At 42.0% G+C, this 72,089-nt stretch overlaps 1 protein-coding gene and 2 pseudogenes across 1 annotated transcript; 2 read left to right on the forward strand and 1 right to left on the reverse strand.

The window, feature by feature from the left end:
- Positions 1–3,299: 3,299 nt before the first annotated feature.
- Positions 3,300–29,774, reverse strand: FUS6 (COP9 signalosome complex subunit 1). Its single transcript, XM_086500425.1, has 7 exons — positions 29,281–29,774; positions 14,290–14,610; positions 13,732–13,848; positions 13,566–13,651; positions 4,119–4,353; positions 3,883–4,035; positions 3,300–3,635 (listed from the first exon to the last, which is right to left on the reverse strand). The coding sequence occupies exons 1-7, from the start codon at positions 29,731–29,733 to the stop codon at positions 3,534–3,536; spliced, it is 1,467 nt and encodes a 488-aa protein (XP_086356551.1). The 5' UTR covers positions 29,734–29,774; the 3' UTR covers positions 3,300–3,533.
- Positions 29,775–71,368: 41,594 nt separating this feature from the next.
- Positions 71,369–71,915, forward strand: LOC147424902 (uncharacterized; annotated as a pseudogene).
- A 35-nt stretch (positions 71,916–71,950) lies between these two features.
- LOC147424903 (uncharacterized) overlaps positions 71,951–72,089 on the forward strand; it is a 1,702-nt pseudogene continuing 1,563 nt past the window's right edge.

A 72,089-nucleotide genomic window follows, 5' to 3' on the forward strand; every position in this document is an offset into this window, starting at 1 on the left:
TTATGGTATTCTTGATGTAGAGTTAACATTGGATGCCATATGGTTTGATACCTCTCATGCGTGATTGAGCCCACTATCATCACTCAGGTTGTTTTGAAAGGGTATGATATGTTGTGCTTGCAAATCTTTTGGCACTTGCTTATGTACATATCTTGCTCACGTTAGTGGTGATTACTTTATAATGTATGTATGGTCTTGAAGGATATTGTAAGCACACTCGTGGGGTTGATTTGGCATTGGCAACTTGAATCTCAAGTCTTTGAAGCCTTTTGTGAGAATCATGGTGAGATTTTTGAAGCCAAGCATTGTGAGGCAACCTTACACAGTGTGAGGTAAATTAGGTTTCTTGAGATATCCTTTTTGTGACCTCGCCATAGGATATGTATACAAAGGACAAAGTGCATCGCATGCCGCATTGGCGAGTCAATATAGATTAGAGATTTTGGTCAATGATAATGCACTTGGTCAAATAGACACTCTCTATGCACATAGTCATTGTATGATTGTTTTTTGGCTCTCTATTGGTTGACATTTTATTGCATTTACATAGGAGACTCTATTTAAATTACGTCATTTTTCTCTCCATAAAATTCTCCCTTAGTTATAGTTATGGCATCACCTTTTGAGATGATATTTATAATATCCGCAAGTTCCATATGTAAGGAACAAATCCATGATTTTTTTATTCAGATGAACCAATAGCACCATTGTTTGAACACAGAGAGTGATGATACCCATCACTAACACATTATTTATACTTTATGGATAAAAAAGAAATAAAAAGTTGCACAACTATATATGCTCCATTGGATCTACATGCACGCTTCTCTCTCTCTGTCTCTCTCTCTCTCTCTCTCTCTCTCTCTCTCTCTCTCTCTCTCTCTCAATCGTTCCTTTCTTGTTGTATATTTATATGCACTAACTTGAACTTGTTCTAAATTCAGTGTTCATTTTAGAAAGGAGCCCGAGAGGAAGGGAGGGGAGGGGAGGATGGTTTAAGGTGTAAAAAATTCCAAGAGAATCAATTGAGTTACCTGGTTGCTCGAGCTTGCATTCTAGAGAGGATGTAATGTTTATGAAAGACCAAAATGGTCAAGAATAACATGGTTGTCGAGTACTTTGACTAATAATATTGTCCACATACTACCTTTGATACAATGTAAAGAATGTGAGATACATGGCTATTATAAGGAGCCATCAATTAGATATTGATTATTGCACTACTGTAAGTAATGAACAAAGTAACCACACTCTAGCAAGCCAAAGCAAATATTTATTTCTTTTGTTGTTTCAAGCCCACGCATTGCATTTGAGCCAAGAGGTATTTGATAATACATTAACTACTCATAAACCTACATCAAGTTCTAGTTTTTTGTCATACAAATTGAAAGATCTTATGTCTACCATTGTGATATTTGTCGTTGCCAACTTCGTCATGATAAATTGTCATCTATTTTGTTGACCATCACATTCTCCTCTATCACATTGGAAATCAAAAGATGATATGATCAATTTTTTGATATTTTTGTTGTTTAAGTTTTGGAGACACATCTAATGATTTCACTTGGGTTTATGTTTGAAACACTATCATATGAAGTAATAAAACCACACGACTATATCGCCTTTGCAATGGATCAAGCTTCTTAATTAAAGAAAAAGTGATGCTTTTAGCACTTCATTGCAAAACCTAGTACAATATGATTCTTGAACTAGTCTAAATGCTTATTTTCAAATTAAAAACAAATTGTTTCTCCCTATTACCAAAATGACGTTTTATTAAGTTTGTTTTTTGTTAGCATATGTGTCTTATGCATCATATTGATAATTCCTATATTGTTAATTTCTGATATAGTACAAAAGATAATACATGGAGATAATAGATATAATGTTTTTCTTCTTTTTAATATAACATTTTTCTCAATCAAAATGTCAAGTTTTTTTTTGTAACTTATTATATACTATATTGTTGTGGCAAACATCATTAGGAAATATTGACAACATAAAAGAAAACTATCATATCTAGACATTCATAATATTTCTTGTGTGGATCAATTCTTGTTGATATCAAAGTAAATCATATGCACTTAACAACTACGCTCATGCTTAAATTAAGCTATTTATTAAAAATTTTAGTGATAACTTACAAGGCTTTCACCTTTGATTAGTGAATTCCTGGAGCAAAGATAGATTATCCTATCTTAATTTATGAATTTTCAATCATAAACAGTTGATATTACAATGGTAATAAAATCTCATAACGTAATTTTGTTTATTACAAGCTAATTGTGCAACCTATTTAATTTTAGTGCATTGTTTATACATGCTAGAAACAGAAGCATTTTCCTCGGTCTAGGCTAAGCGTCATACAACATAAATGTGAAGGATATTTCCATTGAGTTTCACAAAACAATACAATGAAATTAACACAAAAAATAAGTTCATTTAATTTTCTCATCAATACAAACAAAAACAAGTGAAAGGGTCACAGTGACTTTCTAAAATAACAAGAAAATGATAAAATTATTAGGTTGAGTTTAACTAAAATTATATAAGATAAAGCATTGTTCAAGAATATCTCTTTTATTAAGGGAGTTTCCTCCTTGTAAAGAAACAAACCAGAAATAATAATCGATTTTTTTATCTTGTAAGATTTTGGAACTAAATTCACATATTTCAACTTTTTTTTTTCTTTACCATGGTTTACTCATTTAGTGTGTGTGTGTGTGTGTGTGTGTGTGTATATATATATATATGTGTGTGTGTGTGTGTGTGTGTGTGTGTGTGTGTGTAATTTAAATAATATATGTCTGTACGTATATTTAAAAAATTTACTAGAATTATGCAAGGTAAAGCTTCACTTTAGCATTCTAAAAGAATAGAATGCAAGTGAAGTCAAGCCATGTAAGGATGTTAAATGAAAGCTGAAAAAAGAAGATTCATTTAATATTTTAAAATGAAAATAACATTTAAAGTAAGTCTCTACCATGGCACTGAAAACAATGAAAGTCTGCCTAACCCAACACAACACCAAGGCTTCTTTTAGAAAGCCAAAAAGAAAGAATACTTTAAATGTGACTATTTTTAATCCTTCATTCAATTCACAACTGATTGTGAATCCAAATACTTCTCCATAAAAAAACACAACAATTATAGGCGCCACATTGGGAGACCTCTGGTCCAATTCACAGACTTAACCGTTGCTGCTATTAAAAATCGTATGTTTTAGGTAAGCCCACCTTCAAATTCACCTCCAAATATTACGGTAAATAAATCTACAAAATTTTGATAAAATTGCACAAGAACCTTCAATTCCAATCAATTTACCTCTAAAATTATCCATGTGTAGGGTAACCTAGAGAAAAGTGTATATTGAGAACTGGTAGCCGTACGCATGTAAAACGCACACAATATCCAGCATGACGGTTAAAACATGTGTTAGAGAGCTGAATAATTGCTGGATATGGACATTAACCTCCCAACCCTTGGCACAATATGTAACCTTCTTTCAGAGCCAACTACCACACCAGAAAACACTAAAACTTGATGACAAGAACTCGAGGCAACCAATACATGTTCACTTTTTGATATTTGGAGACCTCGTGCATTCCGAAGAATTGCGGTCTTAATATAATACTCTGCATTCACAAGCAAAAGAAGGTACAGCAGAGCAAGATTGGGGCAGACTTGGTTTCTGCACCTTTGTTCAAGATCAAAATGTCCCAAAACTTTCTAAAGATGGAAAGAGGGCACCATATGCTAAGATCCTCTAGAGGGGGTCTTGAGAATTAGCCACATAACCATGCCCAGCTTCAGAATTATGCTTGTGGTGTCAATATCTGTGTAAAATTCATTACCACGCTATTTGCTTCGTACCCCTCTTACCACAATATCATGCTTCAAGAGATTTGCGCGTACAAGCATGGCACGTGTGTCCCTCTCAAAATCTGTCCCAGTCTGCAAAGCTCTTTGAAAAGTTCCGTTCCTTTGGTCTGCATGCCGCGCATGCAGAATCTTGTTGTGAGAATCAATCCGAGCCTGGCCATAAAAGATTCTCACTTCTTCAGGAAAGTTAAAACTCCTAAAAAATAATCATATAACCGAATAAAAGATAAGTCTACCTGGATTTGATTTTCCATAATTAGTGCTGCAAGCTCCTTCTCTAGCCCGGCTACCGTTGTCTTGAAAGCATCCGCCATTCGATTCAGATCCACAGAAATGAAAGGAGTTGTATACTGTATGAGAGCCTTGTGACGAATCAAGGTATACAGAGACTCTACATGGTCATGAAGGTGGATGTCAAGGAGGAGGTTTGTCTTCAACTTTTGCAGATAGCCCAGGCATGAAGCATAGCGACTGCAGCACAGACATAAAGCCTTACTTCAAAAACTTGCCAAACCTCGAAACTCCTTGTTACTCCAACGAGTAACAAGATTATAAATCATGACAAAGGCGATAGCCATTAGCCAGACCAGGTGACTAAAGACACAACACTAAGGACCATCTTTAACAATAGTCACGATCAGACACTCAACATTTAGATGGACAGACTATGAAAGTTCATTTTTGTCAGCACAAATTTTGAGGTAGATACGGAGGAAAATACACAAAAATGTGCGAATTGAAACTCCAAAAGTACACAACAATCCTGGGCTTCAAGGAATGTTGAATAATAAACCTAAACACATTCTTGACTTCAATCATAGCCAATCACAAAGGCTCCTCTGGAGCTATATTAACAAATATAAACGCTATACCTCATGCATCAAAGTAAGTTAAAAATCCCCTTCCATTACTAAGCAATAATTGGCACTTTAACTCTGCAAAGGCTAGGCATGGGCAGCTCTTTATCTCTTAGTTGCTTCCCTTCTCGGTGAAATTTGTCTCCCATCTGAGTTAGTTTTTCAAGTACTTGCTATTTTCCTGCTGCTTGTTGCGATTGATTCTACTAGTCAACTGTCAATTGTCTCAAAACTAAGGGTCCTCTCCATTGAGAGCCTCAAGTAGCACCACGATTACAAACAAAGCAATAAATAAAGACCAATAAACAAGGCATTTGCAGGCATATGAAAACATTTTGTTACACAGTGCTTGCAGAGAGAGAGAGAGAGAGAGAGAGAGAGAGAGAGAGAGAGAGCCCATCTCCTTGTCATTGACAGCACCACTGAAACATTGCAAGGCCAAAACGTTTCCCCCTCGAAACGTGGTGTTTCACCATGAAACGTTTTAGTCTATTGTTAGAGCAGAGTGAAATGTGGGACCGACACGTGCATGTATTGCTTTTAAAAGGCCCTAGAGCATGAAACTATGGTTACTTGTTGTTAGTGAATCAGCATGTGTTTCACTTTATCAGCACAAAATTTCAACGCTCAAAACGTTTCGCCTGTTCGGACCCATCGACACGTTCCATAGTGGCCATGCTCTTTGAGCATGATCCCCTCCACCTGCATTCACCACCTTGTGCCCCCCTGCGTCTGCCCCCCCCCCCCCGCAAACCCCCCGGGCTTCTTTTCTCCCACGTTCGCCCAAGTCGCTATCCTCACCATCCCTTTGCCATCTCACCTGGTGTCCCCTTCGCAGTGCTGAAACCGGCCCGTGGGGCGGTAGGCTTTGGCTTTCACCCAAAATTCTTTACTTTAGACACACACAGAGAGAACTTGCAAAGGAAACCTGCGACACACACGGCTCAGAAGCTAGAATGCTCCGAGCAGACGCCGCCAACCTGTAGGCCCCAAAATCGGCGCCCCTTTCGGTATTTCTTTATTCTTTAGGAGGGTAAATTACAAAGAAGAGTCCTAGGAATCCTTTATCTGTATCGAGCTAGATACCACCAATTTTGGCCAAATTTCGGTAGCATAACCACCCCAAAACTCGCGCAAAACCAATTCCCCTGCTGGAACTCTCTTCCACTGGCATAAGCCCTCTGATTCCTGCCCAAAAACAGTAAATTCAGCACGCAGTATTTACTGGTTTTTGCGCTGTTTTCAGCCCCAAACAGCACCCTAACTGTCCTTTGCCAGAGGGGCACTATTCCCAAGGGTTCTGGCATCCGTATGGCTGAAAAACAGTCAATTTACAACGCATACACAGCGCTGAAAACGCACCTGTACGGTGAGGTTATGACCCTCACCGGTGCCTGCTTTGGAGTAGCAGTTCGCTACCCCTGTTCTTGCTCAAGGAGGCTCTTGCCTCAGCACAAAAGCATGAACCCACACAACTGTACATCAGTCAAATGAAGAGCCCTCTTGTGGGGCATCACATAACTGCACGTAGGGGAGAGAGAGAGAGAGAGAGAGAGAGAGAGAGAGAGAGTAGTGTGTAGCGTGCAGGGCATCACTCTTAGCACCACACTGTACATGAGAGGGAAAGAAAGCACTCCATAGCTCTTAACCTGTGCAGAAAACTTGCAAATGAGCCTTCCCTCTCTAAATTCAACGCCACTTCTTCATGCATGAGGAAAGTGCACAGAAATGTGCCACTTGGCGCGTTTACAAGCATTTTCCCGTTTCGGGGTTGCCGCCTAAAAATCTCCTGACCAGTTGCCCAGCTGACTTCGCGGCAGAATTGTAAAATATTCCCCTTGCCATACCGGAGGTAATGACGCGAACACATTTCACGGCCCAAAGTAGCAGTTTCCTAATTTTTAGGAGATGCTTCCGTTGGGCTCCCACTGGTCATCTGACCATCTATCCTCATTGGGACCCCATCCAAAAGTGCAATGTGGCCCAACTGTCGGATACTTTCTGTTGGTAGTCCCACCTTGACTTTATGCCTTTATTGAGTTCACTTCCTAGTATCCACCAACTTACTAAGTGCGACGGGCGAACCTACATGATCTTGCACTGAGCCTAGACATCCTCTTACCATACGAATTCCAGTGCCGACCACTTCGCGTCTGCGGGTGAGACTACCGTTCACATTGGCCATACAATGTTCGACCGTTTGCTACTTCAAAAAGAGGGTCTCAAAAATAAAACAAAAATCATTGGAAAGAAACCAACAACTAAGGTTAGCAATTGCCACGTCCTCGTGACATAGTTAACAGCTGCCACGTCCTCGTGACAAGTGCAGCAGCTTTCGCCTGACTCCAGTTGCCCTTGTCCGTTACTGGTGCAGTCCACTGCCATTGGTCCCGCAATGTCTATCTGCGTCAACAGCCGATTTCTTGCATCTCCACCCCTTCAACTGTTGGTTGCCTCATTGATCTGGTGTTCAGTTTAAAGAGCAGGTTTGGCCTGCTGATTTGGCTGAGTGTGACCTGCAGCTTGCCGTCTGTTTGAAACTAAAGTTGGGGGTATTGTCATTAGGAACGTGTTGCCAAATCTGCTGACTGCAGATGACATCAAAGGTCTTGGTGCCCATTTCTTTTCTGTCTGTTCCAGAAAGATCAAGGAAGTTTGTTCTACTTACTTTGCAGAGTCTTGGTTGCTGATTTTCTGGTCAGACTGGTTCAGTGCTCTATTTCTATCACAGTTGTCAAGGTGTCCCCATTAAAAGAAGATTGCTTTTCCTTACAAATTGAGGTAGCTGATCAGGCAAAGCCGCTTTTGGCTATCTTGACTGGTGGAAACAAGGCCAACAATGCTCCTAGACCATAAGCAACATGTAGGAATGTACAGGAAATAGGCAGAAGCCTTGAGCATGTCATAGGGGACGATGACCACGCTATTAACAGTTACACTTACAGCGATTCTTCATCAATCTTTAATGAAAAAGCCCCCTAGTTGTTTTTCCATTCCATGTGCACGAAGGGCTAGAGGTAAGAAAGAGAATTTTCTTCTTATCCTTTCGTATGGACACGGAAGAGAGATAAGATAGGGACTTTTCTTTCGTTGGGTTTCAAGATCATTGCTTTTGTTGATGGCAAAAAAGGCCATGCGGCAGCTGTACACACCCATATAAGGGTGTCTGATGGGGAAAAGCAAGCAGCAGTGCAGAAACAACAAATTTACTAAAGGCACAAGAGGGGGCACACGACTTGTAAAGGATAGACACAAATGAGAAGCACAAAGAAGAGAGGCAAAACAGACGGGAGGCAGATGAGCTAGGCACACAAAGGTACATAGGCATGTAATTGGCAAGCCACTGACAAAGCGGTGATTCCACAGCAGAAAACAGAACTGATAACACTTGGACTTGAAGTTGTATTCAAGACATGACTTAAGGGTGTTGAGACATGCTTCTATTGGCTGCAGCTCAAGAAGGATGTAGATGCATTTATGAATACCAGTGTTGCATAGAAACGCGTTTCATACCCATATGAAACTTACGAAACGTTTCTTTCATATGAACCGTGTTTCTTATACCTTAACCCTACTTTACTTGAAAAGTTAAGGGTGTTGAGACATACTTCTATTGGCTGCAGTTCAAGAAGGATGTAGATGCATTTATGAATACCAGTGTTGCATAGAAACACGTTTCATACCCATATGAAACTTACGAAACGTTTCTTTCATATGAACCGTGTTTCTTATACATTAACCCTACTTCACTTGAAAAGGGTTTCTATCGTGGAAATCTGTGCCAAATCGTTTTGTACATTTTGAAGAGCCACATCATTCTTATTTTGACCATTTGAATGCTCATGGGCTGATAGCTTAGATATCTTATGTTGTATCAAACTATTATTTCAAAATGGTGGAGATTATTGTTTGTGGCATGCTCTAGCTGTAAACCTGTGTTTGCTTGATCTAGAAATTTTATTAGATCGGTAGCAATTGCCAATGAGACGCATCACGTAACGTGTTCTTTGTAACTTCTTATGCTTAATTGTCTCTATAAGGTTGAGTGATTTGAACCATGTTTACGGGGAATTTCACTGATTAATTAAATATGGTTATATTTTTTAGTATTTTGTATACTACGTTTCTTACCTTTCAAAAGATATTTGAAACCCGTTTCATACCTATGAAACCTCATTTCGTAGGTAAGTTTCATGTGGACATGGCAACCCTGATAGCTGTATGGTATGTTAGTAATGAATATGACACGCACATGGGAGAGTAGATGGACCATGGGAGAGTATAGCAATGGAATTTATTTTAAATCTTCCCAAGCCTCAAGGTGGGCATGGCATGATGGTGTTTGGACTTGGGTAGATTTAGCAACCACGCCCATTTTGCAACATTAAAGAAAACAGTAAAGGCTGATCATTTGGCAGAACTGTTTGTCTTGCATATTTTCCGGTTACATGATATGGCTAAATCTATTGTTTGTGTCACAAACTGCTGACCTGTCAAGCCAATGAAGAGCGGAGCCAACTTGCAGATCCCGGTCGAGGGGCCTAAACCCTAAGAAGAAGCAACAGAAGAAGTAGAAGCTGTCACAAAGTGATGATGTGGCGGACAGCAGAAACCCTAATTTCTGCCAGAAACCCTAATTTCCGGAAATCGCGGAGGCTGAAAAAAAAAATTGGAAAATGATGAGCTACGCGAATTTTGTTTTTTTTTTATAAAAAAAGAGAAAAGACTCTCTAAGAGAGAGAGAGAGAACTGATGCTTTTTATTTTCAAAGCTTTTGGGGCTCTGCTTTTGGGCATCCCTTGTACCTTTAAATTAGTGGTGAGGGCCTCACTTCTCACAGCATCTGGATGCAGAGTCTGAGAGTGAAACCCTAGCCACTCTCTTGTACTTTGATTTGATTAATATAAAAAGAAATACCGAAAGGGGCGCCCGTCTTTGGGGCCAATATCTCTAGGCACGGAACTCCGCCGGGCCAGTGTACATCTATTGTGATCTGTGACTTGTTTTGAAGTGGTTAATTGGTGCTGTCGCGAGGTTGATTCTTGACTTGGAGTGTCCAAGTCTGTTTACAGAAGCCGCACAAGAAGTTTTACCAACTTGCAAAGTCTTGCCGAGTGGCCTATTCCTAAAGAGGAGTTCCCACCAACTTATGGAATCGCGTCTGATGGGGCCCAGGGGACCTAAAGATATTAAAATAAAGCAAGACCTACGCACACACAAATCTCTTATGTTAATTGTGGATGACGTGGCTGCTATATGGAACCCCCAATTTGTGTTGACATGCTGACGTGGCACCTATACGGATTTCCACATTTTACGCTGATGACGTGGCAGTTGTACGGATCTCCATAATTTGCACTAGCAGCTTTTTGCGCCAGCTTATGGGGCCAGATACTTTTAGAGTTTGATGCTTTTCATGTAACTGCTTTTCATAGGCCAAGGGCCTTTAAATATGTACAGAGGGCTCAGTCTCTTGCCAATCTTCCGGGTGAAGGTGTAGAGCGTGAGTACCGGCATTGTACTTAGTTCAAGTAATATAAAGAAATACCGAAAGGGGCGCCAGCATTTGGGCCAATGCTCTCGAGGGGTGGAACTCTGCCATTCCTCGTCTCGGGTGTCATGCACTCTCTCTCTTCTCTTTTTCAGTTCAGATGTTATTTGAAGTACTTAAATTTGTTCAGTCTGTTCTTTTCCGTTGGCACGTGATGCCCGTCTCGTGACAATGGTATCAGAGCTTCAGGCGTGCGGTTTTCTGAAAGCATACTGGTCCTACCAAAGAGCAGACATAGCAAGATGGCGCTTCCATAGCCCAGGCCTATCAGGCACTCCCACCCTTACTCCATCGCGCATTGGGCACGCTCCCATCTTTATCGGTCTATCTTATAGGGCATAAGCCACACAAAGATCACTTGCAAGAGAAGGATCAAATTTTGTTTCAAGCCGCTGTTTTTCGCAGAGGCATTGCCATGTAGTAGTGGATGTCTAAAGCTACCCAAGCCGCACACTCCAAGGACTTGGCAAGCTTTCAAGAAAATTTTTGCCCGAAGTAATATGGTTTCTAGCAACTTCTGGCAGAGTGGGGTGTCCTGGAATGCTTGCCATGGAAACCCTAGTAGATTACAACTTGAAATTTCTCAGCATCTCTCAGCAGGTGTCTCTTCTCAAACTGATAACCTTGGAGGTCCAGTGTGATTGGTATATCTTGGGGCTACCATCACCACCACAGGAAGACTATCTGTCGAGGCTTGTTTCGATTATTCAAGAGTTTTGTTGTGGTCAGTTACAACCTTATGGAATAAATCTAACCCTGATCTTGGTGCAAGTTTCAGGATGGAAACCCAATCGACTTTCGAGCTCAACTGATATCGAGAATGCTTTTTCAATTTGAATTAGCAATATTATGAATCTGTTTGAGAATTTGTTTGGTGATCCTGTTTGGAATTTGTTTCAAATAGATGGTACCTGTTTTGAACCTATCTTGGTGCCGGTTTGAACCGTTCGACGCAAACGGAATGTCTTGGGAGTGTTTCGTTGTATGCTAGAAAACCTCCGAACGACACAGACGAGATGTATGGGGAGCATTTGGTTGTATACTTAACCTCGAAACGGCGCAAGCTGCGGTCTGGGGGACATTTGGTTATAAAAGGGCTCTATATCTCCGGGCCTGGACCTGGATGGTTATTTGCAGGGGTACTGCTCATCGGCGACTTTATATTTCTATGTCTTGTAACATGCATAAGTGAGCATTTGTGTTGCATTGTGATTTGCCAATCTCAGTAGATATCTCTTCTCAAACCGATAACCTTGGAGGTCCAGTGTGATTGGTAATCTTGGGGCTACCATCACTGCCACACAAAGACTATCTGTCGAGGCTTGTTTCAACTATTCAAGAGCTTTATTGCGGTCGGTTACAACCTTATGGAATAAATCTTACCCTAATCTTGGTGCAGGTTTCAGGATGGAAGCCCAATCAACTTTCGGACTCAACTCATGTCGAGAATGCTTTTTCAGTTTGAATTAGCAGTATTCTGAATCTGTTTGAGAACTTGTTTGATGATCCTGTTTGGAATTTGTTTGAAATAGACAGTACATGTTTTCAACCTCTCTTGGTGCCGATTTGAACTGTTTGACTCTGGTTTTGATATTGGTTTCAATGCTTGGTGATTTACTCCCAAGAGTAGTGAGAAATGTTGATTTGGTATTGTCTGAAAATCGGAACAACGTAGACGGAATAACTCGGGAGCGTTCCGTTGTATGCTAGAAAACCTCCGAACGACACAGACGAGAGCGTTGGTTGTATGCTTGAACCTCCAAACGACACAAGCTGCGGTCTGCAGGACGTTTGGTTATAAAAGGCCTCTATATCTCCCAGCCCGGACCTTTTTAGGTTATCCGAGAAGAGTGATGAGGGAGTCGGCCAGCTACTATACATGCTTTTGAGCCGCACCCTTGCGAGATCGTTTTCGCCACTATGGTTGCAGTTACTCTATGGATAATTTGGAAGCTAGATGCTTGCATGTCAGCCTTCCACTTTAGCAGATACACTAGTTGTATTTGGACAAGAAGTTCATAGGCTCCTCCAGGGTAGCGTCGGAGTGTCATCACGCATTTTTGAGACACTAGGCACACACCACTACTTTCCTTCTTCTGTCATAGGGCTGGATTATCCTCCACCACCATGGTTTATTCTATTCGACTCCTACACTCCACCCTCAGGTTGGAGTCTTTGTACATGTCTTGATCTGTACAGCTCCTTGAGGACAGGCTGACCCGACCATCCTCAAGGACCCATAATACAGCCCACATGTATCTGTCTCTCTTTGTAACGAAAATTCTATAATGGATTTGCTATTCGAATTGTTTTAGCACTCGAAGGTTTCAAGGGTACAATATCTCATAGGTTGATTCCTATCAGTGTCTTCCATAATTGTGGTATAATCCATTTGAACGTGGAATCAGCGTCTTCCATCACTGTGATATACTCTATTTAAAGGTGGAACACTAATTATTGGATTCCATATTCTGTGCCTGCCTCATACACGAAATTGTACGCCCTAACAGGCCATGCTTGTTTGCCCATATTTGTGGTATGATTCATTTGGACATGGAACACTTATTACTGGATTCCAGATTCTGTGCCTGCCTCGTACATATGACATTGATGAGGCCACACTTGTCCAAGAAATAATGACTAATTTAAGGAGGTATTCCCCAACAACTACTGCCACAATCACTCCACCTTCCCTCTCCAGTCGTATCCATACTGATGTTTCCTATGGGCCAACTGAGGCTGCCCCAATGTTGTTGCCACTTTCCGTTTTCTGCTCAACTACAAAGAGAGTAACAATTTCCATTGGCTTTATAAAAAAGAGGCTGGACAAGCAATGTGAAACTACTGTGATTCCTGGCTAAGATACATAATCTCGTTTTCTGCTCACCAAAGACAGCCCCTTTGAGCACCACAGTTACTTCTAATACATCAAATGTGCCTCATTGCCCTTCCAACGTCTTTGCTGCCTTAAGTGGACAACATGAAACTGGCACAGTGCATGAACGTACAACACAGCCACATGCACGTGCATCACACGCACATACATACAAAAAGGAATTCGCACATACATGAACACAACACAGCGCACGTGCACCCACACGCACACACACGAAAAGAAATTCACACCTGTGAAAAGGCTGTTTACAACAATAGGGCTCCCTTGGAAAAAGAGCTGAACAAATTGCACAACAAACATCTTTTGCCAATAGAACTGCCCCAAGCACTGGAGACATGTAAAAATGAATAAATACACCTCAAGCAAATCATTACCTTACCTTGCATAAAAGTCAAGTATGAGCTCTCGAACTTCTGGCACTAGCTCTAGAAAAATTTTGAAGTTTGTGTTCTCGATTACTTTGCTCTGCAATAAAAAAAACACAGCCTTCAAAACCCCTCTAATGTGAGAAAACTTTCCCAAAATAATAGCCCTTCAGCACAGACCTTCAACTCGGTTCTATCAAAGGAAGCTAACGCACAAAGACCTCCATACGTAGCCACATCTTGTGGAGCAATAACTTCCGAATATGAAACACCGAGGTCAGAGCTGGTCTCAACAAACTGATACAATCCATAAAAACAATGCAGTCAGATCTGCTTAGATTAAAGTAACGAGCCACCCAAAAAACACCATCAAAGTTATAACAAAGCTTATGGATAAACAGAACTGACGGCATCGCAGAGAATGAAGATTCACAAATGCAAATAAAACTTGAACTTTTTAGTCATTCTGTTTATCCTGCATCACTCCAGTACTAGGCATGCAAAAATGAAGGTCAAGCAAGTCTGTCTTACCTCAGGGCTTTAAACATTAGTTTCAATTATCGATCACTTGCCAGTTCTAAAAACACAGAGAGCAAATAAATGCAGTACATGCAGTTCCGATACCACACACAGGCATTCTGGCTGCTAGCCATGAGTTCACATAATGCAGAACAGGCAGAGCACCTTCGAGTCATTAACCGGATTAAGTATGTAACCTCCTGAAATTCTCAAAATTACCTTTCTAGCAGCATGTTTATACTTTTGGTTCTCTAGAAAAGCAAGGCCTGCAACAACCCGCAGCTTTGCTACGACCTGAGGCTCCTGATTATCAGGTGTCTGCTCCGCTTTTGCAACATAATTTGAGACATGATGAAATTGGCCCAGGTTGATGGCAACAAGGATGACATTGAGGCACATAGATATAATGTGTTTAGACGTTGTGCAGTAATCACGAGTGCGGACAAAGCACTTGAATGCTAACTGTAAATCACCACGTCCATAGTGAAAATCACCTAAATCGTTGTATCCCATGCGAATGCTCTCTTTAATTAAATTTGTCTGAAAGACAACAAACAAGCAGTTATTAGCAAGGTTTTCCAAACGAACTATTAAATGCAATCATAGTCAACACCTAAATATACGAGCACTCACACACTGAAAACAATGGCAAACACCACAACAAAAATGAATATGACTCCCTCTGAATATCTACTTCACCCACTTATATTAGACAGATAATCTGAATTCTTGAGTTGAGCACCCAAACCAAACCTGTAAGAGTAACCTATATGGTTCAAATGCAGTAAGTTAGCAGGAACAAGAAACAAGTAATTGTGTCTATAGCATTCCAACACAATCACAAAACATTAAGGGAGATAAAGTACAATAAGGTGTGCTTAATCACTCTAATTTCTCTCTTAGAGAATAAAAGAAAACCTTACGAGTTCAAAGTAATTGCAGGAAAAATAATAACCACCTAAGGAGAAAAAACATAAGGAGCTTCTGCACAAAAAGCTCTCCATGTATCGCATGTACATGGGCTCTATGTGCCATGTGAAAATGCATGATGCTTCTATCCCAAAGTCAAAGTAGGAATCCAAAGCTTAGGGACTCTACTGAAAATTCTAGTAAAGAATTTTCATGTCCCGACCCCGGATGATTTTCTCAAACCATACCGGTCCTACCAAAGAGCAAACAGAGCACTTTGGCACTTCCAAAGTTTACTTAAAATTCTATTAAAGAATCTTCGTTTCCCGACCCCGGATGCTTTTCCCCAAGCATACCGGTCCTACCAAAGAGCAGACAGAGCACTTTGGCGCTTCCAAAATTTATTGGAAATTCTGTTAAAGAATCTTCGTGTCCCGACCCCGGACTTATTAGCTACTCCCACCCTTACTTCGTCGCGCATATAGCGTGCTCCCGTCTTCATTGCTCTGTCTTACAAGGCATGGACATAAGCCATAAAGAATTCAAGACCACTTGCAAGAGAAAAAGGAGTTCGTTTTTGCCCTAAAAAAGCTCTAAAAACGTACTTTTTGACATTTTTCTATGTTGCAGAGACTTTTAAAAATCTCTTCGACGGTTGAGAATTTAGATATGCAACAGAAGGCAAAGTTAATCCTCTCAACAAGCTCTCCGCATTGACGCGAACAGATTTATATCCAACAACTTTGAAAAATCAGGGTTTTTGCAAAAAAATCAGCATGCGTGGAATTTATGTTTTGGGAAAATCTTGTTATTTGTGTATAGATAACAGGTAATAGAAGCAAGAAACTCGCAACTATGAAATCGAGGACGAGATGGTGAGGAATATGCATATGAAAGCAATTGGGAGCAATGACAGCTCAAGAATGAACCCAATCACGATCCAAGACAAGAATCATGAATTTTGAATGATGATGATGAATGATTGAATAAGATGACTAGATATTGTGGTGAGCGCATCAAGAGTTCTCGAGGGATGAGATGGCCACACAGGGTTCTAGGTGCATCAAGACTTCTCAACGGATGAGATGACTAGACTGAATGATCTAAGCACTATGTTTAGCATGAACTAAGTGTGTGATTTGTGAACTGAAATTCCCGAAAATGAATCTGATTTTTGAGTACTCACTCATGTGATTGTGTTTGAGTGCAGATTTGAAAGTCGAAAGGACTACAGCATTTCAGTCTTGAGATTCTATGATCGCAATAAGAATTAGTTAATCCAATAGCAGTGAGGTCCAGCGTGGATCTAGATATGATTGCTAAACATGTTGCCAGGAATCATGGTCCTAGATCTGGATGAAGTTTATGTGATATGATTTGAAAGTTCACCAACTGTCGTCTTTGTGCAAGTGCTGGATTTGTGTCATCTAGTGCGTCGGTACTTAGAGTCAGTGTCATCTAGTGCGTCGGTACTTAGAGTTGCGTCGGTACTTAGAGTTGCGTCGGTACTTAGAGTCAGTGTCTACTAAACTCGTTTATGGCTTGTGTCTGTTTTTGCAGGCGTGATCGAAGGCGATTACAATTCTTTCAAGAGGGGGTTATGTCACAAACTGATGACGTGGCAATCCCAAATGACATGGCTAGTTGTACGGACACTTGAGAATGCGCTAACATGCTGAAGTGACAAGACGTACAAATTTCCGCGAAATGCGATGGTGGGTGCTGACGTGGCACAGCGTATCGATTTTCCGTGTTATCCGTTGGCAGCTTTTGGGCTATTAGCTTTTGAGTTTGAAAGCTTTTGATGTAATCCTTTAGAGAGGCCATGGGCCTTTAAAGTTTAAATATGAACCCAGGGCCACTCTCTTCCTCAGTTTTGTTGACGAGCAAGCTGAGCAGAGAGAACCCTCGGACTTTGTAACTTTGCTCAAGCATTAATATAAAAATAAATATCAAAAGGGACGCCACACTTTGGGGCCAAGACCCCTAAGCACGGAACTACAACGGGCCGTGTCAACTCAAGTAAATTCTGATTAAGTTTGTAGCGTGTTTTTAAGCGACTTGGGGTCCCCAAGTCTGTAACAAAGAGCAATGGAAAAAATACTGCCAAGGCTTTAAAAAATTATCCCCAACCTATAGGAGCCTAATGGCCATGGAACCAAGCAACCCAAGGCTAAACATGGCTAGACTAGACACAACCCGACATGAGAAACCTACCTCACACTAGCCGGGCACAACCACAAAACAACCCTCACTCCCTAACACATGTCCCTGGGAGAATCTCGGACCGACTAGATGAACCAAGAGAGATGCATGGACTCTTAACAGTGAACACCCCTCTCAGCTCTTGGAAAGGAAGCCGAGAAAGCTAAAGTAAGCAATCTGCAATTGTAAAGAGAGGGTTTTGTGGACGAGGATATCTGCTACAAACTCCGCAGTGGGAAACAATCCTGCAGTATACAATCCAACTCCTACCCCCGAAAGATGTTCGGGAAGTAAAATGTTGTCCGCTGAAAGTAAAACCAGCTCTATCAAGAATCTCCTCAAGACAACCGACTCACAAGTCGCACAACTAGCATCTGCAGAAGGTATTGTTGTTGACCGCTCCAAGAGAATGCATCAAAACTGAGGGTAAAGGCATAGACTATAGTCGTATCCGAATCATTTCCCAACTCTAAAGTACTCCACCCTCGAGGAAAGAGTCGAAAATCAGGCTTCAATACCTCAGGTGATATACCACATGCCAGAAACACCAAGCTGCTACGAGAAGTCCAAAGAATGGGACACCCAAGGCTACAGAGAAAGTAACTGTTTGATGACGAAGAACTGCAACACCTATCATATAAAATGATAACTGCATAACTATATCTGAAGGGACTTCATAGGAACCGAGAGTGAAAACTGCTAGATGGTCTTCGACTGTCTGTAACACATCCAACAAAAAGGAACTCACATTGTGACTGAGACTACAGCTATCACGGCAAGATAAATAGAAGATCCTACTCCCAAGCTCTGCAAGAGAAGAACAAGGTGCTATAGAAAGCCACTAAATAGACTGTCAATCTTACCCGCTACACATGGAACCACATGAACTGTATGGAAGTAGTCCCGAAAACTAACTCCCAAGCTGACCCCATATCCCTCGAACCATGGATAATTGTCATAACCCTATTGTAGGTTGAAGCACACCATCAAAGCCGCAAGAAATGGGCAAGGGAAACCAAGGACTGACTAGATACCATGCATGGTACTCCCCTGAATGGAGCACTGGTAGTCGACTAAAGATAATAACCTGGAAGCCCACTCTGAAAGAGAAGTATCCTCAAAAGTACGCTTTGAGGTAGCAACTCACTCCACCCAAGTCAGAATAGAGCAAACATTGTCACTGAAAGCTCCAAAGCTAAAGCTGAAACCCCCCCCCCCCAAGATAGGAAGTCCCCCTCCGCTCAATCTTGGGAAAAGAGAATGAATACCACAAGAAAGAAATCTGAGACAACCTGGAGTAAAATTGCTTCCTTTGTAACTGAATAGCAAAGCCTGAATCGCATGGAACTCGAGACTTAATGAGAATCACACCATCAGTAAACTGGCATTGCTAAGAATAGAAAGACCTAAAAGGTCATCACCTGAGGATAATGTTCGCCAAAGAAGCCGTCTGTCACGTGACACATCTAACCCTATGTGCACGTGGACAAGCTACTTCATGACAAGGGTTCACTTCAGTCAAGTCAGTCTAGGATAGGAAGTGATCTAGCACTTTTGTGAGGCTGTTCGCAGACCGTGCATGTCCAGACACTTAGATTAGATGCATACCCTCTGGCTGCACACAACATGACCATCAGATTCCAGTCAGATCCCATCAGTAGCATTTTTACAGTGCATAGACTTATTTTCCCTATTTTTGACATTTTTCACTTATTATTTTTAAGTGACTTTTATTGGAAACTAGGTAGGACAATTTTCATAAGCAAGTATATGAAGAAACCTAGCGCTAGCACTTTCTGAGGATAATGTTCGCCAAAGAAGCCGTCTGTCACGTGACACATCTAACCCTATGTGCACGTGGACAAGCTACTTCATAACAAGGGTTCAGTTCAGTCAAGTCAGTCTAGGATAGGAAGTGATATGGCACTTTTGTGAGGCTATTCGCAGACCGTGCATGTCCAAACACTTAGATTAGATGCATATCCTCTGACTGCACACAGCATGACCATCAGATTCCAGTTAGATCCCATCAGTAGCATTTTTACAGTGAGGTAGGGCAATCTTCATAAGCAAGTATATCAAGAAACCTAGCGCTAGCACTTTCTGACAGAAGAGGCAGCAAGAGCACCTTGCTCAACAAGCAACTTCTCAGCAAGACCGACCCCGTGACAACTCTAACGTTTTCAGCATTGTAGAAGGCCTAGCGTTTTTGCATCTGATCAGCCAACGTTTTTGCACTTGCAGATTCACGGCGACAGTAGACAGCATATCAGCCCTAGCGTTAGCAGATTTCCACCGCAGAACCCCAAATCAGCCTAGCGTTTTTGAAGATCTTCACGACAGAAGCAGCAGTAGCAGCAGCGTTTTCAATTTTCAGCAGTCAAACTCCGCAGTAGAACCCCCGTATCTCGCAGATCTCACCTTCCCGCAGCAGATCCTCGCCACACGGTCAGATTCTGCGAGGTTTACAGATTCAGCCCGGAAAAAGCAAATTTCAGCATCTGCGTTTTTAGCACGTCGCCGTTGCATCGTCGCCATCGCCGTCGCACCGACATAGAATCAGAATTCAACAGATAAAGATTTGCAGATTTCAGTTGTCATAATAATCAATATCTAATTCTCCTAAATGATTTTCTCATATTAAACTGATCATTTAATGTGGGGAAGCGCCAGGGGAGAAAAAGCTAGAATATTGGTTAAGCTAGCAGACCGGCCACAGTAGGGATCCAAAGGAGGGAAAATAGGGATCTAAAGGGGGGGCCATCTGCAAAAGAGCCATGTGCAACAATGGGCTAAAAAGACCCTAAGGTTCAACCCATTAAGACTTCCAAAATGCTAAGGTTCCAAAATTCAAAGGTTGTGCCCAAAGGGTTAAAGCTTAGGGGGAATTGGATGCTTTGTGTGCTCTCCAAAGTCAATGCACATCCCTACATGGGAGGGGGCGAGCCCTTCTTCTAGGGGATGAGAGAGAAAGCCACACACACACACACACAAGCCCCTTTACTCAAAGGGAATTAGGGACACATGTCAGCTCCCTAGCCCAGATGCCCACAAGGTGTGCCCAATTCCTATTGGATGACCCTTGAAGTGGACCAATGAGAATTAAGCTAGAGTAAATCTAGTTTAATTAATTTAAAAACATTTAATAAAAGAAACCAATAAGAATTAAGTCTCCTAGAAGACTATTGGGCAGTCTCCCAAAGGGTCCAATGAGCATTCAGGAGCCCCATGGCTTGCCTGATTTCTATTGGCCAGGAGGCAAAGGGGTCCAATGAGAGTTTAGTTTAATTATTTAATTACCTAAAGCTCTCACAAAAGGGGAAAGGGGGACACATGTCAGAAGGCTATCACTTATGCTGCTTAATTGTGATTGGCTTGACTTGGGGAGGGCCAATGAGGCTGCAGGAAGAGCAAATAGCAAGGGGACTCGCCCAAGAGAGAGGGGGGGCTGATTTTTGCAAGGCATTATCACACACACACTCACACAATCTCATGTGTGAAGAAAGAGAAGACTATCTCTTCCCAAGCTTTAATGGAGAGCTCATCACCTACTCCAAGCTTGTGAGATAGAAGCCTACATCAACACTCTCTTGGCATGTGGATGCAAATCCAACCAAGAGCCAAGCTTCAATGCATGCTCATCTCCTCTACCAAGCTAATTACTAAGCTAAGCTATGCTAATATGAGTGATTATGTGAGGAGATGTACATCTTTCTCGTAAGATACTCCTTCTTCCTCTCAATCTACTCTCACATCCTGCTAGCTCTCACCATCTTCGAAGGTGTGTGAGGTCTTGGGTCTGAGAACGGGGATAATTCAAGTTGTGTTTGCTAAGTGTTTTGCTTAGTGCATGAAGCTTTCATCTTCATTGCACTAGCTAGTCTTGAAGGAACACAAAGAATTGTATTGTACAATGTCTCTCTTGATGGGAGAAACCATAATACAAAGCCTTTTGGAGGGGGGACCGGCTCCATGCAAATCCGGTCCTCAACTGTTGTCAATAGCTTAATTTCTCTCTCTTTTGAAAGTATTGTTGATGCTATCTAACTAGGTGTTATGCTTTTTGTTGCTCTCTCCACCCAAGCACTCTTGTAATTCTCATTAGGAATCTATTCTAATGAAATGCCCACTATGTTCATGCTAATTTCCGCTACACATAAGATATTAGGCCATTAAATGTTACATCAGCCATTAGCATTTTCAGAGTTCAGCCGGTTTCGTCGTCGTCCTCATCTCGTCGACATCGTCGGCAAGTCCAATAGTAGACCCTGTCACAAAGTGATGATGTGGCTGAGAGCAGAAACCCTAATTTCTGCCAGAAACCCTAATTTCCGAAAATCGCGGAGGTGAAAAAAGCAAAAATAATAATAATAAATTTTTTATTTTTTATTTTTTTTTTTGGAAATTTTCGGCGACGCAAATCTCAGCTTTTTGCTTTGATTTGGGAAAAAGAGAACTTGCTTTTTACTGGCTCTCATTGAGAGAGAGAGAATTTGCTTTTGCTTTCAAAAGCTCTTTGTGAGAGAGAGAAAAGAGCTTTTGCTTTCAAGCTTTTGGGGCTCTGCTTTTGGGCATCCCTTGTAACCTTTAAATTCGTGGTGAGGGCCTCACTTCTCAGAGCATCTGGACGCAGAGTCTGAGAGTGAAACCCTAACCGCTCTCTTGTACTTTGATGATTGATTAATACAAAAAGAAATACCGAAAGGGGCGCCAGTCTTTGGGGCCAATATCTCTAGGCACGGAACTCCGCCAGGCCAGTGCAAATCTATTGTGATCTGTGAATTGTTTTGAAGTGGTTATTTGGTGTTGTCGCGGTTGATTCTTGACTTGGAGTGTCCAAGTCTGTTACAGTGGTATCAGAGGCTAGAGCACGGCCGATTTCTCTTCTACGGGAAATCCGATCCCCGAAAATTTTTTTCCGCGGCACCTATGGCTTCAGGCAATGATCAATCGACTCCCTCTGCATCTGGAGATGCGGGCTGGGATCACAACGAAGATTCTGGCAGAGAGTATGGCCCGCCTCGGCCTACTCAGGCGGAGCAAAGAGAGATGGAACGTCGTCAATTGATTGGCGATGCAACAAAGATGATGCTCAATTTTGCCAAGGACCCGAAGATAGCAAAATATATGAACCAGACCTCTTTGGAAGAGGTACAGATGGAGTGGCAAAGAACCACAACACCACTCCCGAAACCCGCTCTCAAGAAATCTTCTGCCTCCAAGAAATATACGGAGAAGGAACTGGAGAACGTGGTTGATGTATGGATTGCTCAGCTTTTCGACGTGCAAAAAAAGCACAGCAAAAAGCAGAAGAAAGGCACTGACTTCCCGGGATATTTGGGTCGTCGGTCGACATTTGACAAGGCAAAGAAACAGAAGAAGCGTGTTCGATTTGAAGGAGTACCCAATTCTTCTTCTTCTTCTTCTTCTGACAGTTCTTCTAGCTCTTCAGATTCGAGCGAAGAAGACAGAAAAGGTAAAAAGCGAAGCAAGAAACAAAGCTTCGGAAAGGGCAAGAAGAAGGCTACATCTCGCCCAGAGACTGACAGTTCTACTGAGGACTCGTCTACAGACAGCTCAGATTCCGATGACGGAAAGTTTTATGCGAACAAGAAGAATTTTTACAAAGCCAACCAGAATGACTTTCTCGAAGATAAAAGCAAGAAAGTCCGAGAGTTTAAGGAAGGTGGCCACTCGATCAAGTTTGATACTTTTTCAGGATACTCGGATGCTTCGAAGGCTTTGTCTTTTATACAGCAGTTTGACATCGCTTTCGCGGGAGGACGCTATTCAGAGCACTCCAAGATTCGGAGAGCTACATCTTACCTTAAGGGGAATGCTCGTACTTGGTGGTCCACCCTTCTTTTAAACAAGACTGCGCCAGTTAAATGGTTGAAATTTAAGAAGCTTTTTATTTCTTCTTGGTTGACGCAAGAATATGAACGAGATGTACGAGCTGCTTGGAACCATCTTCGGATGACCAAGAAAGATACAATCAATGCTTATTGTGAAAAAATCTGGAGCTCTTTTCTACCCGCCTCTTCATTCAAGAAGATCTTGTTCAGAGAACAGATTGAACGGTTTACCTTGGGTCTACCTACAGAGATCCGAGATCACTGCTTAGAACAGAAGTCAGCTTCTATTCAGGAGTTGATGAGTCATGCGAAGCGGGGCTTTGCCATTCACTCTGGCAGTTTGACCTACCCCACAGATAAGGCCATGACACAACGAGCCGAACAAACTTCTGGGAATGAAAGTAGAAAGAAAAAGAGCAACCCAGAGAAAAAGGATGCACAACCCAAGCTTACTCCTGAGGAGAGAGCTCGCTTCATTAGAGGGGGGAAGTGCTTTGGATGCGGGGAACATGGACATATCTCCGCGAAGTGCCCTAATAAGGCACAGAAAGAACAGAATGATAAAGACGACGACAGGTCTGAGAGTTCGAGAGCAGCTGAGGAATGTGGCAGAAAAGGCAGATAGAAAAGCAGAATTGGTACCGCATGGTGTGGGACCTGTACCGAATCTAATGAATGAAAGTACAGACTTTGCCGCTTTTGGGGCAAAGTGAAGGATCGGGAAGCTCTTTTGAAGGAGCAAAGGCCAACTTCTTTTCACTTGGAATTGGCGGCTCGATTTGGAATTACGTCCAACAGACTGACGCCACAGGCAGAGGTAGTTCGACTGGCACCCGGATGGGATGTTGCCATTACATCGAGCATTGGCAAACTTTGTTTGCAATGACAGGGGTGTTCAGGGCACGCAAGTGACGTTCTACTCAGGATCCCTTGGTACCACAAGAACTACGCCATGGTTGACTACCGGGCCGAGAAAGCGACTTTGATAAATGAAGGGCTTAGAGATTGTACTTGATGAACTTCAGTTTCTTACTCATTCTTTTGGAAGAGAACTGAAAGATGGATAAAGGTTGAATATGTTTTGACCTGATCAAAAGAACGCCAAGATTTTTCTCCACACTCATGCCGATTGCTTTTCAGAGGGCCTGAAGATCAAACCATTGATCTGATACCTGGAAGCACGCCACCGAATCGGCCACCTTACCGTGTGAGCCGAGTACAGAATGAAAAGATTATGAACCCAATGAAAGACCTCTTGGAAAAGGGTCTTGTCCAGCCTAGTACTTCACCGTATTGATCTCCAGTGTTGTTGGTTTTGAAGAAAGACGGATCTTGGAGAATGTGCATCGATTATAGCAATCTCAACGAAATCACCATCAAGAACAGATTTCCGATTCCTAGGAACGATGATATACTCGACAAGTTACAGGGATCCTCGTGCTTTAGCAGGATTGACTTGAAGAGTGGATATCATCAGATCAGGATAGCGCCAGGAAATGTCTACAAGACAGCTTTTCGGACGACTTTTGGGTTATTTGAGTTTTTGGTGATGCCTTTTAGCTTAACCAATGCTCCTGCGACATTTAACCGGATGATGGACAGGATTTTTCGAGAGTACAGGCTATTTGTTGGCACTTTCTTTGATTACATCATTGTTTTCTCCAAGAATGAGGCAGAACACAGAGATCATTTGCTTCAAGTCTTTCAGGCATTACGAGATCACACGTTAGTGATTAATGCAAAGAAAAGTGAATTTTTCCTAGCAGAGATACACTTTTTGGGACACATTGTGTCAGCAGCAAGAGTACAAATGGACCCGGCCAAGATAGAGACTATCCGTGATTGGCCCGATTTGAGGAATGTCCATTAAGTTAGAGGCTTCTTGGGACTGTGTTCGTACTACACGCGGTTCATGCGAAAGTTTGCAGAGGTTGCTTCCCCTTTGCATACCTTGACACAGAAAGAAGTACCTTTTTCGTGGCGACCCACAAAGGTGACTGCCTTTCAGACATTGAAAGAGAAATTGACTACGGGACCTATTTTGACTTTGCCGGACTTGCAGAAGTCATTTGAAGTATATTGTGATGCTTGTGGTCGTAGTCTGGGTGCGGTCTTGATGCAAGAAGGCCATGTCATAGCTTACGAGAGCCGTTTGTTCTCTAGGCCGGAGATGACAGCACAGATTTATGAGAAAGAGCTATTGGCGGTTATCCATGCTCTTACTCAGTGGCAGCATTATCTACTCCGAGCGGATTTTACTGTCTTTACAGACCATCAGAGTTTGCGCTACTTGTCACAGAAGCAGCTTTCGGAAAAGCAGATGCGGTGGGCGAACATCTTGTCACAATTCCACTTCCAGATTGTCCATGTGCAGGGACAGAAGAATGTGGTGGCAGATGCTTTGTCTCGGAAACCGTTGGTTCTGGCTATTTCCGCGATACATCATAGGAGCTTCGAGGATATGGTCGATCAGTGTGCCACATATACAAATTTTGCAGATATTTTCACACGGATACGAGATGGGGAGACAATAGCTGGATACTCCCTTCGGGAAGGCTACTTGATGAAAAAGACTATGTTGTGCGTTACACAGCCGTTGAGGGAAAAGGTTATGACTGATTGCCACTGTCCACCTTTTACGGGTCACCGCGGCATTGCTACCACCATGAAAGGGGAGAGATATTTCTTTTGGCGGAGACTCAAGAAGGATGTGGAAGAGTTTGTGCGCAGTTGCTTGGTATGCCAGAAGGTCAAGTTTAACACGCATAAGGCACACGGATTGTTACAGCCTTTACCCATACCCACTCGCCCCTGGGAAAATATTGAAATGGATTTTATTTTTTTGATCTCCCGAGAACACAGAATGATCACGATGATTTTCCGATTACATGGCACGTCTGAGACGATTCTCTCCGACAGAGACCCCAGATTTATGAGTTGGTTTTGGAAGGCAATTTGGGAGAACATTGGCACGCAGTTGCAGTTCTCGTCATCGTTCCACTTGCAAACTGACGGGCAATTTGAGATTGCCAATTCAATGATTTTAGATTTATTGAAGTCTTGTATCTCGGATCAGAAGACTCAATGGGAAAAGAACTTACCTTTGGTGGAATTTGCCTACAATAACACGATACACTCTTCGACGGGGAAGACGCCATGTGAGATTGTTGAAAGTGCTGCGAAGGTTCCATCCTTCCTGAGCACGAAAGATTAGATATTGGAAGCGGATGAATATACGCGAGATCTGGATACGGCTTTTGCCAAGGTTCACGAGACTTTGGAGAAGTCTCAAGAACCACAGAAAAAGGCAACGGATCGCCATCGTCGCGACATGAAATTGAAGGAGGATGATTGGGTGCTCTTACTTTTGAGAAGGCACGCCTACGAAAGAAAAAGGGAAAGGAGAGGCTTTTTCCAAAGCTTAGTATGCGATACTATGGACCTTTCCAGATAACTGAAAAGATAAATGATGTCTCCTTCCGATTGAAACTGCCAGATACTTGGAGGATTCACAGTGCATTGCATGTGAGTCTCTTGAACCCTGTTAAGGGTGATGTGCCTGATGATGGGGAGCCTGATGAGCAACCCGCCATGGAAGAAAACGAGGAGACCCTTGTTCTTGAACAGATTTTGGCACATACGGATACGAAGAAAGGTAAAGTCCGAAGGCGGTTCTTGGTTTAGTTCAAGAACTTTCCTGCATTTGATGCGAAGTGGATGGAGGAGGAGGACCTAGCAGATACTCCTCGGATTGTGAAACTTTACCTCGATGTTTTGGTTTCGCATAGTCGATGTTTTGGTTTCGCATAGTCTACTCCAAATGGAACCCAGAATTCAGCTTGGCCGGAGATCTGGTGCAGTGGGATGCACAAGAGGGGAGTCACTCCACTCCTTTGTCAAAAGATGCCTCGATTTTGATACTAAAGTCACTGATGTCTCTTTGAGCTTCAGGGATACTGAGAGCTGACAGTATTCTGCTGGATGACTTTATGAAATGGAATTCCTGATTATGATACTGATTTGTTCTTGACTTCTTGTGAGTGCAGGAACTGATAGCCGAAATGACTGCAACATTTTGGTCTGATTGATCTCGAATAGACATGGTTGCAATAGGGGTTAGTCAATCGGACATCGATGAGGTCCCGATTGGACCTAGGTGTGATTGCTAGCTACATTGCCGATAAATCATGGTCTAAGATCCGAATGAATGTTGAATGTCATGTGATGTCCTGTGATGTCTAGTGATGTCCTGTGATGTCGTGTGATGTGACTGTCGATTTTGTACATGTGCTAGATGTGTGTTCCTAGTACGTAGGTACTAATAGTCAGTGTCTGCTAAGACGGTTTATGGCTTTTGTCGGTTTTGCAGGCGTAATCGCGGTCGATTACAATGCTTTCAAGAGGGGGTTATGTCACAAAGTGATGACATGGCTGACAGCAGAAACCCTAATTTCTGTCAGAAACCCTAAAATTCTTGCAAACCCTAATTTCTGCCAGAAACCCTAATTTCTGAAAATCGTGGAGGTGAAAAAAGCAAAAATAATAATAATAATTTATTATTTTTTATTTTTTTTTTGGAAATTTTCGGCGACGCAAATCTCAGCTTTTTGCTTTGATTTGGGAAAAAGAGAACTTGCTTTTTACTGGCTCTCATTGAGAGAGAGAGAATTTGCTTTTGCTTTCAAAAGCTCTCTGTGAGAGAGAGAAAGGAGCTTTTGCTTTCAAGCTTTTGGGGCTCTGCTTTTGGGCATCCCTTGTAACCTTTAAATTAGTGGTGAGGGCCTCACTTCTCAGAGCATCTGGACGCAGAGTCTGAGAGTGAAACCCTAACCGCTCTCTTGTACTTTGATGATTGATTAATACAAAAAGAAATACCGAAAGGGGCACCAGTCTTTGGGGCCAATATCTCTAGGCACGGAACTCCGCCAAGCCAGTGCAAATCTATTGTGATCTGTGAATTGTTTTGAAGTGGTTATTTGGTGCTGTCGCAGTTGATTCTTGACTTGGAGTGTCCAAGTCTGTTACAGACCCCTCTCGCCATCGAGAGTGGGGCCCTTGGAGAAGGGTTTACGTCTCTGGTGTCGTATTCTCTTCTCTCTCTATCTCTCAGTCTCAACACCTTTATTCACAATGTTTATCCACTTTGTTTGTGATCACTTGCACTCTCTCATTAGAGAACCGAAGGCTCTCCCTGCCGTAAGTAAAAGGAACCCTTGAGCACAGTTCGGAGCACTCATCTTGAGCAAAGTTCAACATTCTCTTCCGTTGCACCTTACATTGGTATCAAAGCTTTGGCAGTGTTCTGTATCACTCAAGGAAAGAATCACAAGAATTTTTTTTGCTTGTTGAGGTCGCACGAACCCAAGTTTTCTTGGGCGTATCGAGTCCTGACCGTGTTTTTGAAGAGTGACGGGAATCCCAAGAAAGAAGGGCTTGTCCAACCTCCCCTTGTACCTCTTTTCACTCATTGAGAGCGGACCGTACACTTAGCGGCTGGCCAATCGACGTGAGGTGAAAAAAAGCAACCTTGGTGTGAGCGCAAATCCGCCAAGGGACGCGCCCGCAGAAAAGAGCAGAACTCGGGTGAAGAGAAGATCCTTCTCTAACATAGATTCCAAGCGAAAGAAGACCCTCAAGAACACCAAGAACCCAAGTTCCTCGTGAACTTAAGAACCCAAGGCCACAACACCCACAAGAACCCACGACTTCAGTGGATGGTCATCACTCAAAGCGGAATGGATACTTCGCTTGGAGGTGATGAGCATGAGAGAGGTGAAGAAGAATTTTCCCCACATGAGGTTTTCCGACCCTCCCCCTTCCCTATCTACGCCAAGGATTGCACTAACTCCTATGAAGGAGTTGTAGCAGTTGTTTCTGGACAGGAACTTAGAACACAAAGAAAGAAGGGCAGCCATAGAGCGCAAGCACGCTTGGAACCAAAGCACGAGAAGCAAAGTTGAATCGCGAGAACAAAGAAAGAGAAGCAGAATTTGATCGCTAGAACAAAGAAAGAGACCCAAGGCTTACCCATAGTTCCAAACAAAGCTATGTTATTGGTGCTTCTATTTAAACCGTGATGTAGATATGAGGCCCGTGGAGCTTTGTTGGGATAGAATCAAAAGATGACATTGTGATTTGTAGAGCTCCATAGTCCAAAATTTGCCCTTGCTCATTCCTATAACTGAGAATCGTAACACTATGATACAACTACAAAACAGTCAAACTAGAGGTATGCACTGACCTTGTAGCTATTGAGCTCGTTGTCTAGACGTTCAAAGCGCTGAGAAGTACGACGATCGACAGAATCAACCCACTCTTGGTCAAGGACAAAAGCAGGGCCAAGGCGGCCATTTATTTTTTCACAGACCTCTTTGTAAAGGAAGGTACTCTCGCCTTTGCAGATTTCCTCATGAGCCATGCGAAGTGCTTCAAGCTCCATAGCCTGGTTACGACAATGCTCCGCAATAAACAAAAGGCGCAGTATTTTGGTGCGCCCCTTGTAGAGGCTGGCATACGCTTCTATGTCCATCTGGTCGTTTGAGACAGCCGAAGTTTGATCTTTTGGCTTCGGAGACGAGGCTAGCGATGGAGCCTCTTGCTGCTTTTGTTTTCCTTTCTGCTGCTCTTCTTCTATATCCTCCTCTTGCTCTGTGTTAGGAGGATCCATAGCTTCCATGTCGTCGTCTGAAAACATCGTTTACGCACAGCAAAGAAATCGTCTTAGGGAGTTTGTAACGCTAATTACATTTATATAAGCATATAAACATGCACACTTTTTACTTGTTATTACTTCGTTAGCGATGTAGGCGCGTTTGAATTCTTGCCCTCTCAATCGTCCAAGTAGCCTCTTTAAAAATAGCGGAGCCTCTTTTGAATTCTCGAGTTGTCAAGCTTCCATGTGGTTAGAGCTTTTTAATGCTCTCTCTCTCTCTCTCTCTCTCTCTCTCTCTCACACACACACACAAGGACGCAAACACAGTCCTAATTTTCAATTTTCGAAGGTGATAAATATCTTGTAAGTGTTACTGGGTTTGAACCTTGTATCTACAGTGCTGCGGTAGATCCTCTGACAAATCCAAGGAAGCAACAATATTGGCTACACAAGTCAAGCATAGATAGGAAGAGCTTGATGACGAGTCAAAGGCAACGAGTTTTCTTTTCTAGCTAGACAAACATTTGTACCAAATCAGTAGGACAGACTTTGAGCTCCACAATATTGTTTGCAATTTCCTTTTTAAGGTTGATGAATTTTATGTAAGCACATAAAATTTTTGTTGAGCTTTCTGTCCAAAATGTCATCTCTTAAAACGGGTTGATTGCTAGATAAGCCCAGCATGGTTATGGCAAGCCTTGCAATATGGGCCAGAGAATTTACAATGAGATTGCTAATTAGCGCGTGTTGGAGAAACATGTCGCACTTTGCAATGCTTTGGTCAGTTTGTATGCTAAATGTGGTGCCCTTGTGAAAACACAAAAAGAATCCGATGTCCGACATGGCTATGCCATGGAAGCTTTGTGATGTTGCTCACTAATTGTGAAGGGAAGGCCTCTCTCCAATTGCAATCACCTATGCCATGGCAAGGAAGCCATGGACTGTTTCTACCAGATGCAAAGGGAAGGCATGTCTCCAATTGCAATGAACTATGCTTTCACCTTGAAGGCTTGTGGCCTTAAACAAGATCTTCAAATGGTTGAGAGAATTCACATTGTGGTTGCTAGTCAGGAAAACATATAGGCAATGCTTTGGTCGATATTTATGCCAAATGTGGTGACCTTATGAGAGCAATAGAAGTCATGGATGAGATGTCGCCTTTTGGAGCGTGTTGATTGCAGAATATGCGAGAGATGGCTCTGGCAAGGAAGCTCCCAACTGTTTTAACCACGTGCAAAATGAGGGTTCCTCGCTCAGAAGACCTCGCTCAGAAGAAGGATTTGTACCAAGTGAGTAGGATACACACTCAGCTCCATAATAGTGGGTTACTTCTTTTTTGGAATGTTTTCCCTTGGAATCTGTTGATTGCAAAATATTGTCAACATGGTTGTGGCAAGGAAGCATTGTTTTGTTTGCACCACAAAGGGAAGGCATGTCTCCAGGTGGAGTCACCTACAATGGCACCTTGAAGGCATGTGGCCTTACGCAAGATGTTGACATGGGTGAGAGAATGCACCTTATGATTGTTGGTCACGAACTGTTAGAGAAAGATGTTGTGCTTGGTTGTGCTTTAGTTGATATGTTCTTGGTGTGAGCTTTGTCAAATCATGCTCCTCGTATTTCAAATGTTGTTGATGGGTGGTATCCTAATGAATATTTTGATTTGGATACATATGAAGATGATGATGATCATGACTATCATAGGCAGCCCATTAAGACTGGTTTCTTGCACATGAAATTGATTACCCTAGTGATCGACATGTATGCCAGATGTAGTGTGCTTGAGAAAGCACAAAAAGTGCTTGAGGAGCTTTCTGTCCAGAATGTCGTCTCTTGGAACACACTGCTCTCTAGATGCAATCACCTATGCGTGCATCTTGAAGCATGTGGCTCTACACAAGATGCTGATATGGACACAAAAATTCATGATGATATTGTTACTCAAAGGCTATTGAAAAGAGATGTCGTGCTTGGCACTGCCGTGGTCGATATGTATGCCAAATGTGGTGCACTTCAGAAAGCACCAAAAGTGCTTATTATTCGCTTGGAATGCACTGATTACGGGATACACAAAACATGAGTAGGGAAGGCATGTCTCTAGGTGGAGTCACCTACAATGGCACCTCGAAGGCATGTGGCCTTACGCAAGATGTTGACATGGGTGAGAGAATGCACTTTATGATTGTTGGTCACAAACTATTAGAGAAAGATGTTGTGCTTGGTTGTGCTTTAGTTGATATGTTCCTGGTGGGAGCTTTGTCAAATCATGCTCCTCGTATTTCAACAATTGTTGATGGGTGGTATCCTGATGAATATTGTGATTTGGATACATATGAAGATGATGATGATCATGAATATCATAGGCAGCCCATTAAGATTGGTTTCTTGCACATGAAATTGAAATTGCGCAAGATGCCAATATGTCATGATTGGCACTACCTTGCTCAATATGTGCCAAATGTCGAGCGCTTCAGAAAGCACAAAAAGTGCTCTGTCCGGAACGTCACCTCTTGGAATCAATTGATTGCGGGATGCAAAGCACGTTTATCTCTCCAAATTCAGCCATATATACTTTTGTCTTGTAGGCTATGCTTACATCTTGAAGGCGTGTGGCTCTACGCAATTGCTCGAGGAGGTTCTTGTCCGTAGTGTGGACTCTTGGAATGCACTGATTGCAAGGTTCCCCCCTATGGCAAGGCCAGAAAGCTGTAGTCTGTTTTCAGCAAATGCGAAGCGAGGGCCTCTCTCCAGATGCAATCACATAAGCTGCATCTTGAAGGCATGTGGTTGGATGCAAGATGCCGATATGTTGTGCTTGGCACTACTTTGATCGATATGTATGCCAAATGTGGAGCGCTTGAGAAAGCACAAAAAGTGTTATGTTCAAAATGTTGCCTCTTGGAATGCACTAATTGCGGGATATGTGCAACAAGAGCAATACCAGAAAGCTTTACAATGTTTCTAGTGGATGCAAAGCACGTGTATCTCTCCAAATTCAGCCATATATACTTTTGTCTTGCAGGTTGTGCTTACATCTTGAAGGTGTGTGGCTCTACGCAATTGCTCAAGGATCTTCTTGTCCGGAGTATGGACTCTTGGAATGCACTGATTGCAAGATTTGCCCCTATGGCAAGGCCAGAAAACTCTAGTCTGTTTTCAGCAAATGCGAAGCGAGCATCTCTCTTCAGATGCAATCACATAATCGTGCATCTTGAAGGCATGTGGATGTACGCAAGATGCCGATATGTTGTGCTTGGCACTACCTTGATCGATATGTATGCCAAATGTGGAGCACTTGAGAAAGCACAAAAAGTGCTATGTCTGGAATGTCGCCTCTTGGAATGCACTGATTGCGTGATATGTGCAATAAGAGAAGTGCCAGAAAGATTTACAATGTTTCCAGCAAATGCAAAGTATGTGTATCTCTCCAAATTCAGCCATATACACTTATGTCCAATGCAAAGTGAGGGCCTCTATCCAGATGCAATCACATGCCGACATGGGCTTAAAAATTCACTATGATCTTGTTAGTCAAGGGCTGTTGCAAAATATTGTCGTGCTTGGCAATGCCTTGGTCGATATGTATGCCAAACGTGGTGTGGGATGTTGTCTTTTGGAACACATCGATTGCAAGATATGCCCGAAAAGTGCCGGGACAGGAAGATATGGGATGTTCTCAGTAGGTGCTTGAGGAGCTTACTATTCGAAATGATGTTAACTGATTGCAATATATGTACAACAAGAGCAGGGACAGAAAGCTCTAGGCTGTTTTCAGCGGATGCAAAGTGAGGGCCTCTGTCTAGATGCAATTACCTACATGTCAAGGGTTGTTGCAAAAAAAATGTCGTGCTTGGCAATGCCTTGGTCAATACGTATGCTAAATGTGGTGCACTTCAGAAAGCACAAAATGTGATTGAGGAGCTTCTTGTCCTGAATGTCGTCTCTTGGAGTGCATTGATTTCGGGATACTCCCATTAAAAGCAAGCCAGAAAGCTATTGGCGGTTTTCAGTGGATGCAAAGCAAGGGCCTCTCTCCAAATGCAATCTCATAAGTGTGCATCTTGAAGGCATGTGGCTGTACGCAAGATGCCGATAAGGGCTTGAGAATTCATATTAATATTGTTAGTCAAGGACTATTACATATATAGGTTCCCAATACTTTGCTCGATCTCAATTTGATTCAAACAGCTAACGAAAGCACTCTAGTTACTTCGTTAGCATAACATTGTTAACCCTCACGGCTCACGGACACCCTATCACCTACAACTGACGTTGTAACCTACGGCGGACATTGTATTATTTATTTGGTAGAGTCAGGTACCGGGCTTGTCGGTCCAATAGGAAAAGGGTAAGAGTGATCGCCGATGAGAGGCGCACTCTAACTGGAACATTCAAGGGATTAGTTGGCTAAGCATGGGCGTCCAAGTGTGAATGGGGCTAGCTCATATAAAAGTCAACTAAACCTAAAATTGACTCATTCTCTCATTTGTGCAATAGAAGAGTGCTCTTGCTCCATCTCCATCTCCATCTTCTTCTTCTTCACCTCCTTGTGTGTGTGTGTGTGTGTGTGTGTGTGTGTGTGAGAGAGAGAGAGAGAGAGTGTGTGTGTGGCCAATCGAGCATTACGAAGGCACGGCGGCGGCGAAGCGGTTGAGCGCGGCGAAGCGGCGGCTCCTTCTTCTTCGCGGCGAGGAATCCTCCACGAAGCAAGCGTAGAGCGGTGAGTGACACACCATCGCCTTCTTTGAGCTTACTAGTTTAGGCTTGCTGTGTGCTTGGAGCCATTTGTGGCTCGCACACAGTGTATTGGCAAGTTCCTTGCATTGACATGTGCGACATACGCGCACATTTTTGGCGCCACTGTCGGGGAATGCCATGCATTAAGCTCGAGTAGCACTCTGTGCTTCTCCGTGGTGCAATTTCAATTATAGGAAAGGTAGGGAAGGAGTGTGTGTGTGTGTGTTGAGAAGAGGGATTTGGTGTTATACAGTGTGTTTTTTTTTGTTAATGGAGTTTTCAAAGGTACTGTGTTTATTCTCTATGTATTAAGGTAGTTAGTTTTCTTTGTTAATGGAGATTTCAAAGGTTCTGTGTTTATTCTCTGCGTATTAAGGTAGTTAGTTTTCTGTGTACAGTAAGTAAGAAGTAGATTAGTGAGAGTTAATAGAGTGTGTTAGTGTGTAAGAGTAGGTGTATTAGTTATAAGTAGGTAGATAGAGTGTGTGTGTGCTCTCGCGCAGGCCGTGCCAGAGACAGTACAGGTGCAGGACAGGTTTACCCACAGCTTACAGTGTTAGAGAGACAGTGGTTTTTTGAGTTGTTTTTGGTCTGTTTTTGAGTACACCAGAGCCATTTTACAAAGGAGACTCTGTCGAAATTTATGTAGAATCTGAAGCTTTCTTGGTTCATTTGACAGGTTGATATTGGTTCAGAGGTCAGTTTACAGGGGAAACTCTGCCGAATTTTCCCCAGGAAAGTAAACCACTGTGAAGCGTAGCTATGGCTGGATCACAGCACACTCCTCTTTACAATATCAAGAAGCTGGATGGAACCAATTTCCCATTGTGGAAGAAGCAGATTTGGCACGTGTTGGTACAAAAGAAGCAGATAAAACCTATAAAGCTCAAGGGGATAAAACCAGAAGATATGGACGAAGATGAATGGAGCGAAATGGATGAATTGGCACTTTCTACATTATGCTGACTTTGGCAGAAAGCGTTTACTTCAATGTAGCAGACGAGATGTCGGCTTATCAAGCATGGTTAAAGCTGAGTGATCTTTATGAGAAGCAGAGTGCAGCTTCACAGGTATACTGGCTTAAGAAGCTTGTTGACTTGAAGATGAAAGAAGGGACACCTATGTCCAATCATCTGAATGAATTCAACACAATCTATAGTCAGTTGTCAGCTCAAGGTGTCAAGTTTGATGAACCTGTTAGAGCTATGTTCCTGTTGATCACATTGACGAAAAGTTGGGACACTTTTCGCACAGCTTTGAGTAATTCTGCACCTCAAGATGGTTTGAACATAGCAGGTGTAGAAGGAAGTCTGCTTACTGAAGAAACCAATAGAAAGACAATGGACAAAGGCAAAGGAACAGCCTTAGTTGTCAGGGGAAGGACCAAAGAAAAGTACAAAGGTGGAAAGAAGAATCAGTCTCGTAGCAAGTCCCGCAGTGCTAAAGGCAAGAGTGACATAGAATGCTACCATTGTGGCAAGAAGGGTCACATGAAAAGAGACTGCAGAGAATGGAAAGCAAAAAAAGGCAAAGAGAAAGCTGAAGACCATGGTGAGAAGAACAAGTCCTCAGTGAAGATTCAAGAAATAAATGTGACAAACACTGTTGCAGAGGATGACAATCTAGTGTCAGGAGACATCTACTTCTTGAAGAATACAATGGACTCAGCTCTTCTTACAGCATCTGATGGAAATGCACTGAGTGACTGGATTATAGACTCATGGGCATCACTTCATGTGTCTCCAAACAAGGAGTGGTTTACCTCTTATGTGACCACTAAAGATCATGTTCAGCTAGGCAATGGGCAGACATGTGAGATCTTAGGTGTTGGAGATGTTCAATTGAAGTTTCAGAATGGCTCTTCTTTCACGCTGAAGAATGTGAGACATGTTCTCGCAATTACAAAGAGCTTGATCAGCACAGGTTTACTTGATGATGCTGGCTACGTCACCACTTTTGGACAGAACATGTGGAAGATATCCAAGGGTTCTATGACAGTAGCACATGGAGTAAAGTCTGGAGGACTTTACATGATTTATGTATCAAATGTCTCTAAAAATGTAATCAATGTAACCGAGCAGCCGAACGTTTCTTTGTGGCATAGCCGGTTAGGACATATGTCCAAGAAGGGAATGGAAATCTTGTCTCGTTCTGGTTATTTGCCTGGCTTTTCATTTAATGATTTTGAATTCTGTGAACATTGTCTGTATGGTAAGCAAACACAGCAGCCACATAAGCATAGAAGTAGTAGAAGAGATACACAGTTGGCACTTGTTCATAGTGATTTGTGTGGACCTATGCCTAACCTATCTCTAGGGGGAGCTTCTTACTTTATGACATTTATAGATGATTACTCGAGGAAAGTATGGGTTTACTTTCTCAGGCACAAGGATGAAGCGTTTAGTGTTTTCAAAACGTTTGTGACACTTGTGGAGAATCAGAGTGGCAAGAAGCTTAAATGCTTATGCACTGACAATGGTGGAGAGTATGTTTCAAAGGCCTTTCAGGACTTTTGTGAGTCAAAAGGTATAAAACGTGAACTTACTGCTCCTTACAATCCTCCTTAAAATGGTTTTGCTGAGAGGATGAATAGGACCATACAAGAGAAGGTCAGAAGTATGTTGTCTAATGCACAACTGCCAAATGGGTTTTGGGCTGAAGCTGTATCAACAGCTGTTCATCTTGTAAATAGATCTCCTAGCAAGGTTTTGCAGAAGGATTTAGTGTCAGAGATGGTATGGTCAGGCAAAATGCCCCCATACAAGCATCTCAGAGTCTTTGGCTGTGAGGCATATACTCACGTTCCAAAGGAATTTAGGAACAAACTTGAGCCAAAGAGTAGAAAGTGCATCTTTCTAGGCTATGGTAATTCTGGTGAGATGGGGTACAGACTTTGGGATCCCGAATCCAGAAAGGTTGTCCGCAGCAATGATGTTCACTTTAATGAATCTAAATATCATTCTAAACCAGAGAGGGTTGAGGAGATTAGAAGAGTTGTCTTCCAAGAAGATGGACCTACACGTGCAAGACAAAATGTCAGGGCTCAAGAGGAGCAAGGACAGGATAGAGTGGAACCACAGGTTGTGACTGAGCCTGAGCCACCTATTGTGCATAGATCTAGACGTGTCAGGCGACCTCCTGATAGGTTTGTTCCATCTATGAACTATGTCATGTTGACTGATTGCAATGAGCCTTCATGTTACAAGGAAGCAGTGCAAATGAAGGACTCCGGGAATTGGCAATTGGCCATGCAGTCAGAGATGACAGCTCTGCATAAAAACAAGACATGGAAGCTAGTTAAATTACCACAGGGCAAAAAGGCTCTACCTTGTAAATGGGTTTACAGGTATAAGATCACCGCTCATGATAGTCAGCCAAAATACAAAGCAAGGCTTGTTGCCAAGGGCTTTAAGCAAGAACAAGGCATTGACTTTGATGAAGTCTTCTCTCCGGTGGTCAAGATGACTACATTAAGATGCTTTCTTGCATTGGTTGCCATATTAGATTTGGTGTTGCACCAAATGGATATCAAGACAGCGTTCTTGCATGGTGATTTAGATGTGGAAATTTACATGCAGCAGCCAGAAGGGTTTGTTGAGAAAGGCAAGGAAGATTGGGTATGCCAGTTGTTAAAGAGTCTTTATGGCTTAAAACAATCACCGAGGGCATGGTACCATAAATTCCACAAGTTTATGCTTTCTCAAGGCTACAAACGTAGTGAGTTCGATCACTGTCTATATACAAAGAAGGCTAAGGATGGTAGTTGGCTGATCCTTATTTTGTATGTGGATGACATGTTGATTGCTGGCAAGCACTTGGAAGAAATTTCAGCTTTGAAGTCAAAGATGGCAAAATCGTTTGACATGAAAGACATGGGTGAGGCAAGTCATATACTTGGTATGCGCATTGAGAGAGACGGATCAAAGAAGTTGATTTGGTTATCTCAAACAGAGTATATTGACAAGGTTTTGCAACGTTTCAATATGGAGAAGGGAAAGGCACTGAGTGTTCCATTGCCACCATATGTGAAATTTAGCAAACAAGATTTTCCTGTGTCTGAGGAAGAACAGGCTGAAATGGATAAGATTCCATATGCGTCTGCAGTGGGTAGTTTGATGTATGCAATGATTGCTACTCGCCCAGACATTGCATTTGCAGTGGGAGTAGTAAGTCGATACATGTCAAACCCAGGCAAGAAACATTGGGAGGCAGTGAAAGGAATATTGAGATACCTGAAAGCTACAAAGAGTATGTGTATATGCTATGGGAGTCAGGAGCTAAGTGTAAAGGGTTTTACAGACTCAGATTATGCAAGTGACTTAGACAACCGAAGGTCTACGTCAGGGTATGTCTTTACATTGGCTGGTGGAGCAGTATCATGGCGTTCTAGATTACAAGATTGTGTTACTCAGTCTACTACAGAGGCTGAATATGTTGCAGCATCAGAGGCATGCAAAGAATCAATTTGGCTTAATCGACTAGTAACAGATTTGGGAATCAAAGAAGAGATGCCTGTGTTATATTGTGATAGTCAAAGTGCTATACAATTGGTTCGCAATCCAGTTTATCACTCAAAGACAAAGCATGTGGATGTGAAGTATCATTTCATCAGGGAAATGCTCGAGGATAAGGAACTTCAGCTTGTCAAAGTTCACACCACAGAAAATCTTGCTGATCTACTTACAAAAGGACTTCCCTCAGAGAGCTTTGCGCATTTTCGCAAGCAGTTAGGTGTAGGGTAGTACATCACTTCTCTACATCTCTTGTATATTAGCTTGTATAATAGCTTCTCTCACACTTAAAGTACCACATTGGACTTTAAGTGGGAGGTTGTTGGGGTATAAAGCCCAATGTGGTCGCCCAGGTAAGTGGGCGGGCCACCAGGTATGTACACATATTCTTTTGTAAAAACCTAATAAGAACTCACTATGCTCTACACATTACAGTAGAGCGAGTTCACCATATCGTCGTGCTCTTCTTCTCGCACTCTCTCTCGCGTCGCACTTTCGCTCGTACTCCTTCACTCTTTTATTCGTTTGTTGATTGTGGCAGCTTCATATTTTAGCAGAGGATATGGGAGAGAGCGTTGTAGCCATTCATGCCGAAGGTTATTGGCATCTATCTTCTGAATAGTCATCGACTTAAACACCCTCTGCTCCCACTCCAATGCTTCTCTGGCTGTGTCTTTGACTGCCACTTCTATGGCCTTTTGCAACTTCTCTTCTTCTTCTTGTGTGAGATCTTATGGCTCTTGTGAGGGTCCCACTAGGATTTCCTCTTGCATGGTGGTGTCCACTGGATCTGACACATTTTCTATGTCAATTCCCTCCATGGCTGCTGGCCCGGTGCTAAACTGCTGCTCTTCCGTTTGTTACTGGCCTCTCAGCTCTTCTATCTGCTTCTGAAGTGTTTTCTTTTCTTCTTCTGCTTGCTCTCCCATGTTTACTAGGAGGTCGTTCAGATCTGCATTTATTTTCTCCGTCTCCTCGAGCTTTCTCTTGATGGCCTCTAGCTCATTCCTCATGGCCTGATTTTCTACTTCTAGGCGGTTTTGCATTACCATAGATCCTTTGGCTAGCATCAACCTTTGCCTCTTCTCTAGTGTTAACTCCTTTTGGAGCTCCTTCATTTGTTCTTCATAAAGCTCATTCTCTGAAGTGGTGCCAGTCGAGCTAGTAGCTCTAACTCTGGCAGGAGATGCCCGGAGCCTTTGGATGGTTTGGTCGTTGACTTTAATTTGATCTTTCAGCTCGATCACTTTATCCTGGCTCGCTTCATGCTCTATCTCTGCCTTTTCTTTGGCATTCCTCAGGGTTTCCACTTCTTTGGATTCTTCAGCAAGTTGTAGGGTTAAGTTGTCCCTTTCTCTCTCTGCATCTGTCAATGACTTACTGATTTTCCTGTATTCTTCTTCAGCTCTTTGAAGTCTTTGATCTGATGCCTGATTTTCTCGTTCCATCTCTTGGCATCTTTGTAATGTCATGGCTTGCAACTCTGTTTGTTTCTCTATGCGCTCTTAGCTTTGTTTTTGTAGTGTGTCTACTTCAGCCTTGATCTGAACTTCAGTGGTTTTGAGATTAGCAATCTCACTCTCCGTGACCAATGATTTTGCTCTGAGCCCGGTTAGCTTGTGCATCACCACATCCCAGTCATTGGTCAGTGGCTGTAGGTCCACTGTATCAATGGCCATCTCTTTCAATTCTACTAACCGCAGGCTCTGCATCTGTTCTTTGGGCCTTGTGCTTGTCAACTCAAAGGCCACAGTAGCTGCCTCTTCTCTAGAATAACCCGCAGCTAGTAGATCAAGAAATGCGCTAAAATTTCTTTCCTCTGGCTCTGGCTGCTCATCTTTGGGCTTAGCTTCTTCGTTCTGCTCTTCCCCTTTGGTCTTCTCTTGCTTGGAGTCTTCTTGATCATCAGATTTGTCCAGCTCCTCCTTTTGTTGGGTTTGTGGAGGGCTAAGAGGAGGTGGTGATGGCGGTGGGCTGGACTCCCTACTGACGGTGGAGTTGCTGGCTTCTTCTTGAAGTCCCGGTCCACCTTGGTCTTTCTCTCCTTTCTTGGCCTTCCTGCTCTTGCAGTAGCTGCCGTCGTACTTCGTCCACTTATTCTTCTGTAAAAGGGACATTCGGAATATTTTCTATCGTAGCATCTAGGATCTCAAATTTTTTGATGTAGTCTTCAAACTGATTTCGATGCACCCTTCGAGACGATCTCGACATGGCTTCCAGGGAGGGCTTCCACAGCTCGCTTAGATCTCCCTTGAGTGCTCTTTCGGCTCTGAAGCTTTCCATTAGCCTTTCTAGCTGCACCGCTTTTTGTGACTTGGTCTCTTTGATAGGCACATGTAGACTTTCTTTCTTTCCTTTCTTCGGCTCTGGCAGCTCTTCTAGCACGGTCTCTAACTGGCACTTCAAACGTGTGGCTACTCTGGGTGCCCTGGGAGGTTCCTCTTCTTTATCTTCTTTTAGCTTTAGCCACTCATTCTGTGAAGGAGGTTCTGGCCAGTTTCCCTTGGCATGCAGTGCTCCATAAACCACTTTTGTTATCAGCTCACCAGGTACAATGTAGGTGGGATTTTTGTTCTCCATATTCACCAGGTTGTCATGGATGTAGGCAACAATATTTATCACCTTTGGCTTGCTCTTCTGCATTGCCTAGGTGAAGGTGGTGGCAATGGCTCTAGGTGGCATTTTGTACTTCTGTGGCCGCTTTGTACACATGTGGAAGTACTTGTTGTAGAGTTGGCTCATGATAGCCACTTTAGGGTTTGCAATATCTTCAAAAGTGTAGTTGTTCTTCTTTTCTGAGTACACCTTGACTTCATCTCTTCTCTTGTTCACACTATCTCCCTTGTTGGAGATGTCAAGAGCGGCTGCCACCACCCTCTCTGTGATGACAATCATGGTATCCGGCTTGCCTTGCAGACCAGTGACTCTGGCCACTCCATCTTCTTTGATAGTGGTCACAAATTCCCACACTCTTTTGATGTCAATCCCCGCTGGCAAGGATTCAAAGTAGTTATGGAGATCTATCTTCTCTAGGTAATCTCCCATCTTGCTTCTGAAAAACTCATTGAGCTCCCGTGATATCATGGGTAGCTCTACTCTGCATTTCCTTCAGGATCTTTGAACACGCCTTGGTAGATCTTCAAATCATTGGACTCTAGCAAATCATCCTGAATCCATGTGCTGGTTGGCTTCAGGATTCCTTCTGGGATGACAAATGGCTCTACTTCTTCCAAGTAGTCTTTTATTGTCATCCTCTTCTTCTTTGCCGGTGATTTTGCGGCTGCCATGGATCCTGTTGCACTCAGTAGTCCGAAGTTAGCGTTTTTTTCATATTAGCTGAGAAACTGAGTTATAACTATCCAAATGACTTGAAAATTGAGAATAAAACTTAAAAGAAACTAGGGAAACTGTGCATGTGCTCACAGTATCATTCTGGCCAAAATTTATCATTTAGACATCCTACGCGTAGGATGTCTATTTCATCAATTTTTGGTGAAACTTGGTATGTTGGTGGCCCTTGACTTGTGCAACATGGCTATGTGATTGGAATTGGGTTTGGGCATTAAAAAGTGCATTTCTGGACAGATTCAGGATTTAGGCTCACAAATTGGTAGGATGTCCTCAACAGGTGGAAAATGATATTCAAATGGGTTGAAATTTGATATATGAGCTTCTTGCACCATGGTAATGGCCCTTATGAAGTCAGTTCTTGCACAACAGGTCAAAATCATGCTGGAGACATCCTACGTGTAGGATGTCTTTTTCATCAAAATAGCTTGAAATTGGTTTTGTGTGTAGCTCTTGGCATGTGGAACATGGCCCTCCTCTTGGATTTTGATTTGGACAAGAATTGGTGTTGGTAAGACCATGTGTAGTGTTTTTGGGCTCAAGAAGTGCATCTTGGAGGTGTTGGGGGCCAAATGTGATGGGAATGGTTTGAAACTTGATATATGAGCTCATGAAAGTGTCATAAAGAGATCTGGAACTGAAAAATATCAGCTGGGGGACAATTTGGTCATTTAGACATCCTACGCGTAGTATGTCTATTTGACCATTTTTTATTTGTGACCCCACAGATAGCTTGGCAATGTGCTCCTAAGTGTATTGTGCAAGTTTCATGTGATTTGGATAAGTTTTGGTAGGTCTATGGCCCATTATTGCCTCTATGCCCTGACTTTGTGTTTTTTGGTGCACATGAGGTCAATTTTTGTCCAAATGTGATGAAACTTGGTGGCTAGCATGTACAGGCTATTCAGAAACTGTGTGATATGAGAGATGTTGGGGTTGGTGCCCAGAATTGTCCTTGAGACATCCTACACGTAGAATGTCTCCTGATGAAATTTTTATGGTGAGTGCTACTGATACCTGCCCTAAGCCCCCCTTGAGTCCCTTTTAAGCATTATTTCAACAAAAAAGTCAAATTGATAGAAAGAAACTCCCTGTGTGGATTTCAGAGCCTTCGAGCCGTTTTCTGACTCTTAGAGTGCTTTTCGGAGATGAATTTTCTTGATGTTGGTCTCCATAGCTTCACAGTCCCCTGGGGATCCTTGCCATATGGTTTTTGTCGACTTTGGCTTCACCGGAGCTCTGTTTGGCAATTTGTCGCTCTGGAAGCACCCGTGGTTGCATTTACATGTTGTCGATGATTTGTGGTGGTCTACCACCAAAGGATTTGGTTGTTGATGGTCTAAGAAAGCCGCTCGTGAAGTTTGGTCGCAAACGGACATGCGGTTTGGCCGCGAGAGCTATTTGACGCTTTGTGTGTTTGATGCCGTTTCTGAAGTTTAGTGCTGCTTCGGGTCACCGTATGGCCATGTGGGCTATATAGACTTGTCGAGCATGTCAAGATGCTCCTACCCATGAGTTTTGGTAGCATTTGGACGCCTTTCCATCAATTTTTCATTTGGTGGACTCTTGCGGGGCTCTAGGAATTAGGGTTTTTCTCGATGGTTTTCTACTGTCTTTGGTCATCCAAAAGTGGTCTCCTATGCTAGCGTAAGCCGCCGATGAAGTCTCATTGCTTTTGGGTTAGCCGTTAGGTGGCCACTTCCACTTATAGGTCTCTACCGCTCGCTTTCTGTGTGAACCCTACGCTAATTTCCGCGACAAAACAACAAACATGCGCGGAAGCTCAAGGTGGTGAGTCTACCTCTCACGTCTGGAGCCTATCGGGTGGTCGTGCGCGTCGTAGAAGCTGCTGGAAGTCCCGTTCGCTTTAGGTGGCAGGAGCTCTCTCTCAAAAGTCAATAGTAGAAATGAGCTTTAAATGAAGTGAAAATTTCTTATAATGGGGGTCCCCGAACCACTTTCCATGAAATTTGACATGTGCTCCCAACTTCTTGCGAGATGCGGTTTAGACTCAAAAATTTCTCGATTTGGACTCCATTTGCCCAGTTTGCGAGAAATTTGACGTTTCGGTCAACATCTGGCCAAAACACGCTTTCCGCTCCATTCTCATAATTACACCCCCATTGTACCATAGGTTGTCCTATAGTCATTGAATATCCCCATATTTTTTGTTTTTCATTACGACCGTTTTTCACCTGCTTTTTGTATTTTTGAAGTTTTTCTGTCGATAATTAGTAAAATTAAAAGGAAAATAGCAAATTAAACCCAAAAAATCCCCAAAAATCATAATAAATCAAAGCATCACCGCAAAACACTATATACACTCACATGCAATTTTTATGGCTGAATTTCTCCGTTTTTTCAATATTTTATCCGAAAAATGGCTATTTTTACTTATATACACACACCTAGGGGCTTGATTTGGCATTTGGCCCCATATACTTGTCTATTCATGCTTTATAAGGGCATATGTACTTAGGTTAGTCCAGAAAATTTTGCAATCAAACGACAACCCTTTAAAATAGTCAAAAAACATGCCCTTTTTTGCTCTTTTTCCCATTGGGTCCGCATTTGAGAATGCCTGCCCCCCTCCTAGCCGGAGTCCTCCTGGATGACAAGGTATCGCCTCGGTGTACGTTGTCGTGCTGTGACATGTACATAGTGGGAACACATGCTACAAGAGATATCTTGTAACTTTTTAGATACATAATTATATTTCCTATAATGTACATATGCATATGTAAGTATAAAAATAAGCTTTCTATCTCATCTTATTATTTATCTCAAGGGTAATGTATTCTTACTTTACCATAAAAAAATACTATGGGAAAAGTGTCAATAGCTCCGCCTCTTTAACTTGGGGCAAAAAACATTGATTCTTTATTTCTACTATTTCATTATCATCTCACACCCTAGCTAGATCCTATATCTAGGGTAAACTCCAATATATATATATTCTATGTATTTTTTATACTTTTCTTATATTTCTTTTTAAATAGCTACTAGGAGAGAATCAAATCCTAGTGGGACATTAGGTGGCATGATTTCAAAGATACACTTATTTTAATGCATTATTGCAAGCATGGTTACAAAACTTTGTCAAGGAGAAATGTCATGCTTTCATATGGCATGAGGTGTCCTTGGGAATTAAATGAAAGTCAAGGCTAAGGAGACCACATGAAGACTTTTGCTGCCATAAATGGACCCTATTTTGATGAATTTTTTACACAAGGTTCCAATCCAAATTGGAGAATAATTTTAAAATGAAAATCGTAGCTAATGAGCTGAAGTTTCTGCCCATATTTTTATTTTTTTATTTGGAGCTACGGTTGAGGAGATATGATCAAAATACTGGACCCCAGTCTGCCCACATCATGCAGGAACAGCTCATTTCCAACTTTTCCAATTCCTGTTCACACTGGCTCCTCTCTTCTTGTGTAAACCCTTGTGGGTTCCCTTCACCTATAAAAGGGGACCTCTTCTTCCTTGGAAGGAACTCAAGCATTCAAGCCATTGATGAGAGGAATTCTCAAGGGAGTGAGTAGTAATGCCTAATTGTACTTAGCCATTAACATAAGCCCAAGCCTACACTTTCTCCTAGAGGGAGACTAGCCATTCTTGCAACAAGCTAACCTTGGAAGATCAACTCTAATCAAAGAAGGTCTTGCACTTGGTGTATCAATCAAAGTGGAATTATCCACTCTTCTTCTCTCTCCCATCAATAATGGTGCCGAAGGGTTTCAAGTAAGATGTGTTCTACATTGATGTTTTCTTGATTTCTTGTTGTTTTCATTTTCATCTCTAATCCAACATATATATATATATATGTATCTAATCTCATCTCCTTAACCAAGCCTATCTCTCTCATTCTTAGTAATTCATCCTCTCTAGGTTCTCTTTGCTACAGGTACATCTCTCCCCGCAGTATCCTTATTGCCTACGGGCAAGAATAGGGCTTGGGAGGGAAACTTCTCATCTCTTCACTTCTCTCATATCTACATTTCTCACATACTATCCTAGATGAATAACCCACATGATGATCATTTCTATCGCTTTCACTCTGTACGATCTATTAGAATTAACGTATGGATTAGCCGAAAAATACACTTTCAACAACGTATAGTGTTTCTCTTTGGCCCAGAAAGGCTTAATGAAATACTTCTATCACCGGATCCCATCATACTACCTCTCATAGACTATAATTTTTCTTTTGATGTAAGCGTAGTTATCTTGCTATGAACCAAGAGGATTTGTACACACAATTAATCCCAATCACTAGACAAAATATATATATTATGGTAAGCACAAAACTACAATTCCAAAGAACAATTCGTAGCCTATTTGGTCAGCCAAGATTGAATGCCATTAACTCATTCATTAACCCTTTCATATTACCCATGATACGATATGACCATAGCCTTGATTTTTTCATCTTCGTATTGTTTTGACATTCTCTTTTGCGTTCTTTCTTTGTGTGTGTGAATGCAAGAGAGAAAGAGTGAGTCTTCTTTGATTGCACTTCTTTCCAAACCCTAGTCTTCATGGCATCTATGGTTTAACTCCTTCATATAGTTTTTGTTGAGTTCTCTCACAAACTCTCACAGCCATAAGCCCGGTGCTTTCATGGCAAGACCGCAAATTTCTCGACATATTTTTGGTGAACCCGACGCGAATCTGCTAGGGTGAGAGTTTGTGGGTAACCATGGGTGATCATGTTGAGCAACAGGGTATGCATTTTGACCCAGCAACAATGCAAATGTTTGAAGCATTTGCAATGTTCATGCAACAACAACATGCTACTGAAAGAAGGGAGATTTCAGCAACGAAGGCCATACAAGCGGTCGTCAACAGAATGGATCAGTTCAATGGCAAAGATGTAACCAAGTACTTACGCGAGTATGTGAAGGAGATGGAGCTGCATCGCGTGTCAGAAGGTGAGATGATTGAAAGCTTTGAGCTAGTTGTTGCTCCAGAAATTAGGGAGCATGTTAGGGCAATTAAAGATGGGCATGGGAGAAATTGGGAAGAACTCAAAGTAGCTTTAAAGGAGGAATATTTCATGGAGGACTCTGAGAGAGTGACCAAAAGGACATTCTTAGAATGGGTAGTCAAGCCAAAGCAAGGACTATCAATAACAGAGCTACTTAGGGAATTTGAGCGGCGCTATGCACAACTCACTAGGACAGAAAGGGCCACACTAGATGCAGCGAAGACAGATCTTTTCTTACAAGCTGCAGGTAAAGAGTTTCAAGAAAATTTGGAGCTTCTTCTTGAAGATAAAGATGCTGAGCAAGGACTAAAGACCGACTGGAATGAGGTTGAAGGTGCTGTCTCACTGCTTGCCAAACGACAAAGAAGAAGGGACAAGATGGTAGTAAACACTACAAGTCCTTCCAGCTCAACTTCTGACAAAATGGTAAAGCCTACTTTTATCGCTCCTAAGTTTGATGAGTCCATGCTAGATGAGCTTATGAAGGGAATGCGTGACTTGAAGGTGAAGTTTGCAAAGCTTGAAGAAAAAGGCCAACCATTAGGGCCACTTCCTAGGCAAAGACAACAGCCCAAAGAAGGGTTTGTTAATAGATGTATTTGGTGTGATAGTACAGACCATGTAAGAAGGGATTGTGATAATTTTAGTGATGCTTTGTCAAAAGATGTTGTCTTTTTTAAGGATGGTAAAATCCACTTAAGAGAGACAGGTCTACCCTTGAGAACTAACTTTGGGAAGGGGGGAATGCAAACCTTAGTTGAAGATATGGCAACCAAGCATGCCACCTCTTCAGTTGAGGCAGCTACTTATGGAGTAAAAATTGAACATTTTTGTGATGAAGAGGTGAGTGACCATCATGGTCAAATTTGGCCAAATGTCATGCAGTTAGCTACAAAGGGAAAGCTTACAAAAGAGATTCTACATGAAGCAGGTGATTGCATACGTCTAAAAACAGGATGGAATGATCCAGTGGACTCATTGTCAGTGCATGCCTACATTACAAAATGCCAACAAAATGAGGCAATTGTAGAAGAGAAGCGCAGACGTGAGAATGCTGATGAAGGACCATCAAAAAGAGATTCTAGAAGTGGGGGAAGAAGCGACTCAATGCCTTCTCAAACACCCTCAACACAAGGAGCATCTCCACCTGAAGTACTCATGGAGGAGTCTACAACAGGAAAGAAGAAAGAGCCAATGAAAGGTAAGACAAAAGGCCCAACTTATAAACTACAATCTGATATTGAGGTTGCTACAGATTTAAAGAAAGTCTTGGAGGAAAGGATCTTGAATAGCAAGATTGAGTTTACTCTGGGAGAAGTTTTTGGCATTGCAAAGCGTGAATTCCATGAGGAGATCATTGACATCATCAAGAGAAAAAGGCAAACCCTTGCTGAAGTTTCTCGTCCACTGGTTGAAGGGGAAACCTCAAAGACACAAGGGATGCAACTGCAAAATAAGGAGAATGATGGAGCTGTGGTAGGATGCTACCAATCTAGTGGGAGAGTGAAGCAAGTGCATTTCTCAAATGATGATGAAGAAGTTGAAGATATTCCTAGGAGTTACTATTCACGAAGTCATTGGGCAAGGGCTACTACAGAAACTTTGGTCAAGGTAGGTGATCTTGAAGAGCCATTTGTTGCCTTGATTGACCATGGTTCAGAAATAAACATAATGTCAAAGAGTCTCTACAACAAGTGCAAATGGCCAATGGACACAGATCATGGTTGGATGGTAAAAGTGGCAAACAATTCATCCGGTGAATTGTATGCAGCATGTCCAGGTGTGAAGGTGACAATAGGTGATGTAAAGATTGACCAAAACTTCTTTGTACAGGATACATCTTCATATCATCTCATCCTTGGACAACCCTACATTGTGGGAGTTCGAATGGAAACAAAGGTTATGGACGATGGTTCAGCATATGCTAGAATACGTAGCAAAGATGGTAAACGAGCTGTCCAATTTCTCACAGTCTGTGTAAACCATGAAAGAAATTGTGACAACCTCAGAGAACATCCTCTACCAAAGGTAAGCAAAGAGTTTCATGATCATAGAGAAATGATGGGTTTTGGCCAAGTACCATTGTAAAGCGGGATTGCAGTGGTACAGAAAGAAAAAGGGTCTCGCCTGATCCAAAAATAGGTGAAGCATTTTCAACAAGCTCCTTGGTAACAAAGAATGGATCAATATGTTTTACAAAACTTGAAGATTTGAAGAGATGTGAGAAGCAATATGTGCATAATGTACAAATAGGCATGAAAAAGAGTGGGTTGCTAGAGCCTACTGAAAATGTTTTGGGTTTGTGTGAACAAGTTTCTTTTGTAGATACTATGGGTGAGCTTGATGCTATAATGAGGTCTAGTTTGCATCTTGAAAATGAAGTTGTGGAAGTTTGCTCTATGGAAATGTATCAAGTAATAGAAGCCTTTAAAGAAAGCCAAACAGTAGGCCCAGAAGTCCATGTTGAAACTAAATACAAGAGTGTAGCAAAGAAGGTGAAACTAGTAGCTTCACCCTTACCACCCAACAACAGGGAAAAGATTGAACAGGCTTCTTTACAACCAAGTTTGCGGAATCCTAAAAAGATCGGGCATACCTTCACAAAGGAGTCTTTTCAAGAGTTGCAGATTGGTTGCAAGGAGTTTCTAACACAGGAGGAGACAAAGTGCTTCAAAGAAATGCTTTCAAAGCATGGTAAGGCTTTTGCATTTGAGCCACATGAGATAGGATGTGTTGATCCTTATATTGTAGCTCCTATGGTAATTTTCACAATACCTCATGTGCCTTGGAATCTGCGGCCTATTCCGGTTCCAAAGGCTCATTTGCCAAAGTTAGTAGAGCTACTAAATGAGAAAATCAAAATGGGAATCTTGGAGCCTTCTTGTGCTCCATACTCAAACAGGTGGTTCACAGTTCCAAAGAAGAATGGTTCTCTACGCTTCATCCAAGATATGCAACCAGTGAACAAGGTGACAATTAGAAATGTAGGAACAGGTCCAATTGTGGATGAATTTGCAGAGGCGTTTGCAGGGAGGGCAATCTACTCAATGGGGGATCTCTACTCAGGGTATGATCAATTTCAGCTTGCAATCGAAAGCAGAGACTTGACAACCATGAGGACACCTTTGGGTTTGGTAAGGATGTGTACCTTGCCACAGGGAGCAACCAACTCGGTTGCACATATGATGAATGGGATGAATAAGGTCTTACGTGACTTTATTCCTCAAATCACAATGCCTTTCATTGATGATTTGCCTATCAAAGGATGTGAAGAAAGTGACAAAGATGAAGCTTTGGATCTCAAGGGATGTCGCAGGTTTGTGGTAAATCACATAAATGATTGTGATAAAATTTTGTCTAGGTTGGAAGAAGTGAATCTTACATCGTCAGGGAAAAAGTCTATGTTTGGTGTCAAAGAAGTGCTCATTGTGGGGCACATGTGCGGGCCATATGGTAGGAAACCTTGTCCATCAAAGGTAGATGCCATCCAAAGAATGAAAGAAACATGCACTAGCATCACTGAGGTTAGAAGGTTTCTGGGAGCATGTGTCTTCTATGTTATTTGGATTCCACATTATGCGCATGTAGCTGATCCTCTTTATCAGCTGCTTAGAAAGAATCAAAAGTTTAAATGGACAGAAGCACATGTAAAATCCATGAAAAAGCTAAAGGAGTTTCTCCAGTCAGCAACGACTTTGAGAAAGGTAGACTATGAGTGTCAAAGGCCAGTGATTGTGACAGTAGATACCAGTCCTACAGGGATTGGATGGGCAATAGGGCAAGATGACAAAGAAGGACACAGGTATGTGGTAAGATTTGGAGCAAAGGTACTAAGTGCTCGCCAAAGAAACTATCCACAGATAAAGAGAGAGTTATGGGGTATGGTTACAGCCTTGAAAAGTGGAAAAGAGTACCTAATTGGTGCATGTGTGGTTGTAGAAACAGATTGTCTACCACTTCTTGGGATGATTACAAGCTGCTCAACACCAGACATTGCTATGTTGCGGTGGATTGCCTACATTAAGTCCTTAAATCCCGAGTTTAAGCACATTGCAGGTAAAGTCAATACAGTGGCGGATATGCTATCAAGGGCAAGGTATGAAGATGAGTCACATATGATTGATGAGGGAGATGATGTGGGCACAAAGTTCTATTCCATCTCTCATGTCAAAGGTAACAATGTCAACATGACTAATCCACTTGAATTGTTCTTGAAAGGTCTTTATGAAGGTGATTGGCTTCTTATTGGAAGCTACTCGAGTACTCTAACAAAACAGGATGATTGGTTTGAACATGAATTCAAGAGGATACGCAGGAAAGCATATGGTTACTTTTTGAGGGATGGTTACTTGTGGAAGCATCCTAAACAAAAGGGTGCTACACCACAAAGGGTTATATGTAAAAAAGAGACTCAAGTAAAGCTCATGCAAGAGTTTCATGAGAATCTATGGGCTGGACATAGGGGTGTGTGGGCAACCTTCTCCAAGTTGAAAGAAAAATACTGGTGGAAGGGTATGTATAAAGATGTATCTCAGTTTGTAGAGTCATGTGTAACTTGTCAAATGTATTCAAATGTTCGACATCGTGATGGATTGCACCCTACATATCCACTAGCCATGCACTATAAATGGGTTGTGGATCTAGTCACGATGCCTTTAGGACTCTGGCAGATGAGGTACTTGGTTCTTGCACGAGAGGACCTAACTAATCAGGTTGAAGGAAGAGCATTAAGAGCTAAAACCACAGAAGCTGTGTGCAAATTCCTTCTTGATGAGGTGATTTGCCGTTATGGTTGTGTGGGAAAGATCACTGCAGACAGAGGTGAACTGGATGCCGAAGAAGCAAGGGAGTTCTTTTCTAGATTAGGAATCAAGATTTCTCTTACTACAGCTTACAACCCTGAAGGCAATGGAAAGAGTGAAAGAGGGCACCCTCCTATCATCAAAGCTTTGGCCAAGGCTTGCGAAGGAAGAGTTGGTGAGTGGCCAAAACTGTTACCATACGCTTTATGGGTTGATCGTACAACACATAGCTCAGTAACTGGCTACATGCCTGCGGAGCTAATGCATGGTCAAAAGCCAGTGATGCCGATTGAGGATACAATTCCCACATGGAATGTACTACCTTGGCAAGAGGAGCTTAGTAGGGAAGATCTCCTTGCATTGCGCATAAGGCAACTAGAGAGAAGACCTGGAGACATTGAGGCTGCAAAAGAACGACTCAAAAATGCAAGATTGAAAAACAAGGACTACTTTGATAAGCGACATCGGCTCAGGACCAAAGCAATTGACAAAGGTGACTGGGTTTTAGTGTATGATAGTAGCCTTGATAACCAACACACAGTCATGCGTAAGTTTTCAAAAAGATGGTTTGGACCATATGTTGTAAAACATGTGCATGAAAATGCTACTTACAGCTTGTCTGAACTAGATGGCACAGAAGTAAAGATTCCCATTGCAGGAAAAAGGATCAAAATGTTTAAGAGAAGAGGAGACAATGATCCAGAAAATGCTGATGAGGAAGAAGAGCAAAACACAGGTGAAGATCAAAGTGAAAATGAAGCTCTGGAATCATCCAGTGAAGATGAAAGCAAGGAAGATGTACAAGAGGGCTGATCTTACAAAGAAATAATTTGGCACATACCGGAGGATGTGCAGGTTTAGAGGGGGTGGATGTCGTGCTGTGACATGTACATAGTGGGAACACATGCTACAAGAGATATCTTGTAACTTTTTAGATACATAATTATATTTCCTATAATGTACATATGCATATGTAAGTATAAAAATAAGCTTTCTATCTCATCTTATTATTTATCTCAAGGGTAATGTATTCTTACTTTACCATCAAAAAATACTATGGGAAAAGTGTCAATAGCTCCGCCTCTTTAACTTGGGGCAAAAAACATTGATTCTTTATTTCTACTATTTCATTATCATCTCACACCCTAGCTAGATCCTATATCTAGGGTAAACTCCAATATATATATATTCTATGTATTTTTTATACTTTTCTTATATTTCTTTTTAAATAGCTACTAGGAGAGAATCAAATCCTAGTGGGACACTAGGTGGCATGATTTCAAAGATACACTTATTTTAATGCATTATTGCAAGCATGGTTACAAAACTTTGTCAAGGAGAAATGTCATGCTTTCATATGGCATGAGGTGTCCTTGGGAATTAAATGAAAGTCAAGGCTAAGGAGACCACATGAAGACTTTTGCTGCCATAAATGGACCCTATTTTGATGAATTTTTTACACAAGGTTCCAATCCAAATTGGAGAATAATTTTAAAATGAAAATCGTAGCTAATGAGCTGAAGTTTCTGCCCATATTTTTATTTTTTTATTTGGAGCTACGGTTGAGGAGATATGATCAAAATACTGGACCCCAGTCTGCCCACATCATGCAGGAACAGCTCATTTCCAACTTTTCCAATTCCTGTTCACACTGGCTCCTCTCTTCTTGTGTAAACCCTTGTGGGTTCCCTTCACCTATAAAAGGGGACCTCTTCTTCCTTGGAAGGAACTCAAGCATTCAAGCCATTGATGAGAGGAATTCTCAAGGGAGTGAGTAGTAATGCCTAATTGTACTTAGCCATTAACATAAGCCCAAGCCTACACTTTCTCCTAGAGGGAGACTAGCCATTCTTGCAACAAGCTAACCTTGGAAGATCAACTCTAATCAAAGAAGGTCTTGCACTTGGTGTATCAATCAAAGTGGAATTATCCACTCTTCTTCTCTCTCCCATCAATAATGGTGCCGAAGGGTTTCAAGTAAGATGTGTTCTACATTGATGTTTTCTTGATTTCTTGTTGTTTTCATTTTCATCTCTAATCCAACATATATATATATATATGTATCTAATCTCATCTCCTTAACCAAGCCTATCTCTCTCATTCTTAGTAATTCATCCTCTCTAGGTTCTCTTTGCTACAGGTACATCTCTCCCCGCAGTATCCTTATTGCCTACGAGCAAGAATAGGGCTTGGGAGGGAAACTTCTCATCTCTTCACTTCTCTCATATCTACATTTCTCACATACTATCCTAGATGAATAACCCACATGATGATCATTTCTATCGCTTTCACTCTGTACGATCTATTAGAATTAACGTATGGATTAGCCGAAAAATACATTTTCAACAACGTATAGTGTTTCTCTTTGGCCCAGAAAGGCTTAATGAAATACTTCTATCACCGGATCCCATCATACTACCTCTCATAGACTATAATTTTTCTTTTGATGTAAGCGTAGTTATCTTGCTATGAACCAAGAGGATTTGTACACACAATTAATCCCAATCACTAGACAAAATATATATATTATGGTAAGCACAAAACTACAATTCCAAAGAACAATTCGTAGCCTATTTGGTCAGCCAAGATTGAATGCCATTAACTCATCCATTAACCCTTTCATATTATCCATGATACGATATGACCATAGCCTTGATTTTTTCATCTTGGTATTGTTTTGACATTCTCTTTTGCGTTCTTTCTTTGTGTGTGTGAATGCAAGAGAGAAAGAGTGAGTCTTCTTTGATTGCACTTCTTTCCAAACCCTAGTCTTCATGGCATCTATGGTTTAACTCCTTCATATAGTTTTTGTTGAGTTCTCTCACAAACTGTCACAGCCATAAGCTCGGTGCTTTCCTGGCAAGACCGCAAATTTCTCGACAACGTGTCGTGCCTGGATTAAAAAAATCGTGCTATTGCTTGGCCGTGTAATGTGGCCCTATATACTGCATACTCGATCAATGTATGGAAAAATTAATGCTGTGCAAGAGGAGGGTATAAACAATATGCTTATTGGAATTCTCCGTCGAGGTTTCCTGTTTGTTGTTGATTTGGTCCGTCGATTTTTTTTGTAAGTAAAAGTTGTAACTCTACCGCTCTCTGTTTGATCGTCTTTCTTGCAAAAGTCGCTTGGTTTGCCGCTATTGTCGATATGGCTGTAGTCGTCTCCTTGGAGAGAATTTTCATGGCAGAATTGGCCATAGTCTTTGTCTCTTTTGCTTTCCATTTGTAGCTTTGCTTTGGAGGTTTTTGTAGGTTTATTGCTACTTCCGCGGTTGTCATTGTTTTGCTGCTGATTGGCACCCACATAGATCGGTTTTCCGGTTTCATATGTAGTGTGTGTCTGCCTTCCGATGTTGCTTGTACTGAAGGGAGTTCCTGTTGCTTTGGTTTCGAGATCCAAATGCGAGTTGCTTTTAAGTTGTTGCTGAGCATTTTCTTTGGGATCCATATCTGTTTTATTCCCTTGGTTTTTGGTTGGGTTGTCTTCTCCTTTTGACTTCGTCGGTTGTATTGTGGTTTGTTTGCCATGTCAACTCTATCCTTCCGCACCCATACTTGTTTTTCACAGGTTGCTAACCTTGATTTTTTCACTGCGGTCTGTGTTGTTTTATGCTTGTAGTGAACATGGCTGGCAGTTCCCTGTTTGTTCACCCTGGGTATCGTGTGGTTCTTTAGTGACACCCATCCTTTTGGTTCTTTATCCAGTGATTGTGTTGCTGACAGTTGATTCTTCCGGGGTTGCTGAGCAAAGGCTACCACTTGTTGTTCTTGTGCATGCTGAATTTTGACTGCATCCGCATTCTAATCTATCTGCACATTATACTCTTTTTGCCAAGGTTGTCCCAACAACATGGGGTATTGTGTGCTTTCATCCTCGACCACATAAAACTTGTGTTGATAGATATATTGATGTAGTTGTACATGTAATATAGTCCAGCCCAATGTTTTTAGCGAATGTGATGTACTACTTTCCAGCACTTGTGGAGTAGGATGTAGTTGACCTTTTTGTATAATCTGTAAGAGATTAAATTTGCTTGAGCTCTAGAATCAAGCAATGCCGTCCATTCAACTTGATTGCTACCCACTTGGACTGCAATTATTGGCTCCATTGTGTCTTCATCAAAATTCGTTAGTCGAATAGCATTTTTTCACAATGGTGATCCATATTGTTGTTGTTGTCGTAGAAGCCGTCTTTTGGCAATGCGTTCTTTTGCTTCTGCTTGGGCTTCTTCGCGTACCCTCTGTTTCTCCTTCATCCGTTGTTTTTCTTGATGGATTTATTGAAGCATATCCTGTGTTAGTGGCAAATGATATTTCTTTAATCGATACCCACTAATCCAATTTGGCATTTCTTCACTTGCTAATGTAGCAAGCTTGACAGCTCCAATTTGTGATAGGTCACTAATCACAAAGGGTTCCATCCTTCGCTTTTTAAGTTTCTTGGCATGTTGTTTCAAGGTATAAACAAGTACATAATCACCTTTTTTGAACTCTTTCGTGCGCACATGCTTGTCAAAAATTTCTTTTTGTCTTCTCTTTTTAGCATAGATTGAAGCTACAACTTTCAAGCGAAGTTCATCTAGCTTTTCAAGATCATCTATTCTTGAAGAGAACTCATGCCCTGTCCATTCTAAGCTTTTTGCTACTCATAGAGTTGGAATTAAAAACTCTATGGGTAATATAGCATTTAGGCCAAACACCATGTTGTACGGTGTTGTTCCTATTGATGTTTTGTAAGCTACCCTGTATGCCCATACTGTTGAGTGTAACTGCTGATCCCAGTCTGTTCTTGACTCTGATACAAGTTTAGTGAGAACCATGCATAATGTTTTATTTGTGGCCTCAGCTTGTCCATTTGCCTGTGGATGATATGGAGCAGATTTTCTATGTATGACCATGAATTCCTCTAGCAGATATTCAATGACTTCATTAAGAAAATGTGTTCCTCGATCACTGACAATTTCTATTGGTAATCCGTATCGTACAAAGACATTCTCATACAAAAATTGTGCAGTGGTTCGTGCGTCTGCTTTTTGTGTTGCTTTGGCTTCCATCCATTTTGTGAGATAGTCCGTAGCCACAATGATATATTGGGTATGGGTGCGATATGCAGGGGGTGAGATAGGCTCCACAAAATTAATGCCCCATTTTGCAAATGCCCTTGCTCCCATCATTGGCCGTAGTGGCATCTCATCTCTCTTTATCGGCATCTTGGTGCGCTGACATGCGTCACAATGCTTTACAAACTCCTCAGCATCCATATGCAATGTAGGCCACCATATTCCTGCGGTTAAGACAACTTTTGTTGTCTTATCGCCTGAAAAATGGCCTCCACTTATGCCGCCATGTGCGTGTTCTAGAATCAGCAGGTATTCACTTTCACTTGCACAGATTCTAAGTTGATTGTCCTTTCCTCGCTTATAGAGTTGATTCCCAATTAAATTAAAGTCACAAGCCTCCAGCTCTATAGCCCTTTTCCGTGCTTTTATTATGTTTTCAGAAAATGTCCTTGTTGTTAAGAAATCAATGATATATTGACTCCATGCAGGTGAAATGTTTACCTGAAACAATGTTGCGTGATCCCCTGGTCGTTTGGCACTACATATAGTAAAATTGTTAACATAAGCATGTGTGTCAGCATACATAGTTGGCCAATAAATCCCTAATTGTTTCAGTTTCTGGTGTGTTTTCATTGTTGAACAATGAAATGCATAATCTTGGACGTGTGCTTTTTTGAGATAACACTTGAATTCCTTCGGATTTATACATAATCGTAGAATTTGGTCCGAGCTTAGGTGATACAGTCGTCCTGCAATCAACTGGAAGTTTTTTGTTTATCGAATTGTTTGCTGTTTGGATTTGACTTCCTTGTTATCAAACCTACCTCCAAAGGAAAGAATGCTAACAATTTCCTGATACCATTTGGGTATCATTTCAATATTGAAAAGATAAGCATCATGTATGTCATCATCTACTCCTTCAGGAGCTTCCCCGTTTTGTAGCCTTGAAAGATGGTCCGCCCGTAGATGTGTTTTACCCTTTTTGACCACCACTGTAAAATCAAACTCTAGCAATGTAATAAACCAGCGTACAATTCTCCCGGTATTGCATGGTTTATTTACCAGATACAAAAGAGCTTGATGATCTGTGAAGAAGACAAATTTGTTTGCGAGCAAATAATGCCAAAATTTCTTTACAGCATAAATCATTCCTAACCCCTCTCTTTCGGTGGTTGTGTAGTTCTTTTCTGCACTATTTAACTGTCGGCTTGCATAACAAACTGGGAAATCCATTGTTCCGTCTCCAGGTTGAGCCAGAATACTCCCGATTGCATATGCACATGCATCAATGTGAACATGAAATATCTTTTCCCAATCTGGTGCTTTAAGTACAGGTGCTAACACAAGGTTTTCTTTAAGCTTTTGGAATGAAGTTTCACACTCCTCAGTCCAGTCGAAACTGACTAACAAACGATACAGAGGTTGTGCAATGACTGTATACATATATATGAATCTTCAATAATATCCGTAGTGTCCCATGAAGGATTGCACTTTCGCATTAGTAGGCTTGGGCAGGTCTACTATGACTTTGATTTTGTCTAGGTCAGTGGTTATGCCATTTCTTGAGACAATGTGTCCTAAGATGCGGCCTTGCCTAACCATAAAAATGCACTTTTGCGGGTTAAGACAGATTCGATATGTTTTGCACTTCTCATATACCTTTTGTAAATGGTCAATATGTTCCTCTCGTAAAAGAGAGTGTACACAAAGATCATCCATATATATTTCTAAGAATATCCTCAGGGATTCTTTGAACGCATGAGTCATTAACCTTTGGAAGGTAGCTGGGGCATTGGTCAAGCCAAAAGGCATAACTCGATACGCATATATTTCCCATTCTGTGGCAAACGCTGTTTTGTGTTGATCCTCTATTGCAATTGCCAGTTGGTTATACCCTGAAAACCCATCTTGAAAGGAATATGCCCGTTTCCCGGCCACCCTCTCAAGTACATGTTCTGTGATTGGCAAGGGATAATTATCCCTTATGGTGGCTGCATTTACCTTTTTGAGGTTCACACACACTCGCAGCCTTCCGTTCTTTTTGGGGACTACCACAATGGGTGACACCCAATCTGTATGCTTGATTTCATAGATGAATTCAGCATCCATCAGCTTGTCAATCTCCTCTTTGATTCGTTTAGCAAATGTGTCATTATATGTATAAGGACGCTGTTTGCTAGGTTTGGCATCTGATTTCAAAGGAATTGTATGTTGGCATATCGATGGATCAACTCCTTTGAGGTCTTTGTAGGACCATGCAAACACATCTTTATACTTCTTGAGAATTTGTGTTAGCAATTCTTCTTCTTCAGGCTCTAAATCAATTGCGATATAGACCAGTTGAGGCTTTTCACATGGTTCAGCGAGGTCTATCCGTTTTGCAATTTTCGGCCCATCGTAAGATTCTTGGTTTGTTCTTTCCCTGACTGGTGGTGTCATTATGATTTTTCTGTCCTAGATGGTGAATTTTCGATAGTGGGATGGTACATTCATGTTTCCTTTTTCTAACTCCTCTTTACCATCACTTTCTCCCTCAGTAGTCCATACCTCCCGTCAAGACCGTTTTAGTTCTTGGTATTTCTTTTTACGTTCCAATTTGGTCCACTCTGGGTCTTTTGTTTTTTCCTGTTTTGATTTTTGTGATTTTTTTGATTTTGTTTCTATTTTAGCCTTTCGTACTTGTTTTATTCCTCTTGCGTCCTTTCCCTTCGAACTTTTGAGAATCTGCCTGATATTCGATCTTTTACACAATCCTCTGCTTTGACAAGCATTATCTTCAGAAAAAGGTTACGGAATATAATCCTTGTCCTCAATAGCTCTCTCTAAGACGTATTCCTCTCTTTTTAAGCTCCCACAATGTGAAGCTCCGCACATCCATAGCTCTTTTTGCTGCCCTAACCATGCTGGGAGTTCGGACCCTGCCAATGTAGCTGAATCAAACTCTTCCACTAGTGTCTGGTTCACATCTTTGTAACTATGGTTTTTTAGGTGTATTTTGGTTATAGTTTCGCCATGTCTGAGGTATATGTGGTTGTAACCCCAATCTTGGACCATCTTTAATTGTCTCGTGAATGGTCTTCCCAAGATGATATTGTAATTGTTCTTTTTGTCGAAATCGACTATTACAAACGTATGCTCATACTCGATTCCATACGAGGTAACAATTACTTTTTCTAAGAGTCCTAAAGGCTTCTCCATGAACCCATCTGCCAATTGCAATTTCATTCTGGTAGCTCTCAAAGCCGGTTTTCCCTATTTTTTCCAGATTTCCTTGGTGGCAATAGCGACTCCTGCTCCACTGTCTAGAATAGCTTTGGAAATTACTCCCTGGAATTCTACTGGTAGCGTGGTATTTCCATCTTCTCCATCGTAATATTCTCCAACCTTGTTTAAAGGTACTGGCCTAGTGTTTAGTTGAGGCTTGTCCAATTCTCTGATCCCTTCTTGAAGCTTTGAGGTGGGGTCCTTTACTCCAAATTTTTCTAAGCATTTATCTACGGTGGTCCACATGTTTGGTAGTAGCCTTAGGAGTTCGGCTAATGTGATTGTGCATGCCACAGGGGTGGACAATAACTCAATCAACCCTTGTGAATCCATCACTCTGTTAGAGGAAAGTCTTTGGGATGGGATTGCTCTCACCTCAGACTTGGCTTCATACTCTCCTAGGTAAGAGGGTAGAGTTTTTAGCGAGTCTGGTTGGTTGTGCCCTGAACTAATTGATCCCTGGTCTCCCCCTTGTGAATGCATATCAAAGTTCATTTGTGATCTTGCCTCAAATTCTTCAATAGGAGGTAAGATCTCATTTTTCTCATTTCTCGTGCTATTCATTTGGTAACTCACCCGGTTAGCTTCGTTGGCATCACGGATTTGCTTCCACAGATCATCTAGACCGTTACAATCCTTACCCATTTCTATCAATGTTTTAGGCTGGAACCCCTCACTTGTCTCATCTGTTGTATTGGGCACTATGATAGGCTCTCCCCTAGACTTAGAGTCATTCGTGAGTCTTTCCTTCGTTTCTACTTATTTCTCTAAAGTTGGTTTGATAGGGGTTGGAGCTAGTACTTCATGCCAACTTGCAGGTTTACCAAGCGGGTTTTCTATCAGGGATTGAGCTGTTTCAATCATCTTTCAACACATTTTCAACCTCTGTTTTTCTACTTCAGCATATGGATAAGTCATCCATCTTTGCTCTTGGGTTTGGTTGTATTTGAGTCTGGCTTCATAAGCTTTCAAAAGTGCGTCCAACTGCTCATTTACCTTTTCTGCCAACACTGATCCTCCTGATCCTGCACTTTTGGGTTCTTCTATTTCCTTGGGTGCTATGGTTGCCGCAGTGTGTGAGCTTAGACTAGCTAGATCCTCTAACCGCTCTAATCTATCCTTTGTGTGTTTTAACTCCTCAGATAGAGCCGTTTGCTCTCGTTCTTTTCTGGCTTTCATACGCGCCTTTCTAGCTTTCCAAGTGCTTCTCTGATTCTTCATTTCTGAACTTGGGGCATCGGTTTTTGGCTCTTCAATTATGGGTTCATTCGTCGTTCTTTGAGCTTGGGCTCGTGTCACTGCCTGAATAGGTATTACTGTCTCGTTTTCTGACCCTCCACTGGAAGACACTGCTTCCAGCATGTTCAAGGTAGTTTTTGCTCCTTTGCTCGGGTCCTTAGGGCAATCAGGAATAAAATGAGTAACTCCGCATTTGATGCAATATGCGTTGACTCTAATGATTTCATCATGAGAACAGTCTCTTAGCAAATGGTCTCCACCACACTTGTAGCAGGGTCCCTTAGGTTGTTGAGGTGCTCCTTGAGCTCCTCTTTGTTGCTATGCATGTCTCTGCCCGCCCATGCCTCCATTGGCTATGAACAACAATGTTCGTTCATCCAAGATATATCTTCCTTCTCCTGCTGCCTGTGCAGCTGTTGGTGGTCCTGCACTTCCTATCATGCTCCATGGTTCTGGTGTTGGAAGTTCTTCCGGTGGATAATAGACAGGATTTGCAGCATATCCATTGGGATCTTCGTAATATGCATGCATAGGTACGAAAGCCTTCTCTTCTAGTTCGGTTACTATTGGTATGTATCTTATGACGACTGGTCTTAATCCTGGTAGGGGTGGTTGCTGCCCCAACACTGGTTGTGATCTTTCTACACCTACAGGTCCTGGTAGGTTGCCTGCTTGATACGTAGACATCGGTGGAAGTTGAGGAGATGCTACTTGAGCCTGGGGAGCATAAGGTCTCTCTCTCACATCTCCTTTGTTATAATAACATTCCTCCGTCCCATGGTTTGTCCATTTTTGTTCAATAGTACACCACTTGGGATGTTTAGCCTGAGGTTTGGCGTACATGTTAATCTTTTTTAGCACTTCTTCTACAAGCTGCTCCTGGCTTACAACTACTTCTCCTTTCGGTGCTATCTTAGCGGACTTGCTTCCACTTTGTTGTGAGGATGAATTGTCGTCAAGATCCTTGAATTCACCCTCTTTGTAGACTGCACAATTGTCTATAAGGTAAAGAGCCTCCTTAGTTAACTCATTTAACGTCGTGCTCCTCTTCATATGTAAGTCCTTCTGGAGATCTGCATTCCTCGGTCCTTGGATAAATATAAGCATAAGTTTAGACTGAGTTAGCAGTTCTTCCACAGGGCAGAACTTAACATATCTTTTTAGCTGTAGGGCTGCCTTTCACACAGATTTCCCGTCTTTCTGTTTGAATTTATGGATTTGTGAGACTATATTATGAGCTATCCCCCTTTGTGAGGATTCCTCAATAAACTCATCAAACACCTCCTCCATAGACTCAAAGTCTCTATGCTCCACAGAGTCAAACCAAGTAGCAGCATCTTCCTCTAAGGTTAGTCCAAACCCTGCAAATTGGGTAGGGAAGTCTAACACCTCTTCAGCTCTAATTACACGCACAAAGGCTGCTACATGATCTCTAGGATCTCTGTTTTCCGTGTATTTCTTGTTTACCCATTTTTGCACTTGAGAAGGTCTGATTCCGAAGGTCTACAAATCTCATCATTGGATCTCCTTGTCCTAATCGATATACCTCCTCTGGCCTTCGGTAGTGGGAGGGTTCCTCTCCCAATGGTGCTCCTAAGCCATAATTTCTAACGGTTCTTGCAAGAGATGGTTCATCTCTTCGAACTCGCTCTATGGGTGGTCTTCCAGGCTCTGTTGACCCTTGAGTTTTTGGCTTACTCTCGCACTGATACCGTGAATAGAGTGGTGGTTCTTGTAGATCCCTTAGCCCTTGTGCGGCTGGATAACCATCTCGATTTAGGTCCTGTTCTAATGTTGCACTATGTCGAAGCCATGCCTGCAATGATGGCTGGGTTGCTGGTTGGTTTTGGTAGTTGAATGTCTGCTGTCGGGTAGAATGTGAGGTCGCCTGTACTCTTCTGAAAATGGATTTTTCGACTTTCTAGGGGTGTAGGTGGCTCTTGGCATTTCTTCGGGGGCATATGTTGACGCTTCTGGAACTGTTGCCTTTTCAACCTCCTCTGGGAGAATACATTTGTATTCTCGCCCGTACCTATCAACAAAAACAATATCCTTCCCTGCAGCAATTTCATAAGAGAATAAGTAAAGAACCTTGTCTTTGCTTAATTCGTTTGGGTAGGGTTCTTTGCAACAAAAGTAAGAGACTATTCCCTCCCTCTCATGCTTGTAAATTCCCACATTCTCATTATAGGTTGAGATCTTGGTTGTTTTCTTATCATACATAAAAAGAGCTCCAGGTCGATCAATGTTTGGAGGCGGTTCTTGAGTTTCTGAAACCATTTTTCCTTTCGCCACGTTATCTCCATATCTATTGTAATCCTCATGGTTACTAACTATCAGATAGTGGTTCCTCTTTTTGTCTCGAAATCTATCTCCATCATCATAGACTCGAATTATCTCCAGTCTCTGAGCGGAACTTTCTTCAATACAAATACACTTGCGTCCTCGATAGTCAGAATAAACTAGGGCTCCCCTCGAGTTTGTTCCTTCTAAGAAGATTATAGTGAACTTGGAATCGTTCAAAGGATTTTGGGAGGTGCTTCCTCCTAGCATTGGTCCTTCATAGGAGAAACCTCCTGGCTGTTGACTACCCATCATGAAGAAGGATTTGTCTGATGAAGTGTCGGTATCACTACCCTCCTCAATAATCGGTGCTAGTGGATCTAGCCTTGCCTCATTTACACTCTCCTCGGTGGACACTAATCTACCCTGATCACCTGCCACCTTTTGGTCTCTAAAAATGTGTCTTCCGGATCTTAAATTCATCAAACTTAGCAATGCAACTTAACACATATCCAACCACTCACCTGGCAAAGGATCAGTTTCCGCACGACTTCTTGCTTTGCCGCTGAATATACCTGTACACAATCGTTTAATTTTGGTAATCGAATCAAAGCATTTATCCGCTAGAGGTGGTTTTAGTAATGATTGGTATAGCTGGAGAGTTAACCTCAACCACTACTATATTTTATACACTTCTGATGTTCTTGATTAGGTCTGCTAATCTGGAACTGTACTTCCCTGGGATGTTGGTCAATTTACATGAAAAGTCTTAATTCCGTCTTTGCTCTGTCAAAAGGTCAAACAAGGTCCAAATTCACTTCTGAAAGAGTTTTGTAACTCTTAAGTCAATTGGAACATCACTGTATGTCCTCAGTCAGTTTTTCACTTCCCTAAGCCCCAGTAGACATCCTACACGTAGGATGTCTCCTGCTCTGTTTTGCCTGGTTTTTGCACTATAGACTCCCCTTGATGTGCTGAGTCCACAGCTGTTTTTACTTTTTGATTTGGACACCTATAAGCTGGTCAATGGATCAAAAATCTGTTCCAACAGCCTGATGTTCGTCTGACCAGTAGAATCAACTCCAATTTGGACCAAAATTGACTAGGAGGCTTGCCTATGGCTATACAACACCCTACTATGCCTAAAGTCAGTTTCTGGCTTCAATTTCATGCATTAGACATTCTACGCGTAGCATGTCTAATTGCTCAAAATAGCTTCAATTGCAAAACACAGACTCCTCTTAAGGTGCTGATCACTTTGGTATGCTCAAATCAAGGTTTGGAGTGCCAAATCACACAAAACACATCCTACATGTAGGATGTCTATTTGGCCTGTTTGACCCCAGACTTGAGCCACAGCTTCCTCTTGATGTCAGCAACTCAGTGCTATGCTTAGATTTTGGTTTGGATTTCAAAAGACCCCAATTTTAGCTGTTCTAGGACTTTTCAGTCAAAGATGCTAAAGTCTGCTTAGAACCCAATTTTCTCACCCAATTGAGATGGAACCTTTCTCAATCACTCAATATATCATGCAGATCATGCTCATGCAGCCACCCTATGGTTTTGGTCTTAAAATAATGCCTTGGCACAATTTGGGTAGGATGTCTGGAAATTTCTGTCTATCTGGCCTTATCTTGTCAAGATATGGTCAAATTTCCACTTTCCAGGTGAAAATAGGGTAAAACCTACCTTCTGAACACACTGGTCAACTCAAAATTTCAAAATTCCCACCAGATCAGCCTGTAGACATACTACGCGTAGGATGTCTACTGGCTTAAAATTTATTTTTTTCCTGACAAAAATGCTCTTGATCCTCTGCAGCTCTCTCAGATTCACTCATAGCAACTTTTGAACTTCCCTTCAGCTTTCAACCACTCTTTTGCGTCTTTTACAACCTTGTGATGAACCTAATAAGCAAGTATAACATGCATGAAGTGCTCCAGATCATGAATCATGATGTCCTACTTACCCTACTCCTACTCATCATGTGAGATGGTGATAATGGTGTCTTGGTTGCTTCATGGCCTCTCCGGACTCTCAAGCTCTCCTTTCACCGCTTCTACCACTCCATCTCCTACTCATCAACTCAACTAAGGCCTAAAAACTATCTAAGTCTACCTAAGTCAAAGGATCTAAGCCAGACACACGCTCCCTAGACTCCCTCTAAGACCTAGAGAGTCCTCCACCCTCTGATCCTATCTAAATGTAAAACGAGAGTCTGGCAAGCCAGAGAATCCCTATCCTCAAGGACTAGTCTCAGTCATCTATCTAGGGTTTTCGTCCCCGGCGGCGGCGCCATGTTAGCGGATACGCCGCGACGGACGTCAGCACAGCGAGAACTCACCTAGCAAGATTTGTCAGCTAAGGACGCAGCTCGACCCGCCGCAGGCGCGTGGAAGCAAGCATAGGGTGTCAACCTACACTCGACCGACTCTCGACTAATTCCTATAGAGGTCTCTACCCAATGTCTAAACTATAGCTTTCAGGAGTGCATAAGAAGAGGTTTCCTACAACGCTTCCAAGAGCCGAATACCCATCAAACGTTCTCGAAACGCCACAGAACTTGAAGGAGACCCTACTATGACCAATAGGTCGCTCTCCCTAAGGTCCATGAACCAGAATCCCAATCCTAAACACCTGGTGCAAAATCACGTAGGATGTCTGGCCGAAATTTGCAGGTCGTCGTTTCCGAAAACTAAAGTGCCTAATGTGTAGCTCTACTCAATGCGAACGCGTGGATATGCTGAAATGCAAACACGGATAACGTACGCTCACCGAATCACCAGATGAATTTCGCGGGTCGAGCTCGCAAAACCAAACCATACGCACGCAATGTAGGTATTGGCGCGTAGCTCTCGTCGGGGGCAACACGCTGCACTTCTCCGCAATCAATTTCGACCATCGTTGCGCGCGTAGCATCAAGATGAAACTCTCACTCTCTCTTGTACACAGTACGCTCACTCACAAACATAACTTTTTTAAAAATGACAAAGGTTTCTTTCATTAAGGTCAAAAGTGGTATAAATACCTTACAATCTCAAACCCTGATGTTCCAATTTAACCATCTACTCAATCTAAATGTCAAAAATGGGATACAATCTGGAAACTTCTGTAAGCCCCAATATTTACAAAGGTGAAATGTCGGATAATCCGCCACTGCATGCTGATTCCCGGGTGTATGCAACACTGTATAATCAAACTCCTGCAACAAAAGCATCCATCTGGCAAGTCTACCCTCCAGCTTCGGCTTCTTAACTAAGAAGGTAAGTGCTTGATGGTCCACATGGAAAACCACTTTATTCCCCAACAAGTAATGTTGAAATTTCTCCAAGGCAAACTGCATCCCTAAAGCCTCACGCTCCGTAACAATATAGTTCTTCTCAACCGGTTTCAACATCTAACTTGCATAATATACTGTTCTGAACCATTTGCGGATCTTCTCCTCCATGAGCACAGCTCCGACTGCAATATCCGATGCATCCACAAACATATGGAAAGGCAACTGCCAATCTGGAGGTTGAATAATAGGTGATATCACTAAAAAAATTTTAAACACTGAAAAGCCTTTTCCTGAGCATCTCCCCAAATAAAATCAACATCCTTCTTTGTCAAATGAGTCATAGGTGCACTGACATCTGCCAAATACCTCAAATTCCGATTATGCCACTTAATCTGTCCCATGAACCTGGAAATCTCCTTCACATTAACAAGTGCTATTGCCTTCTGAATTACAATGATCTTGTATGAATCTATGGAATCCCCTTCACATTAACAAGTGCTATTGCCTTCTGAATTGCACTGATCTTGTCTGAATCTATGGAAATCCCTTCTTTAGAAATGATATTCCCTAACAATTACCCTCTTTGGACTGCAATTTCACACTTATATGGATTCAAAGACATCCAAAACAAACGGCATCTTTCCAAACATTTTCTCTAATATTCCAAATGGTTAATCTTCTCACCAAATACCAAAAAATCATCCATAAAGATCCTCATGAACTTTGTCAAATAAGGTTCAAATGATGCTTTGGAGTAAGAAGGGGGTCCATTCTTCAATCCAAAACTCATCACTGTGTATGCAAAAGCTCCCCACTCAGTAATAAATGTTGTCTTAGCTACATCCTCATCTGCCATCCGAATCTGAATATACCCTGAAAATCCATCAATAAAACTGTACATCTCATGTCCTGCTACATCATCCAAGATTGAATCCACAAATGGCAATGGGATGGATCTGCAATGGTTGCTGCATTCAACTTCCTGTAATCCACACAAACACGAATCTTCCCTGACTTCTTGGGAACCACCACTATAGGTGACGACCATTCTGCTTGATCAATTGGAACTATAAATCCCACTTGGAGAAGCTTGTCCAACTCCTCTTTAACGTGCTTAGCATAATTGGGGTTCATTCTATATCTCTACTGAATCACTGGAACTGCATCCTCCCTCAAGTTGATTTTGTGCTTATACACAGCCGGATCCATGCCCTTCAAATCAGAATAATCCCAAGCAAAAACATCAATAAACTCTGTCAACAACTGCTTCAATTCTTCCTTGAATGCATCATCCAAATGAACACTTATTTTGACAACTTTAGGACTCTCTTGAGATCCCAAATCAAGATGCTGCAATTCATCCTCTTTGACTCTGGAAACCTTCTCCATCAATTTATCATAAAGAAACTCTGCTCTGAGGATTGCCTCCTTTGGTGCAATATCCCCTTCGGAATCATCCTGATCCTTTTCTGCACTACTGTGACCAATTTGTGACTTCGTATCTGACTTCAGATCTGCACCTGCTGCTTCTAACTTATTAGTTGACTTCTTCAACTCTCCCTGCTTCACATACTTCTCAACAATCTTCACAGCATCCACTTCAAACACTGGAACCACTGTAGGATTAGCCTCTATAAAACATGGTTCCTCATCATCTTCAACTTCCTCAGCTAAATTTATAGTTTGAGCCAACATTGGTTTCATTGTTGTCAACAACGGCTTCTTGGAACTCATCGAAATCCTCATTGACTTTTTACCCTTCTTCAAAATGACCTCATTATTTTCCCAATCCTGTTTAAGCTTTGCTTACTTAAACCATGGTCTACCCAACAACATAGAATAAGCATTACCAGCATCTTGCATCTTCAACACCACAAAATTTGTAGTAAAAGATAATCTATGCACTTTAAGAGTATGACATCTCAACATTCCAATAGGCTGCACTCTCCGCTGGTCCGCCATCCGCACTTGAAATGGTGCAGGCTCCAACTTCACATTTGTCATCTTTTGAAATTCAGTTTCTGACAGAATATTCACCCCGGATCCACCATCCAACATAACTTCTGGAAACACACGGCCATCAAACTCGAGTCGCACAGTTGGTATAGTGAAATCCACATCATCTAGATTGATTTGATAACTCCCAATTGATTTCTCCAATGCATTTGAAGTCGTGGGGACTTTTGTCATCTTGGTTGCAGAATAAAACCTATCTCGGAAAATTGGTACCAACGAAAGTAACTGATCCAATGTAAAGTGCATAGGAGTATTTAGCAGTTCTTCAAACAATGCTGCTGACGGTTATTCAGAATTGACCACTTTCTGCATCTGCTTTTGCATCATTTTAGAAATTGTCTCATTAGGACCCAACTTTTGAACTTCCTCAACTGCTTCATCTCTTACATCTCTTTGCTCCTCCCAATCCAGAGGTGGTTTAAGACGTGCTTTTGAATGTGTTACTGCCAAACTATCCAAATCTTCCCACATATCATTTGAAGAACCACATTCGAAAGGACAATCTACCGAAATTGTATTTGCTTTGTGATCTGAAAAAACCTCAACACCAACTAAATTGCTATGAGCCTCTTCCTTTGTTGCTGCCTGTTGTGCGGGTGGTGCAGGCAATTGTGGTAACTACACATTCTCTATTTGCGGATTCCACCCTTGTGGATTTCAATTTAGTGGTTGTTGCCACCCCCTGTGGCGGCTGCCAGTTTTGCTGCTGATTCCAATTTCCTCCCCATGGCCTAAAATTCTGATATCCTCCAAACCTTGGTAGAAATCCTCCATTGAAATTTCCCTGAAATGGTCGATTCTGATTAAAAGGTGGTCTCCACCCCGAGAATGGCTGCTGATTTCGCTGCCAGCCCATATTATTAAATACCTTCTGTTGTCCACCTGTATCCGGAAAGACTCCACTTGCTTGTGCCATATTTTGCTGAATCTTCTGTTGAATCCTCTCTGGGATTGGTCCTCGAAAATTTGGATTATACCAACAATTAGGTGTAACATGACCATCTTTTCCACAAATGTCACAATGGAGCTTCCTGGTAGATGACTTTTGCTTGACACCCAACTCTTTCAATTTCTTCTCTACCATCATTTCCACTGTACTACTCTTAGACTTCCCTTTGGCCTTCTTCTTACCATTCTTCTTATGCTTCCTCTTCTTGTCCTCCTTCTCTGAATCACAATCTGAGTCTGAACTCTCATCGGAGTCTGAATTGCTACCAGAATCTAAATCAAAATCTGTATATGTATCCGTATCCAAATCGGAATCGAAATCTGACTCATCCGCACTACTGTCATCTACTAATCTCTTCTTCTTTTTACCCTTTTTCTCCTTCTTTTTGGACTTCTTTTTAGAGGAACCTGGGTTAACAACTCCAAACCTCTTCTCTGCCCTTGTGGCAGTTGCTACCAAATTATCACCGAAAGCTAGCAGAATAGGAGCAAGATACATTTTGGTTGCAACAGACTATGCTACCAAATGGGTGGAAGCAGTATCTTTGAGGGATAATAAAGCGGAAAGTGTTGCTAGATTTTTGTATACAAATATTATGACGAGATTTGGATGTCCCATTGAGTTGGTGAGAGATCAGGGTGTGCATTTTTTGAATCCAGTAATTGCAGAGTTGACATCTACACATATGATTTTGCACAAGAACTCAACCCCATATCATCCGCAGGCAAATGGTCAAGCTAAGAGTACAAACAAGGTGCTAGTGAGAATTCTAAAAAATATTGTCTCAAAAAATAGAAAGGATTGGGATGACAAATTGGATTCAACTTTATGGTCGTTTCGTACAGCATATAAGGTTGCCACAGGGATGACACCTTTCAAATTGGTTTATGGGATTGAGGCTGTTGTTCCCATGGAGTATGTGATTCCAAGTCTGAGATTGGCATTTTAACATAGGCTGAGTCCTGAGGATTCTGTGTTGCATAGACAGAGGGAGTTGTTGAAGTTGGAAGAGGATCGGATTCATACTGCATATGCGGCACATATTGGACAAAAGAGACGACAAGCTTGGATGGCAAGGCAGGTTAAGTGCAAAATTTTTCAATAGGGTGATTGGGTGATGCTGTACAATTCCAAGTTGGGACCACACCCAGGAAAACTAAAGTTAAGGTACTTTGGGCCTTATCAAGGTTTGAGGATGAAGAAATTTTATGGCAAGGTTCCCAAGATTCCGAGATGGATGGTAAACAAGGCTGAGGAAATTGGAGTGAAATGGGTACAACCAGTGTTGGAGTTCAAGGCGGACTCTTTGGGGAGCACAGACCGCCATACAGTGTCCAGCAGTGGGTTCATGTTGCAGAATGTGGTCGGATTTTGTTTTGACAAAAGTGCGGTATTGGAGAAAATCCGCAGCAGAATTGCCTTGGGTGGCATTGTCCAGGGGTTATGTCATCAACGAAGTCACCAGTTTACGATGCGGAATGTTTTTAAGAGAGATTCCCTTGGAGTGAGTGGTCCAATCAACACACGTGTGCGGGGTATTAACACGCACTTTCATAATAAGGACCATCATGGGGTGGTCAGCGCCCGATATGAGGTGAAAGGCCACACTCATTTTGCATGCAAGTATCCCGCGTTCGTCGTCAAAAGGAGCTTTACCACTATGTGTGCGTTTCCTATCACCTTCGACGCCATGTCTTTTGAAAGCTTCAAAAAATCTGCAGCGCCTAAACAACAGGAGCTAGGTGAGGAGGAGATGACGCAGACCTGATCAATGAAGATGGCCATGGAGGATCTGTTACGCCCCCGCAGAGAAAGTAATCAGAGCGTGGAGGACATTGAGGGAGCCGAATCCGGTGGAAATGATGTTGTGGAGGAGATGGAGGTCGACGAGATATTTGACGTTCATGATCGTGATA

This window comes from Adiantum capillus-veneris, chromosome 25 (genome assembly GCF_014529385.1).
Source record: "Adiantum capillus-veneris isolate H3 chromosome 25, ASM1452938v2, whole genome shotgun sequence".
Taxonomy (NCBI): Eukaryota; Viridiplantae; Streptophyta; class Polypodiopsida; order Polypodiales; family Pteridaceae; genus Adiantum; species Adiantum capillus-veneris.

Excerpts from the sequence above, each read along its gene's own strand:
- FUS6 (XM_086500425.1), bottom strand. The coding sequence starts at position 29,733 with ATGTTTTCAGACGACGACATGGAAGCTATGGATCCTCCTAACACAGAG. Across the intron at positions 13,652-13,731 it reads TTGATAGAACCGAGTTGAAG|AGCAAAGTAATCGAGAACAC; the intron begins GTCTGTGCTGAA and ends TTTTTATTGCAG. Across the intron at positions 3,636-3,882 it reads TCTTGAAGCATGATATTGTG|AGTATTATATTAAGACCGCA; the intron begins GTAAGAGGGGTA and ends TTGTGAATGCAG.